Source organism: Acomys russatus, chromosome 9 (genome assembly GCF_903995435.1).
Source record: "Acomys russatus chromosome 9, mAcoRus1.1, whole genome shotgun sequence".
NCBI lineage: Eukaryota > Metazoa > Chordata > Mammalia > Rodentia > Muridae > Acomys > Acomys russatus.
This window is the reverse complement of record NC_067145.1, coordinates 38,790,848-38,862,449: the sequence shown is the minus strand read 5'-3', so window position 1 is coordinate 38,862,449 and position 71,602 is coordinate 38,790,848. Positions and strand designations below refer to the sequence as shown.

Sequence of the window (71,602 nt, the reverse complement as noted above, 5' to 3'; positions counted from 1 at the left end):
ACCCTGAGAAACCCCAGTTGCAGGAATCCCGATGCCCTCTTCTGGCCTTCAAGGGCACCTGCACACACAGGTGATGCACATGCCAACGAGCAGAGTGCATTAGTTGCTTTTTGTTACTGTGATAATGACACGGGACAAAAGCAACTTAAGGGAGAACATTTGCTTTGACTGACACTTGCAGAGGCTAGATGTCCATAATGGTAGGTAGGTATGGTGACAGGACAGGAAGCTGAGAGATCACATCTCAACCACATACAGGAAACAGAGAGCAAACTGGAGGTGAGTGAGGCTATAGCCTCCAAAGCCTGTCCCCGGTGATGTACCTCCTTCAGCAAGGCTCCCATCAGAGAAGTTCTATACCCACTCCAACGGCACCACCAACTGGGGACCAAGCGTTTAAATACATGAGCCTGGGTAGGGGCATTCCTTCTCAAGCCACCACAGAGGCACACGCAGATACACATACAAGCTTTGAGAGAAACTGTCCTTTTTTTTTCTTTTCTTTTTTTCTTTTTCTTTTTTCTTTCTTTTTTTTTTTTTTTTGGACTTTTGGTAATAAGACATTTAGAGACATTAAAATGTGAAAGCACCCATGCCTTGGGATGAATAATTATTCTCTCTCTCTCTCTCTCTCTCTCTCTCTCTCTCTCTCTCTCTCTCTCTCTCTCTCTGTGTGTGTGTGTGTGTGTGTGTGTGTGTATACATATTGATGAGTGCCCCCATGGTGTAGGGACTCTCATTGACTCTGAGGGTTGCTGTTTCAGCTAAGCTGACTGGCCAGTGTACTCCAGGGATCCCACTGTCTCTGCCTTTCACCCCCCAGCTCTGGGGTTACAGGCAACATGGCCTAACTTTTACATGGGTACTGGGAATTCAAAGTCAGGTCTTGGTATTTGCTCAGCAAGTGCTCTTACAATTATTATTGTAAAATTGTAAATATCTGAGATTATAAAATAATCATACTATCATTCAATTAAAGCACACAAAGATCAAATAACTTGTCCAAAGAAAAAGCTTTTGAGTAGCTCTCGGGTCCTGAGACCTGCTTCTCCAAGGCCCAGCAGAAAGCTCTGCTCTGCGATTCCAGGCCTCTCCTGAGAGGAGGCTGGCCCATTGTCTCCCTTGCATCTTCTTCCTGCCTCTGAAATGCTTTGGGCTGACAAGCAGGGCTCTACATTTGAGGTGCTGAGGATGGGACCCAGATAGGTACCAGGGGAGTACATAGTGGGGAGCCGACTTATAATAATGAGCGCTTTTACTTAAACCACCAAGTCCCATGGACTGGACACACCAGGAGGGACACAGCCACCAGGAAGGAGTTACACATTCTTGCCACGTTGATATTTTGTCGTGTCTTTTCTTTCTTTCTTTCTTTCTTTCTTTTTTCTTTCTTCTTTTTCTTTCTTCTTCTTTTCTTTCTTTCTTCTTTCTTTCTTTCTTTCTTTCTTTCTTTCCTTTTTTTTTAAGTGTATTACTTTAAGTTTATGTACAAATCAATGAGCTGCACCATGGCATTTTTGTCATTCATTTCCCCCCAACACACACACAACTGCCTTCCTCAGTGTGCTCCCCCATACCCTCTGTCTCTCCCCCTTTCTTTCCGAGTCAGTCCAGTCTCCTGATTTCACATCACATGCATTCCATTACTTTCTTCCATTTCCCTCTTCCCTGAAGATCTCCTCTCCAACCACAATCCCCTTTCTACTTTTGTGAACTATATACACATATTTAAACACACACACACACACACACACAAACACTCATAATTGACTATGTAGTCCAGGCTAGCCTCAAACTATAAACTATAAATTCTCGAGTCTCATCCTGCCACGCACACCTGGTGTGCACCACCACACCTGGCCAAAAGAAGATCCTCTGAGGACAGGATTGAGGTCTGAAGCTGTGCTAAGCCCCTTTCCTCTGCAGCTCTGAGCCCCTGGCAAAGGCACTGGCTTCCTTAGAAAATGCTATGGCCAGCAAGCTGCAGTGATGCTGGCTCCCGCCATACACAGAAGATGGGCCTCTCAATAGTGACAGCCATCTGGGAACAGTCTCATTCCACATCTAGGGTTGCAGTCTGTGACTGTGTGTGTGTGTGTGTGTGTGTGTGTGTGTGTGTGTGTGTGTGTGTGTGTACATGGCTGGGTATGTGTGCATGTGTACACATGTGTATTGCATGTTTTTTCATCTATTTTATTTGGGTTCCTTATGCCTCTACCTACCTTCCAACCCTTATCCACCTAATGCCTTCTAACCCTCTGACACTAGGTAGGAGAGAAAGGTTAGTGGGGAGACAGAATGTAGGTCTCTTAGCTATTTCCTGCTGGTTAGGACGTGGTTCCTCAGGGCAAGTCCAATCTTCATTTCAGGCTATCACCAACTTCTTATCATCAAACTGTATCAACAACAACCAGGATCACCAGGGGGTAACTGAGTTTAAAAAAAAAAAAAAAAACAAAACAAAAACGAAACTTCCACCACATGCATGCATGTCTCTGTGCATGTAGAAGTCAGAGATTAATGCTGAGTATCTTCCCTGATCATCATCCACCTTAATTTTTTTGTTTATTTATTTGTAATGGGAGGGGCACCTGCTATGGTATGCATGTGGAGGTCAGAGGACAACTAAGTCAAGTCTTTCCATGTGTTCTGAAATCAGGCTTAGGTCACCAGACTAGTAAACCAAGTACCTTTCCTGCTAAGCTAGCTTGACAGCTGTCTCCCTGAACCTAAAGCTCAGTGACTGGCTAGCTAGCAAGTACCAAGGATCCCCTTGTCTGAACATTCTAGCCCCGGGATGGTCAGTGCTCAGAGCTAAGCCCAGATATTTTTGTGGGCACAAGGAATTGAACTCATGCCCTCCTATTGGTAGCAAAGGCACTTTACTGGCTGAGATAGCTCCCCAGCTCTTAGGTCACAGTTTTAAGCCAGCTATTTTAAGTATACTCATTAAGCTCAGCTACTTCTCCTTGCTGCGTGGGGTCCTAGCAAGGTTAGGACAAGAGAAGCGTACTTTAGAAGCCTCATGAAAAGGCCATGGATATTAAAAGCCTGTTTTTTTCTTCCTTAGCTGTTCCATGGTATAAAACAGTAATCACTCATGGAGGGCTCTGAGACACAAACACATGGTCTTAAAACTGACCTTTTACGATGTTCCCGAGGCCTCTGCAAACTATGTCAAATGCTGAGCATTTTTCTTAGTTGCTGGGTATTTCCTTTAAAATGTCCAGCTGCTTATCAAGCTCACGTATTTTCTTCCAAGAACTCAAGGGAGATTTGCAGTGGGATAATCCAGTTCACATGGCAAAAGCGAAACCCCCACCGGCCTCATGATGTAATAAAGAGCATGCAATAAAAGTGGCTCCGAAGGAAACCGGAAGATTGGGTATCTTAAAGAGAAAAACCACACTGTTGCAGCCGTGGCCCGCTCAATGGCTGACCAGGTTTCTGCACGCACAGAGCTGGGGTTTCTGTTAGTAACTGTAGCCCTGATGTGTTGAAAGGAAAAGCAACCAGCATTGACCTACTGCGTTCCTCCATGGGAGAGGTTAAAGGTCTTCTCAGTATGACATTTTAAAAACTACAATCTTCTGCCTTTTTTTTTATATATTTAACAGTGAAACAGCAAACATGCCTATGGAGTGTCCTGTGACCTACACAAGAAATCCAGAAGCCAAAAGGAAGAAATTGCTTTCCCAAAGCACAGTTAGTGGAAGGCAGACAGACATCTGCATCATTGTGGGGTTCAATACAGAAAGCTGTTTTTCAGGGTGGTGCACGTGGGGCGCGGGGTTATCAGGAAAGCTAGGTGGTTGGTCAGATTGTCTCTCTCCTCCTCCTCCTCTCCCTCTCTTTGTCTCTGTGCATGTGTGTATGCATGCACAAGTTTGTGTGATTGTAGCATACATACTGGCCAGCAACTGACACCAGGTGTATTCTTTTATGGCTCTCCATGGGTCTCTATGAGATGGGCTATCAGTGAGCCTGCCGTTCTGTCTAGACCGGTCAGCAAGCCACCAGGATCTACCCATGTTCTTCCTATCCCTAGTGTTATAGGCACCTACTACCTCATGCAGATTTTGTCTGGGGATCCGAACTCAGGTTCCCACACATAGCAAGCACATGACCCATTGAGCCGCCATCACTCCAGCCGCAATCCTGTTGTTTGCTAGTACTGGGAGTCTAGCGGCTTCCCTCTCGGCCTTGGTTTAATCATGTGTAAAGTGAAGTTACTGACTTAAATAATCTCTGGGCCTTTGCCTACTGTGGAGTTCTTGCCACAGCAACTAGTAATAGAACAGACACAGGCCCTGTCATGCAGTGGCTTTTGACCAGGTTGTGTCATCTCCAAACATTGTCTCTGTGGAAGGGTGTCTCAAAAAGATTCCCTGTGACCTCAGGAAGGACAAGAGCATCGGTCTCTACCCCTTCACTTTCTTCCCTTTGTCCATGTCCTCCAGAGCACTTGTCTCCAGCTGTATAGCCTTACACGTCCAGTGGCTCTCTATCCCTGATCCAGCTGTAGGCTACTGGGTTTTGTGCACTGCTGTCCCCAGCACTGGGCATGGTGGCAAGCTTGAAGTTCACACTTGACTCTTTATTGTATCCATGAATAAATAAACAAGCTACTTTTAAAATAGCAGGGTGGGAGCTGGGCTCAGGGGCACACCTGCAGTTTCTACAGTTGAGAGGCAGAGAAAAACAAAATCAGGAATATGAAACCAGTGTGGCCTCCATACAGGACTCTAGGTAAGGCAGAGAGCTACATAGTGAGACCTGGTCGATCTGTCTGTCTGTCTGTCTTGATCTCTGTCTCTCTTTTATATTCCTGTGGGTATTTTGCCTTCATGTATATCTGGGCACCACATTTGTGCCTGGTGCCCACAGAGGATAGAAGGTGTCGGTTTTCCTGGGACTGCAGTCGCAGCCAGTGGAACAGCTATATGTAGTTTCTGGGAATCGAACTCTCTTCCTCTAGGAGAGCAGGCAGCAATTCTTAACCACTGAGCCATTTCCTCAGCCCAAGACCCTGTCTCAAAATAAAACAAACGGAATAAAATAAAGGAGCACAGTAGTAATTCTTATTTGCAAAGTTAAATTTATTTATTTTAATAACTTTTTTTACATTTAGTGTGTGTGTGTGTGTGTGTGTGTGTGTGTGTGTGTGTGTGTGTGTGTGTGCGCGTGCGTGCACGCCATAGCACTGTCCTGGTGGCCAATTCGTTCTCTCCTTCTGCCACGTGGGTCCCAGAGATTGATCAGGACTTCAGGCCTGGTGGTAAGCACATTTCTTTACCCACTGAGCTATCATGCCAGTCAGCAAAGTTCATTTTAGAAGCTACAGCTAGGACTATGGATAATAAAGTGCTAATGTTTGTGCCTAGTAATGATGATCAGAATGAAACTGATGAACACACTAAGAATGGTTTTCACTAGCCACAGGGCAGGGCTGGGAATAAGTTAGCATCACCATTTCCATTTTCCAGAACGTCTTTATAACCACAACTGTTTTGTAATCAGATTTACATTTCTAAGAAAAAGACATGAACTTATGGTGTGCTCCCTAACCTAATGCAGCACCCCACTGTTAGCATTCATAAAGTGACTGTGTTAAATCACCTCGGAGACCTTTGTCTACCTTGCGTCCACATCAACTCATAACAAAACTAAACGGTGAGCGGAAATGATGAATTGCATCTGGGAGGGAACCTCAGCAACTTCCCCCTTTTAATTAACTGGAGCCAGGAAAGAGCACCTTATCCAGCCCTGCCCAGACATCTGTGCCCCCATAGCTGTGCTCAGGGAATCTTGGGTAAGAGGGTGGTTCTGGTAGGAGCAGATCAATGCCTAACTTCACCAGTGTGGGGTCAAGGAGAGAGGGAGGAAGGGCGATCTGCTGTAACTGACAGCAAGGCTGTACACAGACGTGTGGGGAGGGAGGGCAAGGGTGTCTTCACAGTCTGAAACGGTCATGGGGGACACAGCGCTTCTTTGCACTGACACAAAGCCCTGGGACCTGGCACCTGCAAAAGTCCATGATGATTTGTTTTTAGTGGCCACACAATTTTGAGCTCAGTAAACATGGGTTGGACTTTTGGCTTTGTGTGTTATCTGAGTACTCTCTGATACTTAATAGTTCTAAAATTATATTACTCAAAGATGAGACGGGGTTAGCAAATAATTATATGCTAATTATCATCTTATTAATAACTAGCCAGTAAGTGAAAGTACTGTACTTTTCAGAAGCTCCATATGAAAGTGTATAGAGTTGGTTTCCCTTCCTTCCTGCTGTTGGAGCTGTAGATATTAGAAAAAGAAAACAAAATCACTTTTGTTTTTCCCTTTAATGTAAACAAAGAAAGCAAGGTTTGATGAGAACAAAAGGGGAGCAGTGATGTAGATTGAAAGAGCTCTTTCTGGCTACAGGTTTCTAGTTCCAGGCCCCCCCAACTTTGTAAAATCCCTGCTTCGTGATCTCAAGCCTACGCTTGGTAAATCGCTGTCAGAACCCAGAGCAGACACTGCTCAAGTGCTGCCCACCTGAAGGGTCTCAATCTCCATTCTCAGCTGTTAACTCTGGGATCCCCGCTGCTTAGGAGACACAGACAACCCTACCCTGGGCCTGCCTATGAGTGCACAGACTCCCCAGACGTCAAAGGCTGCTGGCTGGCTGTGACACACTCCCCAACCCTATCATGGGTACAGGTTGGTTAGATGTGTCCCTCCTCATACCCTCAGGACCACACGTTCCTCCTCCTGAATTCCCTTCACTTTCCCAGAAGCCTGGGACTCGGAGACAGTGTGGCATGGTTCCTCAGTGGAAACCCACACCTTTCCTCTGAGATCTATACGAAGGAAATCCCAGACTCTGCCCCTTGGGCCAGAACTCTCAGCAGCACCCCTGCTGTGCTGCTGTTCTGTCCCTCTACTCCCTTACTAATTCTTCTAATAAACTTCTTACCCCAAAGGACAGTGTGTCGCTCTCAACTCCCAAACCCAAAGGACTTAGCCATAACATGGGGTTGAGTCCTGAGTGGACGCGCCTCCGTTGGTCAGGTTCTTCCTGAAGCAGCACCTCTGAGGAGCAGCTGGAGAGAGGAAGTCTACTTGGGCTCACAGTTGGCTGCGCCGAGGAGCAGCTTGATTGGTGATGGCAGGTGATTAGGTACAGCTCTGTTCACATCTTCATGAGTCTGGCACAGAGTTTAGGGAGTGGGCCTAGTCTGTAACCCCTAAAGGTCTGGTTCCAGTGATGCAGCTGTGTCTCCCACCTGAAGGTTCTACAATACCTTAGACTGTCCCTTCCGATTCACGCAGGCCTTGAGAAAGTAAAGCAGGTCTCCTCCTCCTCCTCTTTGAATACATGCAGAACCAGTGTTCCTTCAGGGTCTCTCTGTCAGAAGAGCAAAGTGGAAGAGCAGCATGTGCCTGAGAGCCCCAGAAAGGGAGAGACAGAGGAAGAGGCCCAAAGGAGCCTTAGTAGAAAGAGGCTTTTGCCAGCGCCTGGAACTGGACGCTGCTGACCTTGGAGAGTTCCCCAAGCAAAGCAAGGCAGCCCTGTTTTCCTCCCACAGCTGCTGTTTACCTACAGTAGCTGTGCAGCTGCATTGTCCCATGTGCCTATGGAAGCAGGAAGTTGTTTGATTTCAAGGTCAGATGCACATGGTTTCCTTTGGATGCTTCTTTAAACTCACTTAAATCCCACAGGAAAGTGGAGATGACACTTCACACTTGAGGACTGTTGAAAGAATCAGAGGAAGCCCACACGCCATCTAAAGTGCTTACTAGAGTGCCTGGAGTGGTCAAGTATTCAAAATGTAACATTACTTTAGTGTTTGTTAAGAAAGGGTCTTGCTTTGCAGCCCAGGAGAGTTATTCTTTGCTGCGTGGCTCAGGCACACCTCTCACTCCTAACCGTACTTCTACCTCCAAAGTGCTGGGATTACAGGCATGAGCCATTACACTTAGGAATGCTATTTTAATCTGGATGGCATCAATAAAGACACCTCCTTCATGACTGTGAAACAGGCATACTGAAGCATCTCTGTTCTAAGGGGGAAAATGGTCTGCCAGACATTAAACCATCAACTTAATTTGAAAAAGAAACAGGCTGGTTAAGGCACTTGCCACTCAAGTGTAAGGACCCGAGTTTGGCTCTCCCTAAGCCCAGGTAAGTGCCAAGAAGGTATGCTGGTCCACCTCTCCTTCCAGTCTCTGAGATCCTCAGAGCAAACTGGCTAGCAAGACTAGTAAGCTCTGGGTTTGATTGACAGACCCCAGCTAAGTGAATAAGATGGAAGGGACATCAAAGGAAGATTCCCAACACCAGTCTTGGGCCTCCACAAACTTGCAAACACATACATACACACTCACTTGCATGTACAGGCATGCAAAAATATGCATAGAAAACATGCACCACACATACCCACGCCCATGTGTACACACACATGCATGTGCATGCACACACTCACATACACAAACACATGCATGCACACTTGCGGGAAAATGGAAAATGGAGGGAAGCAGATATAATATCTCCTTACTATTAGCCTCAGGTACCAGAATGTGGCTGGTGTTTACCAGGGTCTCCAGGCTCTGTGACTCTGAAAAAAAAATTAGACATGTGGAAAGTAGTAGAATAAAAACAATTTACCAGGAAAGGATGTGGTCCAGAGCTGGGAAAAGGTTCAAAACTCAGTAGCAAATGCTGTGCACAGCATTGAGATTATGGGTGAGAATGGTAAGGGTGGACCCATAGATGGAGCATGTGCAAATGTGTGTGGAGACCAAGCGAGGATGCCAGGTACTGGGTTCTACTGCCCCACCATACACTTTATTTCTTTGAGACAGGGCCTTTCACAGAGTCTGTACTAACCCAGTGGATCTCAGCCTTCCTAATGCTGGGACCACCTGGTACACCTCCTCATGCTGTGGTGACCCCCACCATAACGTCCTTCATAACTGTACTTTTGCTACTGTTGTGAATCATAAATGTAAATATCTGTGCTTTCTGATGGTCTTAGGTTGAGAACCACTCCATGAAGCCGTCTCCCAGCAGCAAGGGTTTCAGGGTGGTGTTTCCCGCCATCACAGGCCTTGGCTCTCTTGCATAGCAATGCACTTTTTCTCCCATGCTGTTCCTTCTCTTCATTGCTGTCCAGCCATTGTGTTAATTTGAACGTTATTATTGTATATGCCTGTCATGGCCAAGGGTCAGAGGTCAGAGTTCACTTGAGGGAGTCTGTTCTCTCCTTCTGCCATGAATAGCCCAGGAATTGAACTTGGGCCTTCAGCTTTAGCAGCAAGGCAAGTGCTTTTACCCACTGAGCAATCTTGCTGGATCCTAAATAGTTTTTTTTTTTTTTTCACATGCCAGTCCTGCTTTGTCATGGTCACCTGGCTTACTACTTATGTTTCCAACATGATAGTGGGGCCTCTGAGAAGCAAATAGCCTCGAGGGTTCCTCACAAGCCCTTAGAAGTGGGATGGAGATCCTCATAAGAAGTGTCCTTCAGTGTTTGGCTTGCTCGGCCCTCTTCTTTCATCCACGTGTGGACACAGCCTTAGCTCCCTCCAGTAGAAAGAAGGCTCCAAGTTCTGTTACACTCTTGTGTATTTTGTGTATGTGTGTGTACCATGATGCACCACCTGTGTGTGGAGGTTAGAGGACAGATTTTGGGAACTGGTTTTCTCTCTCCAGCATGCATGTGAGTCCCAGAGACTGAAGCCAGGATGACAGGCTTGGGTAGCAGGCACTTTTATTCCCCAAGCCAGCTTGTCTGCCCAAAGTGCTGTCTTGAAAGCAGATGCCGGGCCCTCAATAAGCACAGTACATACATCTTGAGCCACTCAACATCAAAACTACGAGAAAAAGAGAAAGACGGAAGTTTCTTTTTCTTTTCTTCTTTTTTTCTTTTTTAAAATCTCACTCACTTGATGTAAAACAAAGCACCCAGTGCTGCAGAGATGGCTCAGTGTTTAAGAGCACAGGCTGTTCTTCCAGAGGACCTGGGTTTGACTCCCAGGAGCCACAGGTTTCTTGTAATCATGTGTAACTCCAGTACTAGGACCCAACGCCCTCTGCTGGCCTCCTTTGGTACTACACACACACACACACACACACACACACACACACACACACACGATGCACAGAACACTTCCATACTTAAAAGATTTTTTTAAAAGATCTTAAGACAAAACAAAACAAAATCAACATAAAAAAAAACCTGAGACTCAAAAGGCTAGGCACACTAAACCCTGAACCTATTGAAATAATCACAGATGCCTCTTTTCGTGACACACGTAAAGAATAGCATTTGATAAACGCTTGATACATCATTGCTTTTGAAGGGCAGAATCAGTGGTTGGTTTGCTTGCTTTTCTTCACTGACCATTTATGCTTGCATGTGTGGAAGCAGGATCAAGTTTTACACAGTCTTTTCTTAACCAGTTCCGCCCCATACCCAAGCCATGCACATACAGGTCCCTCACATGGCAAACACGGCTCTATGTGTTTATTGGTTGCAGGTGCTGTAAACACTGGAGCAGGGAAGATTGTGTGGGCAGTAAGAAGAGAAGTGATAGCAGGCAGTTATGGCTGCAAGCTCAGGGTCTCTACAGACCCAAAGAGGGCTAGTTTATCATCCTGGGCCCAGGCTGTGCATGGAGGTAAAGCTTGGGAGGATCTCCACTGAAGTTTTCCTCCCTCTCAAAATGTGACTAATGAAAGCTCAGGCAGAGGCTGAGGACAGAGCCTTCCACAGTCCCAGGGAGCAGCCTGTACTCTGTGCTCATTTTAGAAGGCCATCAGTAAGAAATACAGCCCAGAGGTTTCCATTTGGGAGATTGACTGAGGCATCCCAAAGCAATAGTTTCTATTTTCCAAGTGTGGCTCCAGGAGCTCAAATTTAGGGATGTCTTAACAGTCAGCAAGTAAAACTAACATTTTAATTAAAGCCTATCTTGTAGCTTTCTGTAGCTAACAGGTGGTCTCCACTCACACACAGGCCCAGTTCTTAAACAGGTTTCATAGCCAGATAAGAGCCACGGCTGAGGACATTCAGGGACACCCCCTTTCCTTCCCATGCCAACCCTCAGGACTCCCCTTCTAACCTCAAGACTCCATCTGCTGAGGCCCCAAGTCCCCTTCCAGTGCCTCTTCCTACTCTGCACACCAAGGGCAAAAGCTGATGAGTTGATGAAGGAAAAAACAAAAGAAGAAGGGAGGACAACAACTGCCCCATCCATCCTGTCTCCTCTCTCTCTGCTACAGTCACTCCCAGGGCGTGGCTACAGGGGATGAGGACAAAGCCTCCCAAGCTTAGGAGCTATGACTGTTTCCATACAGACTCACACTGTTTTTCATCCCCAAAGTTGGGCAGGTGAGAGCCAAAGCTCTAGGGTCTTTTGCCTTTCCACTACCTTCTGAAGAATCTTAGAGAGCCGCAGGGACAGAGCAGAATCTACCCTAAGATGCACACTGTGGCTGAACAGATGCTCCATTAACCAGCAGTTGTAGAACACACTACACACTACACACTTCTTGCAATGATGGACAGGCGGTGGGGTGGTAGGGGGTGGGGGGACGGCGAAGACACACAAGACAGACAGACAGACAGACAGACAGACACACACACACACACACACACACACACACACACACACACACACACACGGAGGGAGGACAGGAACAGGACAAGACACACACAGTGTGCACTAGGGGAAGAAGTTAATAATTTGGGTTTTGGGTGCCAGAGGAATATGGCCAAAACCAAGGAGTGGGGTACAGAGTGGAAAGCTTTGACTCTTAGCTGGTATTCAGAGGAAATACCATCCTTGGGGCTGTTGTGCCTTTTAGAGGTGTCACAGCTAACTGCTCTGACAGCACTTACCTGTTCTGCATGGAAGAGCTTTGTTCTGTTGAAACACTAAAAATGAAAAAGTTCAACTATAGCTTAAATCCGCACAGGGCCACAAGAAATTTACATATGCTAATGAAGGAAAAAGAAAGGGTAGAGCCGGGCGGGCATGTGGTGCACGCCTTTAATCCCAGCACTCGGGAGGCAGAGGCAGGCGGATCACTGTGAGTTCGAGGCCAGCCTGGTCTACAAAGTGAGTCCAGGATGGCCAAGGCTACACAGAGAAGCCCTGTCTCGGAAAAAAAAAAAAAAAAAGAAAAGAAAAAGAAAAAGGAAGGCTATTGTTTTAAAAAGCCCAGGTCCAAGAGTTTAAACAATTTTAACAAGATAATGCTTTTTACCTGCATGTGCATGTATCTCCCCTTCAGTGATGGTGCCTGTCAGAAGTGTGATGAGACCTTTGCTGAAACTGCTTCACACAGAGCAACATAGGAAAAAGGTTATACTCACAAATTAAGCTCAAGCTTCCTCTTAATCTAAAGTATTTTACTTAAAGCCTTTTGTTGTTGTTGTTGTTTTTTCGAGACAGGGTTTCTCTGTGTAGCCTTGGCCATCCTGGACTCACTTTGTAGACCAGACTGGCCTCGAACTCACAGTGATCCGCCTGCCTCTGCCTCCCGAGTGCTGGGATTAAAGGCGTGCACCACCATGCCAGGCTTTCCACACCAGTTCTTTTTTTTTTTTTTTTTTTTTTTTGGTTTTTTGAGACAAGGTTTCTCTGTGGTAGCTTTGGCTGTCCTAGGCTCACTTTGTAGACCAGGCTGGCCTCGAACTCACAGTGATCCGCCTGCCTCTGCCTCCCGAGTGCTGGGATTAAAGGCGTGCACCACCATGCCAGGCTTTCCACACCAGTTCTTTTTTTTTTTTTTTTTTTTTTTTTTTTTTTGGTTTTTTGAGACAAGGTTTCTCTGTGGTAGCTTTGGCTGTCCTAGGCTCACTTTGTAGACCAGGCTGGCCTCGAACTCACAGTGATCCGCAAGCCTCTGCCTCCCGAGTGCTGGGATTAAAGGCGTGCACCGCCACGCCCCGCTTTCCACACCGGTTCTTTTTTTCTTTTTTTTTTTTTTTTTTTTGGTTTTTTGAGACAAGGTTTCTCTGTGGTAGCTTTGGCTGTCCTAGGCTCACTTTGTAGACCAGGCTGGCCTCGAACTCACAGTGATCCGCAAGCCTCTGCCTCCCGAGTGCTGGGATTAAAGGCGTGCACCACCATGCCCGGTTCTTTTTTTTTTTTTTTTTTTAATGGTTTTTCAAGACAAGGTTTCTCTGTGTAGCCTTGGCCATCCTGGACTCACTTTGTAGATCAGGCTGGCCTCGAACTCACAGTGATCCGCCTGCCTCTGCCTCCCGAGTGCTGGGATTAAAGGCGTGCACCACCACGCCCGGCTTTCCACACCGGTTCTTTTTTTTTTTTTTTTTTTATGGTTTTTCGAGACAAGGTTTCTCTGTGGTAGCTTTGGCTGTCCTAGGCTCACTTTGTAGACCAGGCTGGCCTGGAACTCACAGTGATCCACCTGCCTCTGCCTCCTGAGTGCTGGGATTGAAGGCGTGCACCACCATGCCCAGTTCTTTTTTTTTTTTATGGTTTTTCGAGACAAGGTTTCTCTGTGTAGCCTTGGCCATCCTGGACTCACTTTGTAGACCAGGCTGGCCTTGAACTCAGAGCGATCTGCCTGCCTCTGCCTCCTGAGTGCTGGGATTAAAGGCGTGCACCGCCAAGCCCCGCTTTCCACACCGGTTCTTTTTTTCTTTTTTTTTTCTTTTTTTTTTTTCTTTTTTTTGGTTTTTTGAGACAAGGTTTCTCTATGATAGCTTTGGCTGTCCTAGGCTCACTTTGTAGACCAGGCTGGCCTCGAACTCACAGTGATCCGCAAGCCTCTGCCTCCCGAGTGCTGGGATTAAAGGCGTGTACCACCACGCCCGGTTCTTTTTTTTTTTTTTTTTATGGTTTTTCGAGACAAGGTTTCTCTGTGATAGCTTTGGCTGTCCTAGGCTCACTTTGTAGGCCAGGCTGGCCTCGAACTCACAGTGATCCGCCTGCCTCTGCCTCCCAAGTGCTGGGATTAAAGGCGTGCACCACCACGCCCGGCTTTCCACACCAGTTCTTTTTTTTTTTTTTTTTTTTATGGTTTTTCGAGACAAGGTTTCTCTGTGGTAGCTTTGGCTGTCCTAGGCTCACTTTGTAGACCAGGCTGGCCTGGAACTCACAGTGATCCACCTGCCTCTGCCTCCCGAGTGCTGGGATTAAAGGCGTGCGCCACCACGCCCGGCTCCACGCCCAGTTCTTAAAGCCTTTTTAAACCTTAGCATTTAGTTTACTTTCTTCAATTGTGGGAAGGATTGTAAGCTTTGTCACAGGTGAAAGCAGTCTTGGCGGGCTTTGCCCTTGGACATACCATGGATACTCCCTGAGATTAACCTTGAGATAGAGTGGGTGGAGCCATCCTGGGCTTGAAATTCAGGAAGCGGTCCTGGGGACTCCACCTCGACTCTCAAAGAGAGAGGGAGACGGCCCTTGCACTTGACAGATAGGCAGAGGGAGAGGACAGAGAGGAGCAGCAGGTTGAGACTGGGCTTGAGCGCACCTCACCTAGATTGGGAAGAGGATCAGCGAACTGGCTGGACCAGCCTGCAGGCCAGAGACACCAAGGGACCCATCTCAGAATGGATACCGGAAGGTTCACTCTTTTTTCTCTTTAACCTTTTTCCCCTCTTGTGTAAGCTAGTTGGGCTGTATAATTGTTTAATTGTTAAGAAACAGAGCCAATACTCAATATCTTGTGTTTTGTTATAGTTTTAAGGAGACTCCTGAACCATTGTTTTGTTTTGTTTACCAGAATGCATGTAATCATCTTCCAATTTAGTCTAGTTTAATTTGTTCACAAAAGTCTATATTTTTGCCCTTTTGAGACAGGATCTTGCTATGTAAGCCAGAATGTTATTGAGCTTTCAAAAAGATTATTTTTTAAATTTTAATTACGTGTACTATGTTTCTCTCTCTGTGTGTGTATGGGTGTATGTGTGTACAGCTACAATGGCTGCAGGGGCTAGGAGAGGATGTTAGATATTCTGAACATGATTGTAAGCCACTTGATGTGGATGCTGGGGATCAAACTGGGTCCTCTGCAAGAGCAGGAAGCATCATTTTCATGCCTCCAGCCCTTGACAGTGAACTTCTGATTTTCCTGCCTGGCTATGTTTTATACATATAGAGAAGATTAGAAAGCAGTGCCTCACAATGAATATACTAAAATATAGTCATGGAAAGAAACTTTTATTTGCTTGATTTAATTGTCATCTCAGAGGCTTTCTGCTTCCGCTCTGCTGACCTAGGCCTAGTCCTGGAAGCTTCTAGCCTCCATATTATCTAATCTAGGCCTAGCATGCTTTCAGCCTCTGAGACTTACTGGTGAATAAGCTCACCCTTTCTAACTCTTTCTGAACTCTGGCTGGTTCAACTCAGCTGTTCTGGCTCAAACGCCTCTCCTAGCTGACTGACTCAAACTGGCTTCAAACTATCTCTAGCAATTTGTTCTAATCTCTGGCTTCATCAGTTTGCTCTGTCTTCACCTGTGTCTAGCTAGTTCTCTCTCTCTTGCTCTCTCTCTCCAACCTATCTCTATATAACACCCCTGGTAAAACAGCCTCTGAATTCCATGAACTGAACTGCCACAAACTCAACACTCCTGTACTACCTATCTCTCAACTCACGGACTCAGCCAAACTGACTCCACAGAACTAATTAGAACTCAGAGATCTGTAAGCCTCTGTCTCCTGCATGCTGGGATTAAGGGTGTGTACTACCAGGCCAGACCTAAGCAGTTCTTTACCTGAAACTGGCCTTGAACTCAGAGATCTGCAAGCAGTTCCGGCCCCATCTCCTGGACTTTAAGGCATGTCTGTATTCTTCCTGGATCACACAGTCCTAGAAGGGCATTGGATGTGATCTCTTGCCAAAACAGCCATGTTCTGAATTAAAATTCCTTTCATTACATAGATTAGTGGGCTGTCAGGCTAGTTGTTAATCACGTTCCTTTCTGAGTGCGTAAATAAGGAAACAAATTCAGATTTCCTAACTGCAGATTCTAAGCTCACTGTTGTCCCATCCTGAAAAGGAAAGGGCTTCTCTAGGTAAACTGCAGCTGGTTGCATCCAGGTTTGTAAGTGCATTTGTTGACTGTAGAAACCTTCACAAGAGCTGCAATCAACACATACATGTATATCTACAGACACACACACACACACACACATATATATACATTTACTAATTGTTGACCTTAAGGCCTGGGCTGTTAGTGTTCTGTTCAGGAAGTTGTCTCTTGTGCCAATGTGTTCCAGGCTTTTCCCCACTTTTTCTTCTAACTGATTTAGTGTCTCCGGTTTTATATTGAGGTCTTTAATCCATTTGGACTTGAGTTTTGTGCATGGTGACAAGTATGGGTCCCATTGCATTTTTCTACATGTAGAAATTCAGTTGGACCAGCACCATTTGTTGAAGATGCTATCCTTTTTCCAATTGAATAGATTTGGCTTCTTTGTCAAAAATCAGGTGACTATATGTGTGTGGATTCATATCTGGGTCTTTCAAATCGATTCCATTGATCAACCAGCCTATTGCTGTGCCAGTACCATGCTGTTTTAATTACTATTGCTCTATAGTACAGCTTGAGATCAGGTATGGAGATTCCTCCTGAGGATCTTTTATTGTATAAGATTGTTTTAGCTATTCTGGTTTTTTTGTTTTTCCATATAAAGTTGAGAATTGACCTTTCAATGTCTTTAAAAAATTGTGTAGGTATTTTGATAGGGATTGCATTGAATCTGTAAATTGCTTTTGGTAAAAATGGCCATTTTTACTATGTTGATTCTCCCGATCCACGAACAAGGGAGATCCCTCCATCTTCTCAAGTCACCTTCAATCTCTTTCTTTAGGGACTTAAAGTTTTTTTCAAGCAAGTCTTTCACTTGCTTGGTTAGCGTTACTCCTAGCTATTTTAAATTGCTTGTGGCTAATGTGAAGGGTGTAGATTTCCTAATTTCTTCCTCTGTATTGCCGTTAAAGGCTAGGCTCACAACCATAAATATAAGGGGAGACTTCTGTTGGGAAATCTGAGGCTTACTTCCTAGTGGTGTGATGAGCTCATCCAAGGGGGCGTGGCAGCGTGGGGCGTGGTCCCATGGTCCTATTTTTAAAGTGTTTATAAGCCCATCCTTTATTGCCAAAGACAGCAGGCAAGGGTGAGAGGAATCCCAAGTAGCAGGCAGAGGCCAGCTCTGTACTAGTCTGGACTTCTGCAGAAAAACTAAACGGCAGCAGTAATTTTCTTTCTTTCTTTCTTTCTTTCTTTTTTTTTTTTTTTTTTTTTTTTTTTTTTGGTTTTTTTCGAGACAGGGTCTCTGTAGCCTTGGCTGTCCTAGACTCACTTTGTAGACCAGACTGGCCTTGAACTCACAGCGATCCACCAGCCTCTGCCTCCCAAGTGCTGGGATTAAAGGCGTGGGCTACCACGCCCAGCCAGTACTTTAGTTTCAACAGAGACTGGCATGGTAAGCTCTGGCCAATTCTAAAATTTATGGAGCTAGTCCCCAGGACAGCCCAGTGCAGGCTGTTTTTTTTTTTTTTTTTTTTTTTTTTTTTTTTTTTTTTTTTTTTTTTTTGGCCAAACTGCTTGATTAGTGCGGGCTATGCTTGCTTGCCTCTTGCTGGGAGAAGAGAAAGGCTTTGAAGGGGCACCGCAGAGATTCCTGCAACCACCAAAGCCATGTCCAGCGTCTTTCAAGTCAACAACATTCACATGGTGCTCTCACATTTAAAGTAATTGCAGCCGGCCAATGGTTTTTCCCCTCCTTGTAAATCTATTCTTGCTTGTGTGCATCTTAAGGTTCTATAACACAGGCACTGTTCCTCACCCCAGCTTTCTGTTCTACCTCTGCCAGCAGTTTTCTTGGTGCACCCTTAAAGGCAATTCACAGAGGAATCCATCGTGGCGACGACAACTTAAGCGATGTTTTGAGCCTGGGTGCTGTAAAGAGCAGACCAGGCAACCCAGTCATGTGGGCACTGGCTTCACAGCTCAGCCTGGGAGCCCCCAAGTCTCATCGGTGGGGTGGAGATTATTACGTCAGCGTGACCTTTCCTCTTATTCTCCGGGATCTTGCAAAGTACCTGGGTCCTCCTAGTACGATGTTGATGCTTGGGGCTTTTAGGGGAAGGAGCAGGATAAGCGGTGATGGATTGGAGTTCTTGGAGGCTGTTTCCTCCTAGAACTGTCCTTGGACCTCACCTTCAGTAAACTTTCTAACAAAGGAGCAACCCTCAAGATTGTTGCTTGGAGCTAAGAGCCAGAGGGATCCTAGCAGGTAACTCTTAGTGGAGCGGTGTCACCAAACAACCGGTTCCAGTAGGCTAAAGAGCAAAACTAGCTGTGCTGGCAGAGAATACCACAGGCGACTTTCGCCGAAACTTAGAAGCAAGCGCAGCCTAGAGTGGGAGTTTGCGGACTTGGACTAACCGCCTAGTTCTGTGCATCTGAATAGAATCTGGGCGAAACCCGTCCGGAATACCTGCAACTAGACAGCCGACGAGTCTCCCGCAACAACTGGGAGCGCGCGTCCTCCGGGCCGGTACTGGGGGAAGGTGTGGAATCGCAGCCCGGGCCTGGAGGACGCGCTCAGGCCGCTAGACGTGCGCACTGGTCCCGGGCGGGGTGGGTCTGCACCCGCGCTCCGCCCGCCCGGTCCCGCCTCCATCCCCACCCCGCGCCCCGGGGCCCGAGGGTGGGAGGACGGAATTTCCCAGCGCGGGGGCTCCTGTGTCTCCCGCCAGCCGGTAGGCTCTTTCTGTTTACGGAGAGAAAGGGGAAATGGAAAAGGCGGGGAGGAGGCTGGCTTCGGCTGTGCCGCCCCGGGGCCGGTTTAGAAGCCTCGAGTCAGGGGCGCGCAAAGCACCGGTCCTCCCGGGACCGATTCCCCTGCCTCTTGTCCGCTGCTCGCCCACGGGACGCCTGCACGCTAGGCTCCCGGAGGCAGGCCACTCGCTGCCCGCCGAGCCCTAGCTCCAGGCGTGCATACAGAATACTCAGGTAACAGGGTTTGGGGTGCCTTGCGTGTATGTCGGGCGGTGGTGGGTCCCACTCTGAAATGAAGCGTACCTCCCACCAGGGGACTCTAGGGTAGCCCGCTGCACGCAGGTACTGCTGGAAAGCACCTTGCGCAAGGCCGAGGGAGGTGTGGACTCGCGGCTCCTCCCCCTTCCTCCTTCTTCCCGGATCCCGGGTGATCAGTCAATGCCGGCCTGGCCTGTGGCGGGGAACGCGAGGACCCGAGTTCACCGCGTCTCCTTCGGGGGACGCTGCCTGGAAGGCTGTACTCTGGTTGCTGAGCCTGGGTGAGTGTAGCTTGGAGGTAAAGAACCCTACTAAGGGTCGCTGTGCTGCTGGGCTCTTTTACAATATGCGAACTCCTTAAGGCTTGGTTATCTTAAGGGGCCAGGTGGTGGACTGGGAGGGAATGTGGAAAACATATTTGAGTCCAGAAGGGGGAAAAAAATCAGTTTTTGATAAAAATGGAGGGGAAGGGAAGAAAAAATATATTAAGAGATATGTCCTGAGGAGTAATGGATTGTTTCAGTGAGGCGTGGGGGGTGGTGGTGGTGGAAATATTTTTTAGAAATGGGAAGTAATGCAAGGTATGCCCCAATTGCCAGGCAGAATATCAAGACTATAGTCTGCATTTACATGCTGGGCGACTCCGGCTTTGTGGGTAGAAGCAACTGAGAACTGTACTTTCCTGCTTCTGATTTTTAGAGCTGCTTTCTGAATCAAGTCTAAGTTAATTTCTAGTTAATGTCTTGAAGTTTAATGACCAAAAACAAAACAAAACAAAACAAAACAAAACAAAAAACTAGTGTTTTACTGCACTTGCAGTAACTGACTCTAAAACTGCACTAAATCTTCATTCTGCTAGGACTTACGGGTTTTATGGTGAGCAGTTTTACCCTGAGTCCTGGGCCTGTCATCTTAAACTGAGCACATTTGTCATCAAACTTGAGTGCCTTCACATGCACAGAAAGGGCCACTGGTCTTGTGTTAGCTCAGGAACCATTAGCTTGCAGTCTGTTTAGTTGAGCTAGGAGGGCACAGGGCTTTTCAGTGTCCCAGTGGCTGTTGGGGCATCTGGGTTGCCTGGCAGCAGATCTTTGTGACAAGAGCCTCTCAGGAATTGAGCAAGCACTGTAGAAAGTCTCAGAGCTAAGCCATTCCTCCATCTCTCTGTCCTCTCCCCTTGCTCCCATATAGCTGTGCATGCACGTGCGCGCTCGTGTGTGTGTGTGTGTGTGTGTGTGTGTGTGTGTGTGTGTGTGTGTCTGCGATTTCTTAGGCTTTAAGTAAAGCTTGTGAGAAGAATGCACATTTTGCTCAAGTCTTTCTGCAGGATTAAAAATCCAAACTGTTCTCTCTAGAACACTGCAGTGACTTGGTACTGTTTGGATTCCCCCTGCCTCCCCCCTTCCCCCCCCCCATCATTTTTGAGTCATGAACTTTATTTGTTTATTTGGTCGGGTCATTTATTTGATAATTCAGTTTGGGAGCCTTGGGCCCCTTTCCCCAGGGGACCTTAAAGGCAACTGTTTTTTAACTTCTGTTTTCCTAGTAAATTCTATGGTTGCAGTTTCTGTGAAACTGAGCTCACTGGTTCTCTGATCAGCTTGCAAAGCTCCCCGTATCACTTGACAAGTCAGGGGCTTGAATCCCACTCGTCCTCCAAGCTGTAAGTTGTCTGAGGAGCCCTCTCTGGACAGTTGTCTAGATTTAAGTGTGGTGACAGCAAGCATCGATATCATCATGGGTTTGGGCTCTTTTCCCTCCTTTGCTTCAGCATAGACACTGTCTTTAAGAACTTACCAGAGATAAGTCTGGGGAAGAGGTAGACAAATCCCACTTACAGATGAGGGAGGAGGCTGGCGTGGGATCTGTGAGGTAGGTTTACATCTCAGTGCTCCACACCAGACAGATGTGGGAAGCTGTGCACAGGAGCGGTTCACTGGGTTGTAGGTGCTATCATTATCTCACCTTGCAGCTGGAGGAAATCAAGGTATGTGCAGAGCTTGGAGTACTGGCCTAGTATCTCATAGGCAGAGAGGTTGGTGGTGAGGTTCGGCCGAAGGAGAGGAATACTTTAATGTGGGGTAGGTGCTAGATGCTTCTTCAGACGCACTTTGTACATCAGGCACATGACCTGATCATGTGTACATGTGGCCCCAGGTGGAAATTTCCAGGAACTCTGGCATAGGAGTATTTTGTTCCTTTGCATGTGTGTATTGGTGGGATGTATGCACACGTGCTTGTTTGTGTGTGTATACATATCATATACATGTGTGTACATGCATAGTGCATGCATGTGCTGGTACAAGTGAAACTAGGAGTCAACATTGGGTGGCTCCCTCAATTTATTTACACGTTTTGAGGCAGGTCTTTCATTAAACCTAGAGCTTGAGGGTTCATCTAGAGTTGCTGGGCATTGAGCTCCAGGGAGCTGCCTGTCCCTACACCCCCAGCAGGACCGCACATGCCAAGTACCTGTGCTGTTAACATGAAGGACCTTCCAGAGAGGCAATACTTTCTAGAGCAAAGCAGTTTAAGTCAGAAAGGCTTTGAAAGTCTCTTAGATCTCTTGGGTGCTCTTATCTTTTCTCCTTTGTAGTACAGCCGAGTTATCTTATCTTAAGACCCAGAGGACCAGCGTCACTTTTTATCTTAGTGCTTGCCCTCTTTTGTCACCTCTGTGTCCTGAGCATAGCCCCTGATTGTGTGCGACTGAACTGTCACTTTGGCTAGTGAAGTTAGTTGATCTTTACCTGTGACTTGCTTATAACAGAGTTGCTTTTCTTGGCCTCTTTTTACTACTAAAGCCTCTCCAGGCCAATTAATTTAGCCATTAAATTAGCTTTCTGGGACCTTCAAGATGGTGGGCATTGTGCTATTAAAAAAAAAAAAAATTCAGGTGACAGGAGGGATCTGTGACTCACAGGTGAGTCACACCTTTCTCATCCTTGTTTATCTCTGGCACAGCTAGGATCCCAGGCTCCTGCCCCCTTCTCCAGAGCTGCTTATAATGTATCCGCACCAGATTTTTCCCACTAACAATGTCTTACCATCTCATTTGCTCCCATTAAACTCTGTTTTACAGGCTTCCTTCTCTGTGGGGATGTAGCTCATTTGTCAATTTAGTTCCTGTATTTTAGTCAAGTAGTTCTTTTTCCTTCAAGTCACTTTTTCTTTAAAGACACACTGATCTTTCTGGGGGAACCACGAGGTTGTGCAAGGTTTTATCGATTATAGAAAACTTGAGCCTTGGTCTTCAGAGAGCCCCAGACTGCTGTTGACTGTTTGTGTTGAGCGAGAGTGTTTTCGGTAGCTAGAGCTGATGCCACAGTGAGTAACTGCAGAGCACTTCACGGCTCAGGTTTCACCCTGCAAAGTGAGCTGGCCTAAAGATTATCTAAGGTCCCTTTAAAGTTGGCCCTGTCCAGTGAGTTCACACGTGTGAGCAAAGAAGAGTCCCCCTTAGGAACAGAGGCACGGAGGAGCAGATCCCCAGCCCTTTGCTCTCCCGATGCAAATACATTATATTGAAGGCAATTGTTTGTGTTCTCTTCTGTAGACTTCCCAGCAGGCACCACAGTGATGGAGTACATGAGCACTGGAAGTGACGAGAAGGAAGAAATTGAGTTATTAATCCAACATTTGAACGTGTCGGAGGTCATAGACATAATGGAAAACTTGTATGCGAATGAAGATCCCTCAGCTTTCGAGCCCAATATGACCGTGTGTCCAGACAGCAATCAAAACCAAGATCGCTCAGAGTCACTGCTCCGGAGTGGCCAGGAGGTGCCCTGGCTGTCATCTGTCAGATACGGGACCGTGGAGGATCTGCTTGCATTTGCAAACCATATATCTAATACCGCAAAGCATTTTTATGGGCACCGACCACAGGAATCTGGAATTCTATTAAATATGGTATGTTTCTTCTGACCGGTGAGTGCTGTGTGTTCAGCTTTGCTGGTGTGGCTTCACTGGATGGCAGTGGCACTGAGCTTGGCTTAGAGTGGCTGCCACAGGCAAGTCCTAAAGAATGGAGTTGTTTGTAAGAATCACTTCTGTGTTTAAAGGTAGGAGGAAGAGGCTCGGGAATGCTTCCCTGTAGTAGACTATGGTTTAGCAGTAATTCTATAAGGAAGGGATTCTGAACAAATGTTGCTTTCCCTGTGACTGGGAATGCTGGGTAAGCACTGTTTGCTGAACTACACCCTCAACCCTTACGGTGGTGTTCTGACAATTCACTTAAATGCTCATTCATTACACACACAAAAGAGAGTCGTCTTTTTGTTGTTGTTTGTTTGTTTTCGAGACAGGGTTTCTCTGTGTAGCCTTGGCTGTCCTGGACTCTCTTTGTAGACCAGGCTGGCCTCGAACTCACAGCAATCCACCTGCCTTTGCCTCCCAAGTGCTGGGATTAAAGGTGTGCGCCGCCACCACGCCTGGCCAGAGAGAGTCTTAATGGGAGTTCAGCAGCCAGGAAGGAATGGTGTCTTGATAATTTTGAAAACTGAGTTATTTGTTTCCTCTTATCACATTTGGTTAAATTTGGCTGTTGCAGAAATGCAGCTTATAGGTGGTAAATAGCTGTGCCTAGATTCACTGCCTTTAAGTGGTGATGACCCACAGTGATGGAGTTGCTTAGTCACGCCAAGTATGCAGATAATCCAGAACTATTGTGTCAACTCTTTGTTGTCACAATAGCTGGTCAGGTGGAGTGCTTAGGTGTGTCTGGAATCCTGTCAGGTCCCTCGTGTGTCAGAGGTGGCCACGTGGGCGATGGTTAAAAGGTGATCTAATTTTGTCAAAAGGACAGTATACAAAAGAGTAGGTGTTAAGTTGCAAACATGCTTGTTGATAGAGGCATCTCTCCTTCCCTTGGTGGGTACAAATGGCTGCATGGCCCATGCTGGGGGGACCTGCTACCAAAGAACCTGAGTCTGGACAAAGTCAATAATAATAACAATAGTAATAATAATAGTAGTAGTAGTAGTAGTAGTAATAATAATAATAATAATCTCACATTCATTTAATGAAAAGAAGCACAGCAATTTAGGTCAGCTACATAGTGAGTTGTTTTGCTACTAGCCAATTGTGTTTGGCTCAGTACGAAGCAAGCTCACGTTCTGCCTAGGGGTGTGACTTCTGTTGGTGCGGGTCTACCACACTGCATTTAACAGTTGGACCTAAAACTTAGCCTGTAGAGCATGACTTCATTTTCCATATGGGAAGTCACCGTTTGAAGCAGGAGCCATACCGGATTCCCTCAGCCAGAATAAAGCGAGAGGAGCTCATATCAAAAGAGCGCACGTGTGGGTAGTGGCAAGGACAGTGCTGATGTACTAAGCATTCTTGCTTGTAAATATACAGACACTTAGGTGTGCTTGCCCTCCCCGAGGAGAGAAAAGTAGCTTTTTGCTTCTCTGTAGGAGTGGAACAAGAAGAGCTAATGCAGAAAGGGCCGGAAACCACGGTCGCCAGCAGGAAGTGAGAACTTGACCAGCAAAGGCGCAAGTGAAGTACTTTCATTTCTTGCCAAAGAGCCCATGATGGAGATGTAAGAATTAAAGAGACATAAAGACAGGGGTCTTAGGAATCTTATAAAGCATTTGGTTTTTTTTGTTTGTTTGTTTGTTTGTTTTTAATGCTCAAGAATATAAAATATAAGGCAAGAAGACCAAAACGAATGGAAAAATGGAGAGCTGAGTGGGATTATAGCCCACAGGCATGTGGACTGGGCCTCTGGGAACTGTGTGGCTATCTGTCACAGCTGTGTGCCTCCTAAGTGATTGCCTATGCATTGGTCAGAGCTGCTCTGGCATAGTGCTGGCAGGCATGGCTTGTTTTGAACATCATTGATTCTGGCACGGCGCTTTCTGTTGGACCCATCTGCTGTCTAATTGAAATCTTTCTTTTCTCCTCCTCCATCTTCAGACTTGGCAAAGCTAGGTACTTTGGGCTAACCTTGCCTTTCTTTGTCTCTGCGTTAGAGAATTAGCTACCACTTAGATTGGGTCTGTAGTAAAATAGGTTCATAAAAGCTTCCTACATAGGGGTAGAAACCTTTATTTAGCTGATCGTTCATTTGCTGGACACAGCTGGACAGCAGCAGTGTAGCAGGCTAGTCTCGGTGCCACAGGGAGATCACTGCCTGGAGCTTCTGGAGGCACCTGAACAGGTAACATAACACCCTGTATTCAGCCACGACGTATCCACATCCTGACAGCCGTGGGAATGCTTAGACAAGATTTCTCACAGCCATGAGTGTGAGGAAGGGAAGGGAGGAGGAGGATGTCGGCACAGGCTTCCAAGCGGACATTGGTACCTATGCCAAGGTGTAAACATCAAGTTGGAGCCAGCTAAAGGAAGCGGAGTGTTTCGAGTGAAGGAACAGCATGTGCAAAGGCTCAGAGGCATAGAGACCTGGTGTGTTCAGCAGCCAACACCCACAGTGCTGTAGAGCTAATTAGGCAGGGTGGAGAGCCACAGACTAAAACAATATCCCAAAGCAGGGCCATGTTGGATGCTTCTCCCGGGTGTGTATTTATATGCATGCTACTGCTCTTAAAATAATACATGTTAAAGATTGCACTAGTATCCAACAAAACCCAAGGAAAGGAAATCAAGAGACTGACCTAGGGACTCGATTTAAAAATGAGTCCCCAAGCATCCAACCCTGGTGACTGTATGTGGATACAATCCCTTCCCCCACCCCAGCCCCACCTCTTCCTGGATTCGGTCACAGGAAGTTATTGGTGCGATATTTAGAGTGCCGACCCTCAGGACTTAGTTACGGAGTCAGGGCCTCTTGGGGTTGAAGAGTTCAGCTCTACCTTATGTTTCAACCAGGCAGTTCATAATACTGGTGGAATATTCTGCTTGGTTTATCCAGGCGCATTAAGAAGAGCCATCGCATACTGCGTCTAGTGCTGCATTTGTAAAGTTCTGGCCATAAGAAGGTTTCTTCTTATAAACAATCATATCCACTGACACGCCCCCTCTCCTTAGATTCTACTCTTTGCCCCACTCCCACCCTCAGTAAGTATATATGATGAACAGTGGTGATGGCCGAGACCTCTCAATTAAGAGCCTGATATGTAGTGTGCTTTGCAATGGAAACCCTTACTACATGTCTTACCAACCAGAACCTGAATGTGGAGGTCCGCTTACAGACAGGAGGGTAGGAGGCTAGGAGAGATGCGGCTTAGCCTTTGCTTTGGATAATCTGTCTCCATGGGTGTAGCGTAAGACCTCTTCTGCCTCATAGGAACCACATCCCACAGCAAGCACACTCAGTAAAGCATGTTAAGATATTTTCTCAAGTGCTGCCCCTCGTCTGGTGGGTGAGGGACTAGATAGCACATGCCTAGTGTCTGCTCTCGAAAGTGACTTTGGGAAGTTAGAAAATTAGCAGAAACGAGCAGCACACAGTTGTTCAGGGCTGTTCAGAGGGGACCCTAGAAAGGAAGACATTAAAGATAAAAAATCCATGTCAACTCCAAGCAGAGAAGACCCGGTGTTAGGGAAAGACCTAGACACGCTGTGAATTGCTCCCTGGCTTGCACTTGGACCTCACTGGGTGACTTCAGGAGGCTTTGAAGAACCGAGTCTGCACCCCTGGCACGGTTTTAATTACAGCCTTCTGGAACCCCAAAGGCTCGTACACAAAGAGTGGGCACTCCAGCTGTGGGGGTAGGCAGACCTGTGTGTGAATCCTAATTTCTGGTAGTGATTAGAGAGTGGCTTCACCCCTTGAAGCCAGCCTCAGCTGTGCAATGGAAATCAAAATAGAGCCTAGCTCAGGATGGCCGTAGACTTTGATGAGACAGTGCAAGCCAGCAGTAGCGTCTGTTCCTCAATTAGCTCTTGGCATGTGGTGGCTGTCCCTGCCCTCTGTCCTCTTGCATGGAATAAAGGGGTGGAGCTGGGGAAAAGCACAAAGCGAAACTTTGGTGAATGTGGGATAAACCCTGAGATGGTGAACCAGAGTGTCCTGTGAAAGACAAGAAAGGGACCCCAAGCAAGTGCTGCCAAGGCCCTAGCTCTGTCTAAAAGTGAGTCTACATCATGGTGTCTGAGCAATGCTTACTTGGAGAGGCAGCCATCACATTTTTTTTATTTAATTAATTTATTCAGATCACAACTCAATTGTTATCCCATCAACAGCCAGTATATTTTTTTACTTAATTAATTTATTCAGATTACAACTCGATTGTTATCCCATCAACAGCCATCATATTTTAAAATAGACAAGACCATGCTCTCTACTTCCTGGAAGAACCTGTTTGGGGTCCCCCTCAGCAAAAGCACCCTGTAGACTGGGTGATTTTTGTGTGTGTGTGTGTTTACAAGTATTGGGTTATTCTTCCCGCCCTCCCCTGACTAACAGCAAGCACGTGCTCGTGGTCTGTGGAGCTAAATTAGCAACAGTGGAGGTTGAGTGAACAGCCCTTTGGTCACCAGGTCCAGACCTAGAACGGTGAGTGGACACCGAGATGCACCTACGTTTGGATCACGTGCTTGTTCCCCTATGGGACAGGCTTAGGGGCACCCCATTCTCTTCAGCTCTTGAAGTAGCTCAGTACTCTTTTGAGCCTAAGCCCCGGAGTGATTCTCAGGCCACACACTATCACTAACCACACTGGGGAAACAGCTGGCGTTAGAGAGACTATCCCTCAGAACAGATTAGGTCAGTAGTTCTCAGCCTGTGGGTCACAACCACACAGGGTCCCATATCAGGTACTTACATTACACATCTTTACATTACAACTCAACGGTAGCAACATTATAGTTACAGAGTAGCAACAAAGTAATTTTAGGGTTGGAGGTCACCACAGCATGAGGAACTGGATTAAAGGGTCGCAGCATGAGGAAAGTTAACCATTGCTCTAGACCTTTTAAAAGCACATGCCCCAGGCCATCTTCCCTATGGACTACCATTTTGTTTGGATTAGGCCATTCGCTTTTCATCTATTTATTTAGTGTTTTTGAGACAGGATTGCCATGGAGCCCTGACTGGCCTAGCCCTCACCATCCTCTTGCCTCTGCCTGTCCAGTGCTGGTATTTCCGTAGTGGTCCACCATCATGGACTTCAGTGGACATCGTCTGGTCCCACGCTGCTCCTGCGATGCAGCTCTTGATGGATCTCTGAGACTGGCTTTGTTTCTGTTTTTGCTCTTTGCATCGAAGTATGCTTGTTTGATGTTAGCGTATACAGTGCTGGACGTCAGGCCCCTGGACCCTCACGTGGACTAGGCAGGCGCTTTCCCACCGAGCAGCAAACACTCCCACCCCGACTTGGGTTGCAAGACCTGATTCTAGAAGTTTTGCCCATGAACCTTTGGTCTGGACCCACCTATCTCTGCTCTTGGCTGCCTCCTCAGCACCAAACTTGTCCCAGGGCACATATCAGGTGCACAGTAAAATGGAGTGAGGAATTTACAGGGAAACAACGCTGCCCTTCCTTATTTAGGTGGCCTTGTCAGCTCATGACTCTGGCATCACACACTGGCTCCGTGATCCTCTTCCCCGAGCCTCGGTTAATTTCCATGCACTCTGTGTGCATCATGTGTGAGTAATAGCTATGCAGACAGACAGGTTAGCACATTTTAATAGAAACAAGTCAACCTCCAGGCTGCGGTGCAGCCTTCATTTTCAGTCTCTGGGTCACAGTCGTCAGGCTCCTTAGATAAATGATTTTTCAACTTCTATTTGGTAGCTAACTACTCACAGGCATTTGGAAATACGAGCAGGCTGGACCAGGAACTTGCGTCTGCTACAAGCATTCTCTCTCCTGCTCACGTTCTAAATATAGCCTGTAATGTCAGACTTGCACTTGGCCCCACTGCACTAAAGTGCTGTGCATAAGAATGTTTCTGAAATGGCCTCTCCCAGGCGGGCTTCACCTCAGCATCTGTATTTCCTCACAGGTCATCAGTCCGCAGAATGGTCGCTACCAAATCAACTCTGATGTTCTTCTCGTCCCTTGGAAGCTGACCTACAGGAACATTGGCTCTGACTTCGTTCCTCGGGGAGCCTTTGGAAAAGTGTACTTAGCGCAAGACATGAAGACGAAGAAGAGGATGGCATGTAAACTGGTGTGTGCATCCACGCTGTGTGGCTGGTGTCCTGACCTGGGACACCCCCCTTTCCCCCCACCCCCCTGACTCGAGGTTCTACCCCTACACAGGGGACTTACCTAAGGTTCCTACCACCAAAGTGTCTGTCATTTCTGGAGGTGCTTGTGGCTTGTGACCTGGGACCATTCGGCTCCTACCTCTCTACTTAGGTGTCTTGTAGCTTGGAATCTAATTAAAAGAACAGTTTGGTGTGTTTAGCGATGGTTCTGAGAACGCCATCTCCTGGGGGAGTAGCTGGGAGTGGGGGAGAGCTTGTCTGAGATGGAGTAGCAGATCTGGGTGCAGCTCCTGTCCACTGGGGAGGGTTCTATGGCAACGGAGACAAGGAAAACAGGTGTTACTCTGGACCACGGATTTATAGAGCTAAATTCTCAGATGAACCAATTGCTGAAACGACCCCATCTCTTGTTAAGGAATGGCTGCTTAGCATTAACGTGTTGCTGCTTCAGGAGACTGCCTGACAGACTGGCAGCCGAGAATGCCCACATCCAGAGTGACCCAGTAACTGCACTGCTTGGTTACACCCAGGCGAGGTGTGGCCATGTGCGTGACTATTCTCGGCTGCCCATTTCAGCACTGTTTGCTGAAGTAGCCTTCTGGGAATGTCCCAGATGCCAGCGGGTGAACGTTTAGGCTCTGGAACACTAGACCACAGAGTGTGGACACATCTCAGAACCCTAACGCCCAGAGAGTTAGACACTAAGTAAGGTCTATTGTATGAGGTTCCATTTAAGAACAACAACCAAACAAAGAGACCATCAGCTGATCTGCTAGATGCTGTGATGGGGGGGTGGCACCCTTACAGCAAATTGACCAGAAAGAGTCAGGGGGTTCCTGGTAGAGGAAGGTATTTCTATTTCAGTTGAGAGTTGCATTGGTAAGCCCACTGGATACTTCATTGGCTTTGACACCATTTTAAAATGTGATGAAGTTAAATAGTATTTCCTGCTCTTTTTGTGGCACTTGAAATCAAACCCAGGACCTCACTTACCCTAAGCAAGTGCTCTCCTACTGGGCCACACTCCTAGGCTGCAGTGTTTGCTCTTGATTTAGCAAAAAAAAGTAAAATAAAAAAAAAAAAATAGTTTCCAGGTCCCGGGTTTCAGTCTCTCACACTAACCACAAGACCAACACTATGTTGTCTTTAATTTATTCTTTAATTATTACTCATGAGCTAAGCCTTTAATCCCAGAAGTTGGGAGGCAGGGGCAGGTGGATCTCTGTCAGTTCTAGGACAACCTGGTCTTCATAGGATAGAGTTGCAGGGCAGCCAAGGCTACATAGTGAGATCCCATCTTAAAAAAAAAAAAAGGCTGACTAGATAATCTATATCTAGAGGGGCCCTTCCAAATTAAATTCTCTAGAGACCTTTTATAAAAATCAGAGACCTCATGGCCTGTATTTAAATTTTACTACAAAAGCATGGGGAGAGCCAGGCGTGGTGGCACAGGCCTTTAATCCCAGCACTCTGGAGGCAGAGGTGGATGGATCATTGTGAGTTCGAGGCCAGCCTAGTCTACAAAGCAAGTCTAGGACAGCCAAGGCTACACAGAGAAACCTTGTCTCAAAAAACAAACAAACAAAAAAACAAAAAAGCAAGAGGGAATGGCTTTGTGAGTTGGTTGTTCTTTTAGTATTTGTAATATTTAAATATTTAAGGAGAGTATTTTTCTTAAGAAAGTCAACTATACAATTAAAAATCCCATACAGGCTCAAAATGATGGGTGCTCATGGGTGGGGCTGCCTTCCTTAAGAGATCACTATTAGGAAGTTCTTATTTTTCCAGATATGTGCAGATCATCACTAGAAAACAATATCTGAACTTCTACAACTTGCCTTTTGTCCCTGCATAATACTTGGAGACATTTTATAATATCTCTGCCATGCAAATACTTTATAATCAAAGCTCTTATTGATTGAGGACTGAGTTTTCATGGGATGTAGAGATGGCTGAGCACTTACCTCAAAGGCTTAAGCATGAATTAAGGGAACAGTGACTTCACATTGTCACACAATAGGGTGAAATATTGAAAAATACAATGTTCTAGGGAGATGATGTGTATTATCGTAGGAATTTTTTAAAAGCTCATTCAGTATTTTAGACGTCTTTTGGATTCCTAAACTCTAAATGAAATGAGGTTTTTCTCCATCTTGGTTTTTATGTCTAAAAATTTTATATCTAAAGAGGTCATAATGTAGAAGCGGGTCTGTGACAAACATTTTTTATGCCACAGTGCCCTGTCATATACATCAGAGTGTCCTTGTGTTATTTTGGCTTCTGGTTTTGGGGTTGATCTATATTGTCTGGTGTGTGTTTGTTTGATCATCCTGAGGTCGTTTAGACTCTTGTCCTTGTTTTGTGTTGCTAGATCCCTGTAGATCAGTTTAAGCCATCAGATGTGGAAATCCAGGCTTGCTTCCGGCATGAAAACATTGCTGAGTTATATGGCGCCATCCTGTGGGGCGATACTGTCCATCTCTTCATGGAAGCAGGCGAGGGGGGCTCTGTTCTGGAGAAGTTGGAGAGCTGTGGGCCCATGAGAGAATTTGAAATTATATGGGTGACAAAGCACGTTCTCAAGGGACTTGATTTTCTCCACTCCAAGAAAGTGATCCACCATGACATTAAACGTGAGTAGTGGGCTCTGCCTTAGACATAACATGCTAGTATTCTAATTAACATTACAGTGCTGAATCAGATAAGCACAACTTCAACCAGGAAAAACATACTTTATTTCCCCCCCTTCTTTAAACAACAGTAGCTTGACAATAGTTGCTTATATCCTAGAATGCCAAGCCCCCTCCTTATTACCCCACCCCTAGCCCCCGCCCTGAGCTTTACTGATGGCAGTACTCGCATCTGCCCAGACTGGGTGGGTTCTTGACAGACGCAAGTGATTTTCACCTGACCTCTCACCTACATGTCTTTCTGGGTGTGCTCTGCCTATGTCATCATCAGAAGCATTTCTTTCTGCTCTGATTGGCACTCAGTGCTCCAGATGATGCTTTCATGTTGCGTTAGGACATATTAACTCATATTAAAAACCCTTCTTGTTGCAGCTAGCAATATTGTATTCATGTCTACAAAAGCTGTTTTGGTAGACTTTGGCCTGAGTGTTCAAATGACTGAAGATGTCTATCTCCCCAAGGACCTCCGAGGAACAGAGGTAATTGTGTTGCTGTGAACACTGTTAAAAATGATATTCTAGAAACACTGTGGCAAGGGACCCAGATGGGGGAAAGATGACAGCGTTAAATCATCCGTTGTCACCAGGATGAACTCATTTTACTTTTTACCCTTTTCCTCTGCTGTTTTTATGATAAGACTTTAAATATGTATGATTTACAGACATTATTTATTGCTGTGTTTACACATTCAACACAAAGCACTTACAAACAATCCAGTGCTGAAATTGAGGACCAGTTTTGAGTGTGCCTGATCCAAAATTCTAGAGAGCGATGCAAGAGCTGGCGAGTTCAGGGACTAAAGGCTTTGCTGCACCAGCCTGAGGACCTGGGTTCAGATCCTGAGAAGCCACATAGGGCCAAGTATGGTAGTCCCAGTATAACTACTGGGTAGATAAGAGGCAGACAGGAGTCTCCTCCAAACCTCACAGGAGTATAGCCTGAATACACAGCAGTGACTCAGAGACCCTGCCTCAAGGTAGAAATGTATGGATCTGACACATGTGCAGTGCCACACACAGGAATGCACACATCAGACAGACAGACATATAAAAGATGAAAAAAAAAATCCCACATGTATCTGAGTATTCCACAATGTGAACTCCCAAATCTGATATTTTTTCCCCCCAAGCTTCTCAAAAAAGGGGTATCTACTCAACTTGTGGATTCAGAATTCTTCTTTTAAGACAGTTACAGAATGAATTCTCAGAGAATAAGGATTTAGTTTCTTACTTCTTAACGTCTGAGGATTTGGGCTCTAAATTCTGAGCAATGTTTTAACACAACTAACATGTTATTAGATACCAAAGTACAGCTACTCCAACTCTTGGTTCAGTTTGTTGTCCCTGCCCTGGCTGTTGGCATTTACTGAGGACTGACCATCAAGGCCACCAAGGCGTTCTGTTCAGGGATATCGTAAGCCTGGAGTCCTGAAGCTATAGCGATAAAATGTAACTAATCCACAATCCAAAAGCGAAGCTAACACAGAGCTAACAGGAAGCTAACAGGAAATCCCTTCCTGGGTCTGAGTGTGTTCCTATGATTCCTTTGTTTTGGTTTGATTTCTGTGAGACTGGCCTCACTCACCATGCAGCCCAGGCTGACCTGGAACTCTTTCTTAACCCACCTGCCTCAGCCCCATCCCGTGCCGAGGTCACAGGGAGCTTTTTAAATGAAAGACTGTTGGCTTCCCACTACTCAGGGTGTCTTGCTCGTACTCAGGGCATGGTCTTTGGAAGGCATTTCAGCATTTTTGGCATTAGTCAAGAGCTCAGTTCCGGAACATCCACCCTTTTCCCTGGAACCAGTTTGAGAAACAAACTATTTATGGTATTATGGAGGGAAAAAAAATACCTTTTGCTTCCTGGCAGTGCAGTCGAGTTGAAGGTTATGCAATGTTGGAGAAAAGCTTGAGTGTCTGGGATTCTCCACGGGGATGGCTGGGTATAGAGTCACATATCTCCATCATCAATAGAGTTTCTCTTTGTTTGAGTTTGAAATAGCTCAGGCTAGCCTCAAGCGCACTGCATAGCCTAGGCTGAACTTATTACCCAGTATCCTCTTGCCACTGCCTCCTGGGTACTAACTAGAATTATGGGGGCATGTACCACCCATCTAGCTCCTGAGTAGTATTTAGATGAAGTATTTTCAGCCGATACTAATTTCTGTGTATTCAGTACAACACTGGGCCTAGTGTTTGTCAGCTGTCTCGCTTGTACTGTTTACACAGTTCTCAAACAGAAGTTTAATTATGGCCAGTATGAAAATGATAATGAAGACCCAATGCAAAACGGTTCAGCAAGTCTGCTCTTACTCCTTATGCTAAAGAGCAAATTAGATATCACCAGCCAGGCCGCAGGCAGATTAGCTCTTCATTAGAATGAGATCACACAGCTTTTGGGAAGCAATGACTGTTTCAGCTCCTCTCCCTCCCATCCCCCCATCTCCCTCCCTCTCTCTGTCTCTCTGTCTCTGTCTCTCTCTCCCCCGTCTTCCCCTCTCTCCCCTCTTCCTTCCTCTCTCCCTTGCTCTCTGCATTCATATTCAGAATATTATATTGTTAATATGAGTGTTATACTGTAACATGTAATATATACCCAAAGTTAATCCGATGTATCTTTATTGGCTCTAAGTTACATGCTTCAGAGGGGGGGAAGTAGGAAATATAAATAACATACTGCAATTACTTTGCTGTGGTTTTTGTTTTTTTTATCTTTACAGTTCTGGCTTTCTTCTGAGTCTAGTATTAACTTCTGTAAGTGAACCTGTAGTGACCATGTGCACACATGTTCATGCCGACATTCCTGTAGGCTGTCTTCTCTTTTGTGCTATGAAACACAAGGCCCTGACTCGGACTTCAAGTTCCCCAGAACTTTACTCACTCCTGGGGGGGGGGGGGCGCACAGGGCCGACAACTCTGGAGCAGTGCTGTCGGTTCTGAGCCAAGCCTTCCAGGCAGCCAGCCCAAAGGCAGACCTCTCTGACCTGCGTGTTCTGGTTCTCTCGGGAGCTTAAGGAGGAAGAAAGAAACACTGAGCTGGAAGCTCCTGGCTGTGTGCCAGAGGGCCTGCACACAGGTCATCATGGCAGGCTAACACTGTCCGCTCCAAACAGGCTGGCCCGGCTGGCATAAGAGTTTAGACACTGTCCACATGTATAGTTTGCCTTGTCCCAACTCTGTATGACAGGGAGAGGAGGTAGGCATCTTCTACTGACAGAAAGCACATACCATTACTTTCTTAATTGTATTTGATTATTTTCAACAGGAAGTCTGCTCTCTTGGCAAGTGGTAGACATGTAACTCCTTGTTGGCCACAGCATACAAAGTTGAATATTTAACTTGTAACCCCGTAATTGAGATTGTGTTTATTAAAGCAGTCGAGAGACACATACTGTGCATTGTCTTCAGAGAAAGTGGGTGACTGTGGGGCTCGGAGTAGCCAGCTTGCTGAGGGCAGAAGGAAGCCAGCAAGGAAATGTGTTTTAGGAAGGAACTGAGCAGGCGAATGTGGGGAAACTGGGCAATTTCCTCATTTTCGTAAACTAATTTTCTACTTATTTACTCAGAAATGAATTTTGAGAAGACTAACCCTTTCCTCATTTTCATGTGATAGTATAAAAGCTTTTTAAAGCTAAAGACAGGCTGAACATCGTACCTGAAAGGCTTCGGGGGGGAGGTCAAGACCCTCCCTTGCTGACCTCTCCCCTCCTGTCCTTTCTTTACTCCACTTTCTTCCTTCCCTCTCCTTCTTCTTCAATTTTTTTTTTTTTTCCTTTCATTTGATCTTGGGATGTTTGTGCGTTAGTGTTGCAGTGACATGTCCTGAGGATGGTCCCAAGTAAGGACACAGGATTCACTAACCCGAAGGACAGCAAGCAGGCTGTGCTCAGGGTGGCTGTGCTACTGTGGTCTGTCATATGAAGCCAGATGTGGGATTCTCCACTTGTGGTGTCACCCTACTCAAACGCTTCAGATTTTGGAGCCCTTTGTGCCTTTAAGTTAGAGCCATCCAACCTGTATTGTTAGAATACTAACACATTATGTCTATGGCAGCCCTAACTGCAGATTAGTAGTGATGAGGGTTTTCTTTTCTTTTTTCTTTTCCATCATAAATTTAGAAACATGAAACTTAGAGAAAGTAGGCCTAGTTGCTCAGCATCAACAACTTGTGAACCAAATACAAATTGTGTTGTATTTTGTTTACTTATTTATCTCGATTTTTTTTCTTTGGAGATTAAAGTCTCCGTCTGTAGCCCAGGCTATTCCTGAGCTTGTGGTAACCCTCCTGCTTTAGTCTCAGAACTTATACACTGTTGCTTCTAAGTCACTAAAATAAATACCCTGGAGGATTCTGCTGCCTTTTGGCAACTAAATGATAAATGGGAGGAGTCTATGTGTATGTATTCTCACCTAAGTCTGCAAAGATCCGTGCTTTACTAGACAGATTATGTAACAGATGGACATCTACAGAGCTCCGGTCAGTGGGGGTCAGTAGTCAACAACCTAGGCCCTTTGTTATCAGCTCTGCTGTGTGTTCGGCCCAGGGAAAGAGCTGCTCATTGTCACAGTGCAGTGATACCCTCATCCTCATCCTGACTCTAAGAGCACTTTGGGACTTCCCTTGGCTTTTTCCCTCTAAAAGCCAGGACATGCAGCAAATGCCACAGATGCAAAGGAGCGCCTCCTAGAACAGGATAGGGGGAAGAAAAGTGGATAAAATGCCTTCCTTGTTTCATGCAGATATACATGAGCCCTGAGGTCATCCTGTGCAGGGGACATTCCACCAAAGCCGACATCTACAGCCTTGGAGCCACGCTCATCCACATGCAGACAGGAACTCCCCCCTGGGTGAAGCGCTACCCTCGATCGGCCTATCCCTCCTACTTGTACATAGTAAGTGAGCGTTGACTGGGCTGGGGGCAGTGCGTACCACAATCTCAATAACACACCAAGGTGATGGGGTGACAATAGAATTGATACCCATGAGAGGTGGTTGCAAATTCCATTACTGATGTGAAAGGCTATTCTAATGGAAACTGAATGAGCAGACATAAAAATAAGTCATCCCATTATGCTCTGTCAGCCCAAGGAGGCTGTGTATGTTTTTTAAATGTCTTTTGAAATTAAAATACAATGATTTTGCTTTCTGCTCCCCTCAAACTCCCTTTGATGGCATAGAACGTGGGAGGAAGGCAGATGCCAGTATGTCCCTGTTGCTGCAGCCACCTCTGGACCCCACAACAAGAAGCTGTCCCGGCTGGTTCATACCCAGCATGTACTCTTGGCTGCATTAAACCAAAGCTGGCTAATCGCCTCTAGGAAGTTGAAGGGTATCTGCTAGGGGTCATGCACTGGGGCATAGGTCACTCTCCTAGCCTTCCCTCTTGAAGATGTGTCTCTAAGCCATCCATGCTGACAGAGGTGATATGTTGGCAGATCCACAAGCAGGCACCTCCCCTGGAAGATATTGCTGGTGACTGCAGTCCAGGCATGAGGGAGCTGATAGAAGCCGCCCTGGAAAGGAACCCAAATCACCGCCCGAGAGCTGCAGACCTACTGAAACACGAAGCCCTGAACCCCCCTAGAGAGGACCAGCCACGGTGTCAGAGTCTGGACTCTGCCCTCTTTGAGAGGAAGAGGCTGCTGAGCAGGAAGGAGCTAGAACTTCCTGAGAACATTGCTGGTAGGGCACCCTGCTGTGTGTGCGTGCGGGCGTGCCTGTGGAGCTAATGGCCTCTCTTCTGTCCACAGCAGGCCTCTGATATGGTCGTGGAAGTGTTTGTGTATGTGTCAGGGGTCGGGTAGGGTGGGAAGGCTTGGCATGGTGGCACATCCCTGTAATCCCAGCACTTGGATAGAACAGGTAGAAGTTCAAGGCCAGTCTCCTCTACTTGAGACTTTGCCTCAAAAGGACAAGAAGCTGGGCATGATGGAACAAACAGGTGCAAGGTCAAGGCCTGCCTGGACTACAGAATGAGTTCAAGGCTACCCGGGGCAGCTTCGTTAGACTGTCCTGAAGCAAAGCGTAAAACAGATGTGGGAGCTGTAACTTGGAAGCAGAGCTGGCATGCACAAGGCCTGAGTTCCATCACCTACAGCATACACACACACACACACACACACACACGTATGGATGCACTAGGCACACAGAGGAACCAGGCACCTCTCTAGAGGCTAACACAGGAAGATTGGCCAGGCTGTAGCACAACACAGTGATACCTTCCTAAACCGAAACAGCAAGGGAGTGACGGCCTGAGTATCCTTTGAGAAACCGAGCGAGAATGCTGGCACAACACTTCACTGGCTCACCTACCACGGTTTCAGTGTGAACCGAGGTAGCGCAGTCATTAGATGTTGCCTCTGATTTTCTTGATTTGAAACTGAGACTATCATTTGGCTTTAGAAACAAGGAGACAATGGCAGCCCTGTGCTGGGTAGGGGCTTTGGGATAGTTCAGGCTAGAAACACAGAGAAAACACCAGGTCTGAAGTCACCTTGCTATTTGGTCTTCTGCTTGAAATCTCTATGCCAGCTGTGAATCCTTCCTACTCAGGAGGGTCAATGTACCCCCAAGAAGCCTGAGTATGCCTGGAGAAGTCACCTTTTATTCACTCATTTAGGTCCAACCAAACTCAGAGATTAAGCATGGAGTGCCTGTTTTTCTTTATGCTCATCTAATTTCTCTATAGTGGGAAAAGCAAGGTACTGAAAAGTTCTTTTGAACCCTGTGATCTGTGTGCTATTTATTCCATAAGTAGCCCACGGTGTTTTTAAGGCCACCCGAGTCAGAGCCAGAGTTGGGGCACTCTCTTGAGCCCCATGGGCTTGTTTCTTAGCAGAAGGACCTCGTAGCTGTTACTTGCTGGGCCACCGTATCCTTTATACCGTCTTTCCTCCCGTTGTTTTCCCGTTGCTTCTGCAGACTCGTCATGCACGGGCAGCACTGAGGAGTCTGAAGTGCTCAGGAGACAGCGCTCCCTCTACATAGACCTCGGAGCCCTGGCTGGCTACTTCAATATTGTTCGGGGGCCACCAACCCTGGAATATGGCTGATGGGTGGCTTTGCTGGCCACAAACAGTGATGGACGTTTCTCTCCTGGATGTTTTGCAGATTCTACCCAGCTACTCTGGATAGTGGATTTTACCTTTTTTTTTTTTTTTTTTTAAGGAGGCCTCTAGTGATGCAGGAATGTCACTGCAGGGGCCCCCTTTGTGAATGCCCCCTCTGGCATGCCCCAGAGACCAAGGTTCTCATTTCGCAGGTGGTGGGACAGGACAGGGATAGGACAGCTCAGGGAAGGAGCATTGCTGGTGACAACTCCATTCATTGTGTGCTTTGCTGGATGTTTTAAAGATGGCCCGCACAAGATAGTCACGTGGACTTCCAATTGTTGGTTCTTATTTAAGCATAGGTTCAAAAAAAAAAAGCATAGGTTCTTCATTCAGGTCAGGAGGCCTGCTCTGTGTATATACTGGTGTGTATTATGTGGTAACTCTTTGAAGCCTAGTATAACTTTCATTCATTGTGTTTGGGGCCAATAGAACAACTTTTGTATTATAGCAATACACTGGACTAGTGTCTTACAAATGGCCGGTTTTCCCAGAGCCACCCAACAGCAGGCCACTAGTGACAGTTTCTGTTATGTTCCTATGGAAACACTCTACTGTACGTGCTATGCTTAAGACATTTAAAACGTGATGTTTTAAATGTGGATAGAACTATGTAAACCACATAATTTCTGTACATCCCAAAGGATGAGAAGTGTGACCTTCAAGAAAATGGAAACTTGTGTAAATTCTTGGTGATTCTATGTTTGTAATTAATGAGACTATTTTCTTTAAAGTGTTTCTATATTAAAATAGCATACTGTGTATGTTTTATTCCAAGTTCCTTAATGAATCTTTCATATATATATACATATGTACATATATTTTAACATTGTAAAGTATGAGAATTCTTATTTAAAGTTTATTTTTACATTATGCAAATGGACCCCCAACAGTTTAGTCCATTGTGACTGGTCAAATAAATCAAATAAACTGAGTATTTTGTCTTAATTTTTATAGAGCGTGTACCTCTCAGCCGGGTCACAGGGTTGGGATAGCTGTTGGAGGGCATGGTGCATCTCAGGCACCTGAAGCTTTGCCATTCGCTGGCTCCTCCGCTGCCCCTGTGGAAGCCTTCATGGGCAGTTGATAAGAGCTGCATCCTTGCTTGGGTCCACAGACACAGAACAACAACTGTGAGGCGCTGATTTGGGGCAAGTGGGATTCCACTCCGTCTTGTGTCTTGTGTTTATACAGTTATACCACCTTGAATGCAAGCTTGAAAGCTATTTACTCCTGAATGCTCATGCTAATAACTAGCTTGCTTTTGTATAAGGCTAATGACACTCACCAGATTCTAGTGAAGATGGTTGAATGGGAAGTCACATGAGACTGCAAGTGGACAAGATGCAAGCTTTCCATACGTGTTGCAGATAGTGCAGCATGCCTCAGTATGTCAGTCAGCATTCCCGCGCTGTGAGAACATGCCGACATGCCGGGCTTTCAGAGATGGAAGATTTACTGGCCTGTTTGTTCAAGGTTTCAGAAGCTTTGCTCCATGGCCACTTTACTCTGTTGCCTTTAGGCCTATGGTGAGGCAGTGTATCACAGTGGACGTGGCAGTCGAGAAGCGTCTCATGTTGTGGCCCCCGGGACAGAGATGGAGGGAAAGAAGAGAGAAATGAGCCAATATTCTCCATGGTTCCTCTTCTCTCTGCAGGCCCTCTGTCCTCCTGTCTCTGCTCTGCCCAGGTCTGGTCTACACCCTCATTTCTCTCTGCGCTCCCTCTCCTACCTTCCTCCCTCTCTTCAACCACTTTCACTGTCTTTTCTATTTCCCCTTCTGAGTGAGATTGAAGCATCCTCTCTTGGCTTCTCCCTGTTACTTACCTTCTTTGGGTCGTCTGTGAATTGTAGTATGTTTATCCTGTGTTAAATGGCTAAAATCTGCTTATGAGTGAGTATATACCATGTGTGTCTTTCTGGGGCTGGGTTACCTCACTCAGGATGATCTTTTCTAGGTCCATCCATTTGCCTGCAAATTTCGTGATTCCCTTGTTTTTAATAGCTGAGTAGTATTCCACTGTGTAAACGTACCAGTTTCTTTATCCATTCTTCTGTTGAGGGACATCTAGGTTGTTTCTGGTTTCCAGCTATTATAAACAAAGCTTCTATGACAAACTGGATACCTGTAACAGCATAGGCTTTTGGGAGGATATGGGGGTGACTCTTGCTGAGACTCCCAGTAGCAGGGGTCCTGGAGACTGAGGAGGACATCCTCTAACTAGATAGGACTCCTAGTGGAGGGAGGAGAACACCAACACACTCACAAAAACTTCGACCCAAAATTTGCTCTCCTACAAGATGTGCAAGGATAAAAATTAGAACAGAGATTGAGATGTCCAACCAATGCCTGGCCCAACCTGAGACCCACCCCATGGAAGAGAGCCAACCCCTGACACTATTAACAATACTCTGCTATGCTCATAGACAGGAGCCTAGCATACCTGCCGTCTGAAAGGATCCACCTAGCAGAGGATGGAAACAGATGCTGAGACTCACAGCCAGACATTGGGTGGAGCTCAGGGAGTCTTGTGAAAAAGTTGAGTGTGTGTGTGTGTGTGTGTGTGTGTGTGTGTGTGTGTACGGGGTGGAAGGGGGGGAGGAAAGAAGGACCCAGAGCAGACGGGAGCTCCACAAGAAGACCAACAAAGCCAACTAACCAGAGCCCAGAGGGGCTTGTGGAGACTGAAGCACCAACCAAGGACCATGCATGGGCTGGACCTAGGTCTCCTACACAGATGTAGCCAATGGGCAGCTCTGGCTTCATATGGGTTCCCTAGTAAGCGGGGCCTGTCCATGATGTGGACTCTGTTGCCTGTTTTTCCATCATTTCTCCCTGGAGAGGCTGCCTCTTCAGGCCACAGGGGAAGAGAATGCACTCAGTCCTGACGGGACTTGATGTGCTGAGGTGGGTTGTTGTTGTCGGGGGCTCCCCTTTTCTGAGGAATAGAGGAGGGAGGATAGGGGAAAGAGGGAGGGAGGGGGGGATCAGGAGGAGAGGAGGAAGGGAGCTATGATCAGGATGTAAAGTGAATTAAAAAAAAAAAAAGAATACTGACCCATAGGCTGGGCATGGTGGCACATGCCTTTGGGTCTCCAATGGCAGAAGGTGGAGGCAGAGGCAGAGGCAGAGGTCAAGACACAGGTGGATGTAAAGGCTCAGAGGCTCAGAGGCAGAGGGATCTCTCTGAGTTTGAGGCTAGCCTGGTCTACAAAGCAAGTTCAAGTTCCAAGACAGACAGGACTGGTGCACAGAGAAACCTGTCTCGAAAAACAGGGAAAAAAAAAAAAATCTGTCTTTATTCCCTTAGGCTGCTCCTTCCCAATGCAAGGGCTTGTAATCCCTCGTCACACACACATATGACGTCTATTCTTCTTAGGAAACCTGGAGCATTTTGAGGTCTTCTTTCTTTCTTTCTTTCTTTCTTTTCTTTCTTTCTTTCTTTCTTTCTTTCTTTCTTTCTTTCTTTCTTTCGCAAGAGCTCAAAGCAACTGAGGGGTGGGACTGGTGTTTGAGACTAGATCTTTCTGACTCCAAAACTCAGACCCTTCTTTAGTCTGCTGCTCAGGGAGTGGTCATCTGTAAGTGAGAGCCCATCTCCCTGTAAGGGCTGCAGCACACATCATGTGATGCAGTGCCCTAGGTAAGGCTAGAAGTGAGGGGACCATGAAGCCAATGGGACTTCAGCCTCAGAACTCTTCACTTGCATGACCCTGGATGAGGCCTGAAAAGACTTGGATCTGCCCTCAATTTGGAGGTTCCTGTTAAGGGCATCTGAATTGGGAGGTCCCCTGGGATCCCCTGGCATTGTCCTCTGCCTGAAAAACACAGTAACTTGATCTTCCGTTGATGATGCATTTCTGTGCTCAAGGTGAAAGCCTGTTTTTGTTAAGGGGCGGGGGTGGGGGGTGAGGAAATATTCAGTCTAAATGCTTCACGCCAAGTTCCACTGGCAGCCAGATAGAATGTGCTCAGTTGGAAAGCAGGCCTGTTTTTTTATTAATTTTTATTAATTTATTCATATTACATCTCATTGTTATCTCATCCCTTGTATCCTCCCATTCCTCCTTCCCTCCCGCTTTCATTCTATTCCCCTTCCCTATGACTGTGACTGAGGGGGACCTCCTCCCCCTGTATATGATCATAGGGTATCAAGTCTCTTCTTGGTAAAGCAGGCCCGTTAATGGAGAACTGAAGTCTCACGGGGAGCAGGGGTACTGGGAGCAGAGAACTGTGCTGGGTCCTGCAACACACACACAACAACAGATCCTGATCCCCTGAGCAGTACCCACCAGCAAGGAACCACATTCATTCCATTTGGGAATTGTTAGAGATTTCTCTGTTGCAATTTATATCACCTGTGTCAAAAAAAAAAAAAAAAAAAAAAAAAAAGATGCTTTTGGCCAAGTGTTTAATTGACATTTTAACTTTTGCCTAAGAGCCAGTTTTTATTATTTATTTTGGTATGAGGAATGGAATCGAGGGTCTCACATGCGCTCAACACTGAGCCGCACTCTCAACTATAGAAAGATGCTTCCTTGCCCGGGAGATAGCGTTTCTCTACGTATCCCTGGCTGTCCTGTAGACCAGGCTGGCCTTGAACCCTTAGAGATCTGCCTGCCTCTGCCTCCCCAGTGCTGGGATTACAGGCGTGTGCCACCACTCCCATTTTAGGAAGCTGCTTTTAAAAGGCAGTTTCATCTGTGATGCCTAAGAGCATGACCATTAACAGTAACACCATCAGGCACCTACATCAGCCTCCCACAGTTGGCTTTGGGCTAAGACGAACAACGACAAGCACACCCATCTGACAAGTGTGTGTATCCCTGTGCCTGCACACAGTAGGGCTTGAGCCTCCAAGGGGGAGGGGAGGCTGGGTAGATCAGAAAGACAAAAGAGCACGGTGTGCCTACTCTGTAGCACACATCCCTCCGCCCAGGAGCAACAGCTGCCTCTTCGATGGCTGACTCCTGAGATACAGATTTCTGCTTCCTAGGTAGGAAATAAGCTGTGCTGAGGGCAACTCCTGGAAGAAGAGAGCATGCCCTTCATGTGTTTTCCATGTTAGGATCAGCTCTGATGATGTCAAAAAATTAGAGCTATCTGCTCCACTGCCAATCGGAGAACCAGAGATGTGCATAGCCAGAGATCTGGTGACCCAGAAGGCAGAAACAGACTTCAGAAGAAGGTTGTCTGAACATATAAATTGATGTTCGACTGGCTGTGAGCAAAACCATCTCTCACTAGAACTCTGCATGGAGATGTCCTGGGCTGATTATAATTTGATTATACTGGGGGAAAAAAACCCAAAGATTATGAGAGTAGGGAACTGATATCACCTTTAATTGTTAGCTATTGTCATCTTTAATTCATGAATTATAACCATTCAATGAAATTTCATCTTCCCATATGAATGTGAAATTTCTTTTTGGTGTGTGTGTGTGTGTGTGTGTGTGTGTGTGTGTACTACGCATGTGTGCATATTTACAGGTGTGGCTGATGAGTGTTGGTACATATGCATATGTGCATTCATGCTCATGGATGTGCCACAGGCAGACAACGGGTGTCTTCCCCTATCACACTCTACCTAAGTTTTGAGACAGGCTCTCCCCATGTGGCACACACTGACTTGACTACACTGGCTGGCCAGTGAGGTCAAGGACTCTGTTTCTCCACTCTCAGCACCATGGTTGCAGACATGCCCTGCTGCCTGCATCTGGCTTTCCAAGTGAGTGCTGGCAATCTAAACTTAGGCCTGCATGCTTATCCAGCAAGCACTTCATTGACTTAGTCATCTCCTCAATCCCACAAATCCAAATCTTCACTGAGCGTCCATGTGTAAACTCAAATACTCTTGACATTTTTTTTTTAGCCTAATCAACATGTATCTGAGACATCAAGGAGTATGAATAGAAATGATATTTTTTAGCACAAAGAAGGTTAATGGGCATTGCTGAAGCCTTGGAGCTAGAAGTGGAGGTCACTTGTGGTTCAGTCGGCTTCCTAAAGACACCTTGTGAGGCTGTAAGATTGAGGGCAGCAGAGGTGGCCTTCAAATAGCAACAGGAGGGTCTTCTGAATATTTTAGGTTTGAATGATAAGGAAATGGCACATGGACAATGCACACGCATGCACACACACACACACTCACATGCAGTGGGTTCATAGTGCACGCACATTCACATATCCTGTGTTCCTTCTGACCAGGTGTTTCTTCTGTTGGGAAATTCGGGTCTTGCCTAAGTTTTTACCTCAGTAGGACAGAGTCGGAAGCTCAGTCTAGAGACATCTTCTTTCAACTTCTCTGTCTGGACTTAACTGGGATTTCTTGCCTGGGACAGCCAGAAAGAGAAAGAATAAAGAGACAATTCTGATTTTCTTACCGAAACACAAGAAGCACATCTGTTAGGTCTGGCCAGCAGGCAGGTGTGGTTCTCCTCTTCCCTTGGGAGCTGTTGGCTACCAGCCCACTGAGGCAGGAGGAGCAGAAGGGGAGATGCAGGGCCTGGCAGGCCTTAAGCCCTGTGGGGATCAAGCACTCCGGAAACCACTTCAGGAGATAGCTCAGCTTTAATCATGGAGAACAAAGGCTGTATAGCCCTTGGGGAGCGGGTGGGGGGATTCCAGGATAGGCATTCATAATTAGTTGAAAACAGGCATTTTAAAGATACTTGCTTTGCATTTGGTAGCACACTCTTATCATATGAACGAGAACGTGGTACCTAATTATCCTATAGGCACAGGGAGGGGAGCGCTAGCAAGTAGCTGTGTCAAGGGCCATACATCAAATGTGGTTAGGGGCATCATCGATGCCAAAAGACACTTTCCAGATGGAGTCAGGCAGAGAGCCAGAGGCCATGCTGGGGTGAGGGAGCCCTGCTCAGAGTGGCTATCCGGACCAGGAGGACTGCAACCCCGAACAGAGGGTTCTTCTAACAGGCAGGAGAGAGCAGAATGTTTGATGCTTGCTACTTCTCCCCTCAACTGTTACATCCCCCCAAATCAGTATAGCCCCCCGAGAAGTCACAGCAGGTTATTCTGTACATACACAAGTTGGTGATTCTACATTGGGAAAGCTGCACACGTCAACATAATGTGTACACGTTCACGCGTTCTTTTGGTACAACAGTTTCCAAATGCTACAGAAAGAAGCATTGCGCTGAGAGCAGCCCTTGGCCCATCATCCCTTCCACACAGGGGAGACTCCAATGGACTCTCCTTGTGCATTTGTGATTTCTTCTGAAGACTGAGGGGTGAGGTTGCATCTGGCCACTGACTGTTTTTCAGGAAATAATATTGAATCACCAACAGCCTTGTCAATCTGCCTCAGGTCCCTACTTACTTGTTCGGAGAGCAGGGCTGGGATCAGTTTTGACGTTAATCCTAAACTCAACATTTTCCTGGCAGAACCCACCATTGTCTTCTGTGCACGCATGGCTTCTTTTCTAATGTCCGCTGCCTGCGAAATCCCGGAGCAGAAGCAAGGCATCACATTGTATTAATGTTGACTTTGGGCTATCTGGCTAGACTATATCCAGGTTCTCCTGCCATGACAGTGAAGGACCAGACCTGTCACCACTTGGTGTCACCAGAAGTGATGCAGGCTTGGCTAGAGGGTGGAGGTAGAGGGAAGGGGCCAGATCTAAATGATAGTATAGAACGGATAGTGTTTGCAGATAGAAAACTAAGTCATGGATGAAGGAGAGATAAACCTGTTTTTTAGGATCCCAAGTGCGGGATTGGAATGGTCTTGTGAGAGAACAGGTGAGGTTAATCCACTAGATGACCAACCACCTCGTGCGGGAGCTTGACTGTTGCCAGCTGAAAAGATCCCATGACCAGACTCTGGGAGGAGATATATAAATGAGCTCAAAACTGAAGGCAGGGCTTTTTGGAGACTTGGGATAGTTTTGGCTGTTCATCACTGCAGTTCAAGATGCTCCTAGAAAGAACCTCTTGAGGGAAGGCTTCAGGGCTCTGGCTCCTGCTGAGGTACTGGGTTCTGGTTACTCTAGGTTCCAGCAGAAGAAATCCTGCAGATTGTGCCAGGAGAATCGTTCCTTGGAACTGATATCTTTACGGTTTTGTTATTGTGTCCATTAATCCTCACTTCCTATTGTTTTGGTTAGTTGGGTTATAAGTGATGTATGCTCTGTCACTAAGTTGTTTATAAAATATATTGGTTAAGAAAATTGAGCATACACATGGATGTGGAAAGGGATGTCTAACCATGTCTGCGCAAGGGTCTCAGAGGCGGTGTGATGCTCCATGGTCACCCTCCATGAACCAACTCAATGGCACCCAAGAACCATCTCTTAGTCAGGGTCACTTTTGCTATGACGACATACCATGACTAAAGCATGTCAGGGAGGAAAAGGTTTATTTGATTTAGTCTTCCACAGCACTATTCATCACTGAGGGAAGTTAGGACAGGAGCTCAAACAGGGCAGGAAACTAGACACAAGAGCTGATGCAAAGGCCATGGAAGAGCACTGCTTAATGGCTCGCTCAGCCCAGGACCACCAGCCCAGGGATAGCATGACCCACAGTGAACTGGACCCTTCCCCATCCATCACTAGTTAAGAATATGCCCTACAGGTTTGCCTGCAGCCTGATCTCGTGGAGGCATTTTCTCTATTGTGGTCTCCTCCTCTCTGATGACTCTGGCCTGTGTCAAGCAGACATCAAATTAGCCATCAAACATCTTTTTGTGTTAGCCATACTGGAATGTTGTAGTTCTACTTAGGAGAAAAAGAACTCTACGAATTTGGCAATCGGAGGTCCTAATATTCTCAGACGGAAGCTCTCCCAAACTTGCCTTGCAGTGGCATTAGCAGGTGTGTTAAGAGGATTGCTTTCCTTCCTAAATTGCCATGATTATGACCAGACTGAGTCTGTATTACAGAGCCGAGGCCTGAGGAGGGGTTTATAAAAGCTCCCGCTTGGGATTTGCAGAGTCAGTTCAATTAGAAATAGTTAAACATGCCTTGACTTCTTGTCCTGTGAGGCTTTCAGTTTGCTAAGCTGGGGAAACTTCAGAGAAAATGGGATCTTCGTCAAGTGCATGAGCAGTGACAGTCCGTGTCAGCCAAGTGGAAGGCTGGGCCTCAGAGAGGCTGGAGGAGCACGTAGGACTCTTGGTAGTGCATGGCAGACCTGAGGTTGAGGTTCAGGTTGACCTGGCTTCAAAATTTGTGGCCCCTCCACTAAATAATACTGCTTGTGAAACTGTTAGAGGAAAAAGTAAAAAGGAGTGCTTTACCAACACGTATTAAAATAGGAATCCAAGCTGGGCAAAGGTGGCTTACTCTAGAATCCCAGCACTTGGAAGGTTGAAGCAGTAAGACTGTGAATTCAAGACCAGCCTGGGCTATCTAATGAGACCCATCCAACAAGCAAACAATGAATGGATAAACAAACAAGTAATAAAACAGGAATCCAAGTATGGTGACATAGGATTCCAATTTTGGAAGCGATGTTACTAAGTTGCTGTAACCTTGAGACAAAGGTGCCCTAGAAAGTGTTCTTCATTCCTAAAATATGTATCACTTTGCCAGGCAGTGATAGCAGAAACCACGAGAACAGCAAGAGCAGGTCATGTGTTGTAGTTAAGGATAAGCAGGAATGGTGGAGGCTGCCTGTGTGCCTGTGTAGCACGTAGAGTGCAAGTAGCAGCTCCCAGAGCAGGAAAGGCTCTGCACCATCAGTACCGCTCTAGGCTGGCCTTCCTCGAAGCCAGAGCAGGAAGTGGAGCTTTAGTGCCTGTGTTTTCTGGGAGGCTGGGTTCCAGGGAAAAGGGAATCACAGCACAAGACAACGGAAGGCAGAGAGACTGCAGCAGCAGGAGATGTCAGTGTCCCTGAACACCCCCAGTGAAGGGGGAGGGGAGGGACAGAGGAGGGGGGAGGGGAGGAGAAGGAGAGGGAGAGGGGGAGAGGAGGGGGAAGGGAGGGGAGGGGGAGGGGGAGAGGAGGGGAAGGGGAGGAGGAGGGGAGGGGGAAAAGAAGGAGTTTTTCTTTGTATGTCTTATCTCTCATTGGTCAAGCAAGCACTTCCTAGGAGTATTCATTCTCTTTCCCTTTGTGATTTTGTCTAGAGATAACTTTTGAAGTTTCTTGAAAAACCATTTTCCATGACCATAGTTTATTACGTCATTTAAAAATCTTTATGACAGGAGAGACCAGAGCCTTCCGAATCTAATCAGCTTCTGTGGCTTCTGATGCCATGGAAGTTAGTTGCCCTGTTAAACTCACTAGCCTGTGGTGTTTGGGGAGGCGGTGGCCCTTTTAGGAGCAGGAAACATTTAGGAGGAGTGAAAACACTAGGGGACTGCTCCCGAAGGAACACACTGTTCCATCCCTGTACCACCTCCTGTACTACCCTGGACCACCCCTGGACCACACCTATACCATCCCTGGACCACCCCTGGACCACACCTATACCATCCCTGGACCACCCCTGGACCACACCTATACCATCGCTGGACCACCCCTGGACCACACCTATACCATCGCTGGACCACCCCTGGACCACACCTATACCATCCCTGGACCACCCCTGGACCACACCTATACCATCCCTGGACCACCCCTGGACCACACCTATTTCACCCCTGTACCACCACTGTACTAGCCCTGTACTACCCCTATACCACCCCATACCACCTTTGTACCAACCCTGTACTACCACTGGATTAAGATACCAGTGTTAGGTGACCATGGACCTGAAACCACACACACACACACACACACAAATCAACCTTTAATCTTTAAAATCTGACTGTCTCTGGTGTTTTGTCACAGCAAGAGAAATTTGGCTAACAGGTCATGTGAGCACAGTGTGTCTGGATGGCTAGAGAAGAATGGAGGAAAAAAGCAACCAACAACAACAGGAAAGAGTGAAGAGTTCCTGGAACACTAACAGGGGTAGCCATGACCCAACGGAAAAGAAGGGTTATAGGAAATACTGGCATTTGGTTGGGTTGGGTTTTAAAAGGTCTGGAAATAAAGTAGACTACATTCCTTTTAGTTGCTATTAAACTTAGAGATGAAAGCGGTCATAAAACGGCATTTGTCGCAGGCAGCACGAGTCTAACTTTTGGAAGGGGGGGAGCTAAGTTCTCGGAGTCTACCTGTGAAATTGTTAAGGAAGCACAGAAATGGGGTGAATACCTGGATGCTGACCGTGTAGAGCAAATGGTCATGTTTTCCAAAGGGAAGATGACAAGAGATGCACATTGCTGCACACAGGGGTCTTATTGCTTGACAAAGAGCTTTGGGTGGAAGAGAATTGGAGGCTATTCACAGCGGTGGCATGGGCAGGGTGGTGACAGGTCTGGGTGGGGACATGCTGAGAGAGAGGAGATCCACTACTTAAACTTCTCCTCTTGTCTTGCCATGTGCAACCAACTGTGCCACTCATGAAGGGGCAGAGCAGTCTTGCAGCAAGGCTGTTGTGGGAGGAGCTTCCAAAAAGCAGGTCCTAAGGGAGTGGACAGCTGCAGAGTTTACAAAATATACTTAGCATGCAAGGAGCCCTAAAAGTGAAAAGCCACGAAGGAGGGAGAGGGAAGGGGGGATGGGCAACTTTATAACCAGTTTGAGAATTCGGTAAAAACTAATTCTTTAGTTTCTGAAAAATGAGATTATCAAGTCAAATCTCCCCTGATAAGGCAAAGAAAGCATCTGGCAACAGGACAGAATGTCCTAAAAACAGCCGATAAATTCCATCAAGTGAAAATCATGACCAATGCTGAGAATGTTTATGGCATCTTTGGTACCTACTTGTGATTTTAGTCAAACTGAACCTTGCTACTCCCCTTTGGTTCTGGTGGAAGTGGTCTTTAATTGCAATATGGTTTTTGTCCACTTGCTTACATGTTTTTTTCTTTTCACTACTACAGAGACTGGACCTAGGGTTCCCCACATTTCATTTTTGTGTTGAAAACCTGCTGTTGCTTTAGAAGATGGTTTTATTTCCTACCTATTAAAGTCAGAATTCACAAAAAAAGTCAGAATTCACTAATTTATCTTCAGAGAAATTATATCAAGTTATAAATTGTAGTAAAAGCAATGTATACTGGCATTCCTTTGATAGCCAGCAAACAGTTCAGTGATTGTTAAATCCTTGAGCAGGTGATGTGTCTGTTCTGCTTTGTGTCCACACTGATTTTCAAGTTCACTTTGAGGCATCTTTCCTTTTTGTAGGAGGCAGCCATCTAATGTACACAATGACGTTGGAGCCACTGAATGCTGGTCAGCTGAGCATGAACCTTTGTGTTTTCCAGCTGACGGTAAGAGCCCAGTAGCGTAAAGTATAATTTAGTAAGGACCAGAGATGCTGAAGGCCCAACCAGAGGCTTCTGCACAGGACTGCCTGCATCTTCTCAGTTTACAATTATTGGCTGTGAAGTGCAGGCCAGTAGGATGGCTCATCAGGTAAAGTCGGTTGCCACTAAGTCTTGGCTAGCTGAGTTTTATCCCAGGATCCATATGCTATAAGGAGAGAACCAACTCCTACAATTGTCTTTTGATTTCCATACATGTACTGTGGCATGTACATGCTCAAGTGTATACACACACACACAAATAAATAAATATGACATAAAATATTAAAAAATAAATTAACTGTTCAAATAAGAGGAAAAAATAAAAAATATAACAAAATTAAAATTAATATCCTCAGACAATTTCTAGTAAGGACAGACAAAACTATTATATACAAATATGAAAAAGACAGTCTTCTCCAAGCCACTGGCAGGTTTATAGGAATTAGAGTAAGGGAACAGAAAAGAATTCATGGCTCTTTGCTTCACAGATAGAGAGATGACTTTTCCTCACAAAAATATATTCATGCAATTTAAAAAGGCAAGTTAATCATTGCCTTTGCTTATTTGTACTATAATGTTTTAAACTTATTTTGGGTTTTAATGGTGTTCAGATTTACTTTAAGTTCAGCAGAAGAAAGTTTTCATTGTCTCAGTCTTCATTTCTGGCTGCAATTGTAATCTACCTCATTCTACTTCATTCATGATTTGACTGAAGATAATTATGTCATAGACAGCAAAGAGTGTTAAAATGATTTGCCCTATGGACGAATTATGTGAGGAATGCCACTGAGCAGGGAGGGCCTTTTCCTGGAAAGGCACGTGGGTAACTGAATGACTTCTAAACTGTGGATCAGAGTTTGAGTCTCAGGCTGGCACTCAGCTCTGATTTGACTTTACTCAGAGTCCAGTAGATTGGTGTGTGACTCACAAAGCTCACAGGCGTTGGGGACTTTAGTTCAAACAAAGGCTCTACTCTATAGGAGTCTTCATGTGAATAAAGGGATGTGGGCTTCCTAATAAGACTCAGAGGGTTTGAAGGCATGATAGAAAGAACCCAAAGACAAACATGCATATTAGTGTCATATTTCCAGAAGAGTTGTAAAATTTGGCAGGTGGGGGTGTTGATGTTTTGGTTGTACACTGCCTGGTTCTTAAGAAATTACAAACCATGAAAACAGGCTGTTTCCTCAATGAACAAAACACATTTAATGTAAGAGGAAGTGTATGGTCAGGAAAGATGGCAGAGAGATGGAGGGTACCACTTTCCCCTCCATCGCTGAGCATCTTGCACAGAGAGATGAGATTTGGTGATTACAAGCTTGACCAGCTCAATGGAACCTCAGCACCAAGCTTCAGCTGAGGATCCAGTAGCACATCTGACTGAAAATAGTCTGGCTACTTAAGACAGAGGATTGATAGCCTATGACCATATAGTGGTGGGGGAGGAGGTCCCCCTCAGTCATAGACCTAGGGGAGGGGAATAGGGTGAAAGAGGGAGGGAGGGAGGAACAGGAAGATACAAGTGATGGGATAACAATTGAGTTATAATCTGAATAAATTAATTAAATTAATCAAGGAGAAAAAATTGGACTGTTAAAATATAAACCATAGTGAATGAATGTAATGAAATATTTTTCAAATAAAAAAAAAAGGGAAGGCTGTTTGCTTCCCTCCTCTTCTTATACACTCAGGGATGGTAATTGAGAACTGAGCTGGGATAACTTTTAAAAGGCCCCAGAGGAAGAAGAAGCACTCAGAAACAAGTGGTGTGCGTTCTCAGTAGACCATGGCCTTGCTGGTGTCTCCCCCATGCTTTCTCCCGTGAGGACTCCTGACTGCAGAAGCTGCAAATGTACGATGGGGTCTCACACTCTCTTTCTGGTGTGAAATGAGATGCTTGGATATTCCTCACAGTTTCCAGAGGGCTCCACAGGAAGTTCTGTGGTGGATATAGACAGAGAAAACCCATGTTCAGATATTTGGATACTAGTTTTTCTTTTGAGAAGCATTTTGTTTAATTTCTAACACCTCTTTATGAGCCACTGCTGCCACTTCCATCCATGCATGCATGCATTGCATGAGGACCAAATCCGGGTAATTACTGAATCCATTGCCTGAAAGCCTTTCTTTGTGATGAGAGCATTTGAAATCCTCTCTCACAATTTCAAACATACAAGATGTTCTTATAAGCAAGAGTCCCCATTTCATCCAGTGGAACACAGAGCCATGTTCCCCTCCCATCTAACTTTATTTAACCCATGACCACCCTGTCCTCAAAACTCTCAATCTCAATCCAGCCTCAGGTACACAAGATTCAAGGATCTAGACTCTCCGTCCATGCATCACCTCTGAGTTAGGTCATGCAGAACTTGTCTTTTTAAGGCTTGTTTCACTTAACACAGTGTCTTTTAGGTTCACTCATATTGTTGCATAGGATTCCATTTTTACCCCTTCCTTAATAAACCCAACCAAATAGATCAGCTTTATTATTTTCATGAAACATGAACTAGGGTTGGAACAAAAGAATGATACAGTGAATACATAGAAGAGGCTATTCAAGTGGTGTCTTGACTGCTTTAGTTGGTGTGGAGAGAGCCGTGCCATGCTGTCCGCAGCATTGCCTGCTGTTGGGAGGGGCTAATAACAGCAGAAAAATACTGGAGTCAGCGACAAGACACACAAGTGAGGATTTCATGTTATCAACATAGAAATTCTATCATGAGGAACTAATAATAATAAAAGGAGTTTGTTCCTGCTCTGTTAGAGCTATCTACCCAGCCATATCTGAGAATGCATGAAAGGAAATCTCCCTCCATGTTCTGATAGGCCACAAGCTCAGCTCCTTGCTTCCTAGTCCTGTATAGCCTGTCAGTAGTCTTCGAAGCCCCCCTAGCCTCTGGGCTTCACCCAGCTCGCCCTCTGCCCTCATGGTCCTTCCCTACTGCATAAGAGAACCCTGCAGATTTTTTGGATTTTTCTCAGACCTCCTTTTACCACCCTCACAGGAGCCATTTGGGGAATAAGGGTTCCAGATCCTTCAGCGTCACAACTGCCCTGTGTCCTAGTGTGCTACAGCAGGGCATAGTGGCTAGGAGTGTTGTGTTCCCCTGGGTGGGCCCCACTGAGAGGCCTCCACACATGCAAATGCCCAGTTAAGTATTTTTAACACAGAACGAAAATGCAAGATCAACAGCCATTGCATGATTGCATTTTTAAATAAAATTATATTTTGAACAACAGACAAGACAAAAATGTTAGTGTTTTCATTGCAACCTTTCTATTGTTGTTGTTTTTCTTCCTTTGCTCCCTCCCTCTCTCCTTCTCCCTCTTTCTTTCTTTCTTTCTTTCATTACCAAGAACTATTTTGGCCTTATAAACGTGAGACCAAAAGAGTTACAGTCTGATTTCAGCCTTGCATTTAGAAACTGTTTCAAGTATACTGCCTGTAAGCATGCCTTGAGAAAACCATTTTAAAGAGGCTAGAGGAGATTTCTTTTGGGGGAGGGTGAAAGGGAAGTTAGGTTTCTATAAACTGCCCTGCTGCAGGCCACCACAGCGACAGGCTCTCACACTGAGAGGGGAAATGAAACAGGTTGCTGACAGCTTTCAGCTACAGGCAGGGGCCACCCTGGCAAAGAAAGCAAAGCCTGCAGACAAGGTTATGGGTAATGAGGGTATTCCAGGGGAGAAGCAGGGCCTTTGGATAAGGAAAAGCTAGAGAGAAGCCTAAGCCCGCTGAGAAAGTAGACAGGGACAACCCCGAGTGAGGGTATGGGTAGGGGCAGTGGCTAGTTTGCAGCAGATAACACCCAGTGCGAGGAGATGGGTTTCCTAAGTTTGGCTGGATATGGTGAGCCAGGGAGCAGGGTAGAGCTTCTGTGTAAATCAGATGGCACTAACTGTTCTGTTTGATGGGGGCAGGTATGGCTCCTAGGGTGTGGAAGGAACAAGACCCTGGAGAAAGACTCCAGGGGAAGATGCTTGCTCCTTGTCAGAAGGAATGTCAGTTCATCTGGCAGAGAGCTGCAGGTTATCAGAAGGAATGGGGTCAGAGGTGAAGGACACACGGGAGCAGACGGAAGATGAAGAAATAGCATCACGTGGTGAAACTCAGCTGAAAGTTGACATGCCTCTGACTAACTTAGTGAGCGAGGGACATAATTTGACCTAAGGAAGAACTGGAGAAACGGGCAGTGAGCAGGCGGAAGTGAGAAGTTGTTTGTTGTACTGGAAGAAACTGGGTGGAGGTGCATGCCGGGGCAGCTGCCTCATCTAGTAGGCTGGAGCAATAGGAGAGGACCTGTCAGGACCTTCTCCAAGGAACAGCAACAGCAGCAAGGGGAGCTACCAGAAGCTGGCCCTTAGAGTGCTGCGAATGGGCTGAGCATGAGGGTGGCTGACTGGAAGTGCAGGAAGTCCTCTGTGGGTTCCCCCAGCTTTGATGGGCAGTACCAGGCTCCAGGAGCTCATTAAGGTGCAAGTCTTATCAACTACTCCCTCTGCCTTCTGTTACTTCTAGCTGCTCAGCTTCAGCAGGGGCCAGGAGATAGATCAAAGTAGGCTTCTGCCAAGAGGAGTTTTGGACCTTGCATTTTCTAAGACACAGAACGCTGAAATCAGTTATCTCTATTAAATGCATTAAGTTGTGCCTGACAATAATCACGTGCCTTGATGGAACAAAGTGAGCATCCTCTCATTGGCCATTGCTGACCAAAGACCTCAGCGCAGACTGTGGCAGGGACTGGGCTTGCATCTCACCCAAAGCCTGGTCCTGACAGATACAGTGATTACAAAAACTTGGGTCCAAGCATGGTGTCTCATAGGGATCCAGACAAAGTGTTTGCTAAGACCTGCTGGATCCTCCCAGCCAAGGGTGACCTCAGGGCCACTGGGATTTCATGTCCCAAGTTCACATATAAGCAATAATGAACTGTGAATCACACACACAGACACACAGACATAGACACACACACACACACACACACACACACACGCGCGCGCGTGAGTACGACTTTGGTCCTTATTTCAGCCTTAATTTCCCTGTATTCCAAAAGAAATCAGGAAACAAAACCCGATAAAGGTCTAGTTCCTCTCACCATATACTGTGGCCTTCTTAAAAATTATAGAAAATCATGAAACAGGGCAGAGACAGCTTTGGTGTAGCTGCTCCTTTTCCTGAGGGTGGAAGTGACTTTTTCTGTGTCTTTTTTCTCTGTCAGAGGAATTTTTGATGATATTTTTATTGTTGCTTTAGTTTGGTTTTGCTGCTGTTGTTTCAAATTTATGTCCTGGCCTATAGAAAATGGGATAGGTGTTATGTCTTAGACAGCCCCTATTTTTGAGAGAGGAAAGGGTCTGTTTTTATGGGATGGTGGATGTAAGATGTAAGGGTGCTTTTTCCATGGGCCCCTTGGCTTTGATGGGTGCAGGTGGCTGGTGAGGAAGGGCAGTTTAGTATATTGTTTTCTGGGGTCTGTTTCAAGTAGTCCCCTGCATGAGCATTAAACACATTAAGTAGAAATATAGAAAGGTGATACTTCTGATAGCTAGGAGGAAGGACACGGGTGTCTCTCACAGCAGTGTTTTCTTTCATGTTCAGAGTGAGATCACAGTTAAGGTAAGGCTACAATCAGGACTTTGGGAACTATGCCCTTTGCTCCATGGAAAGGTGGCTTATCTAGGGGACAAACATGGAGGCCCGGTGGCACTCAGATCTCTAGCTGTACTGTTCCCAAGCTCAGCCTCATCCTGGCCCTCTCACTCCCATGAACGTTCTCAGATGCTTGAACTCCCCCCTTTGAACTAGCCTAGCTTGATTTGAGATTGGATTATCATCATCATCAGATTGGTTCATAAAGGGCAGCCAATCACAGTGCCAGTGTTTGCTCAGCAGAACATAACTCTGGGGGGGGGGGTGAGTCCCTGCAGAAGTGGACTGTGGGATGTGAGTATTTATGACTGAGACTTCTCATCTGGCTTTGAAACTGGCCTGGTAAGAGTTTTAGGAGCTGGCACCAGGAGTTCTAGGGTAAGACTATGAGCAAAGGTTGAGGCCGGTGGGGGAAGGACAGATGCAAGACAACAGGGCTGCACTGTGGTTGTGGGGAGGGCAGCTGTGTGTGAGTGCAACCCTAATGGCCTTGGCTGTGATGCCATCACAGGCTTACCCACTCCTTCCAGGAGCTTGTCCTCTCAAGCAGGACTTTAGCTGGTCTAGGGAACAAGCAGAGACTTGCAGTGCAAGTGACCTAAGAGACATGAACGTAACACACAGGTGAAATGTCTGCACCATTCTGACAAGATTTGGATGTAGGCGGAGCTCACAAAGGAGAATGGTGGCACTTCAGAAGGCTGGCCACAGGTCTGCAAATTGTGGGCTCTCTCTGGGTCCCACTTGGGAGCATCGTGGCTTACTTACATCTGCTATTTTGGTGTAAGTACTAACAGCACTTACTTTCACTCTCAGAATATCCTGATTTGAAGGGTTAAAAAAATCTACTGCCCCCTAGTGAATAGGCAAGAAGATGAGGTGTAACTGAAGGGCGCCTTGGGTTCAAGGTGCTAACATGGAAGCACACTGGCAAACAAGGCTCTAAGAGCAGAAAAAGGAGGAAGTGGCAGCTTTGGCATGAGAGAGAAAGAAAGCTTCCTTCCATGCTGGTGGGGAAGAAAAGGGAGTTATCAGGGATCCACAGAACAGGAAGGTGAAACCAGAAAAGCTGCTAAGGGCAGAGCTCTGAGTCCATCCACGGTCAGGTCTGGTGATCTCAGAACCACGGGGCCACGTGTTCCTGGCAGAGCAGGTGTGACCTTGGAGGATTCTGAAGTGTCACAGATGGAGACAAGGTGAGTCATGAAGGCAGAACTGGATTGGGTGTAACCAGGGTCTGAGTAAATCACTGCTGGCAATCAGATCAGCATGTGTCACAGCCTGACTCCATGGTCCTGGTGAGGATGACAAAGAGATTTGGAGCACTAAGGCTTGAGCTAACATAGAGAAGGCTGCCTGCCGGCACTTGGAAGAAGCAGGAGCTCTGGAGGTCTGTGACTGATTCATGCTTTTATTTCGGAGAAATCTGAGTGCATTGGTCAATGCTGACTCTGGGACAGACAAGGATTACTAGTGTATACACGTTGTAGGTTAACCCCTTCACTTGGGCAAAGAAAAAGGGACCAAGAGAGGTAGCAGCTTGTGTGTGTGTGTGTGTGTGTGTGTGTGTGTGTGTGTAGGCAGTGAAGTGTATCTAGGTTTGGGTTCTCCTCAGCTTTCCCTGGGGGCTCCCAGGAGTAAATAATACATTTCCACAGAAGCTAGTTGAGGGGAGCAGGAGGGTTGGCTGCCTATGAGGCCTCGTAAAGAAATTGAGCTTAACTCAGGATTTCCTGACCTTCACCATTGTGGGAGACAGTTCTAAGAGCATATACATTGGAGATAAGCAAATGAGGTCATTGGCTGCCTGCATCCAGTTCCCCTGGGTCACGGACACCGTTTCACCCCATGCACTGTCAGTTTGGATAACCAGCTGAGTATTCTTGACTTTTAGAGTCAGAATGTCTGAGCATTGCCAATCTTACTGGGTGAGATGCTGTGCAGACTGTGCGCGCTACACGTGCCTCTCCACACCCCTTCACAAGCTCTGCCACTGCCTTGCCAAGAAGGCTAACTACATGGACCGGAGAAGAGATTTTCTAAAGTGAAGCCTCACGACCCTTTCATCAGACTGCTGAACCAAAGGACTCCAAAGAGCCGCAAGTTCCCCAGGAATCCCTGCTGCTGCCACATGGGAAGGCAGAGTGCCTGGTGCCAGCTCTCTGGCCTGGTACAAGAGCTCTCACATTGCTCTGACAATGTATCAGACTTCGTCGTAGTAGGATGGAACCGTGACAAGAATGGGTCTGTGATGGTCAAGGCCACACCTTGGTCAGGGCTTGCTTAATTATGCAATCCATCATCCACCACTTCTTCCCCCCACCCTCAGCACTGAGGATTGAATTTATGGCATTATGCATATATATATATATCTCACCTAATCTCTTGCAAGTTCTGCAAGTTCTCCTTCACCCATGCTCTGTGAGTAAGCCCCAAAAGCCACGTGTTTGTCATGTCAAGCTGGACTTTGCTGGAATCACATTTTGTCCTGCCATCGGTGTCCTATCTGGGTGGGAGGGGTAGACAGGTATTTGTTCAGATCACCTGTGGTTTGAGTGAGAATGGCCCCCATTGGCCCATATGTTTAATGCTTGGTTCTTAGTTGGTGGAATTGTTTGGGAAGGATTAGGAGGGTGCCCTTATTGTCACTGGGAGTGGGCTTTGAGGTCCCAAAAACTCACACTATTCCCAGTTAGTTTCCCCCCTCTCTCTCTTCACACACTAGGCACCCACTGTCCTTAGACCCATTTCTATACCACACATGCATGGGGCTCCCTGTACTCTGCCCACACATTTGTAAGCAGGCTCTCTATCAATGTCTTCCAATTTGTGCTTGCCACTGAGACTTGTACTTCTGGGACCTTGTGATACAGATATCATCCTGGCAGGAAGAATATTAAGCATTAAGAGTAGGGACAGAGCCAGGCATGGTGGCACATGGCTATAATCCTAGTACTCGGAGAGGCAGAGGCAGGCGCATCTGTGTGAGTTCGAGGCCAGCCTGGTCTACAAAGTGAGTCCAGGGTAGCCAAGGCTACACAGAGAAACCCTGTCTCAAAAACAACAACAACAAAAACAACAAAACAAAACCAAACCAAAAACAAAACAAAAAAAGTCTTGGAAAGATGAAGGAATCAAGAGAAGGGATTGGTCAGGGGACATGAAGGCAGACTGTGGGCTGCAGAAGGAAAAGCTTTGGTTCACAGTCACCAGCACCATCTCAAGCCAGAGTTCCTCAGCTACACACGCTGCTGCCCAGACTCTGGTTCCCAACTACTAGCTCTTTTCTTTTCTCTAAGGAGAGGTGGGGGTGGGGGTACGAAGGGGTAGGACTTATGTCACCAAGAGTGGAGCAGTACGCTGCAGGGACAGACTAAGATTTGACTGGATTGACTTAATTATGAGAAGAGGTTTATTAGCCTGGCTTTCTCATGAAAGGCTGTACCTGCCATTGCACGGCACATCCTTACCATGGACTCTATTGCCCAAGTCCTCAATGTCATTTGATGGCCAGTCTGAGTTGAGAAGCACCTAGGAAATCAGCAAAACTCACTCTAGGTGAGCTTCCAACGAAAGCCTTCACATGGTCAGCAAAGTGAGTGGGAGACTGCCATGAATATGAGTGCACTATCCAGGGGGCGGGACAGGCGGGGCGCATGAAGTGGAAGAGGGGAATTGATACCCAGCAGGATAGATACTTTTATGGGGGTGGGGCATATTTTACTACTGTTGTCCATTGCACTCAGCCTTTGAATGTGGGCCGGCACCCGTGACTCTCCAGTGGGCATCCAGCCTTTCCACCTTGGACTGGGGCCATCTCCTGGACCTTCTTGTTCTCACGTTTCTTGCATGGAGTAGCTACTGATTTCTCAGCTCTCCCCTCATACATCCACCGTGGGTCATATTCAGCCTCTGACAGTGGATTCTGATCCATCCCTCTTATAACACCCCCAACACTGTTGGTTCTTTCATTTGAAAGACTCTGCCTAATATACCAATCTAGGCCCTAACTTTGCCCATTTCCCCTAGGGTCCTATTCATCCTTGCAGTGTGCTTTGCGTAGCCCCTCTCCTCTGTCTCCTGCAATGATTCTGGCAAGTCCTGCCAGCATGACCCTTCCTAGCACACCATCCCATTTCTTAAATGCAATGGTTCCACATTCTTCTAACTCTGTCCCCAAAGTCCTCAACGGCCTCGCCTCTGCCCTCTGCATACCTGCTCTCTTACACTTGTTTACTCCAGAGTGTTCACGGCAGCCAGCATTGCACATGAGCTCTCTTGCCTCCTTCTCACACACTATTTTCTCTTCCTGAAATGTCCCTTCCTCCTCCCAGCCCCCTCACTTCACAGTCATCACATTTGGCCCTTTCGGGGTTGACTCAAGTCTCTCCTGAAAGCCTGAGGCCCTCCGATTTGTAGCCCCCAACCAAACTCCCTCCAGGAGACTGTGCTCTTCCTATCCAGTATATGTATGCTGAGGACATAATACATGTTGATAAATAAATTAATATTTCAAAAAGTGAAGGAAGGAAACAAAAGTAAGAAGTAGGCAGACCAGGGTTAGCACTGAAGCAGTTAATATAGAAAAGGCAGAGGGTGGGTGAGACAGCAATTGGAAGAGGAGCTGAAGGATGGATCACAGGGTGAAATTCTTGCCATGCAAGTCTGAGCACCAGAATTCGGGTTCCCAGGAGCCACACAGAAGCCTAGGGGCAGTGGTGGTCTGCCCTCAATCCCAGCACTTGGAAGGGAGAGACAGGGGATCCTGAGAACATGCTGGGTAGCCTTATTAGTTGAATTTGAGAGCTATGGAATTCGAAAGGAGTGAGAGACCCTGCCTAAATACATAAAGCAAGGCAGGGAGTGCCTGATGTCAACCTTTGACATCTGTATACATGCACGTACACATACATGTGTACTTCCAAAATGTTAACATGTGCACAGACCACACAAACATATACAACAAGAGAAGGAAATAAAGGATTTGAAGAAACAGAGACCTGTATCCCCCAAGAAGTAGGGAAAGAAGAAGAGGCTTGAAGATGGGACCACATTGGTGCGGTGAGGGCTGGTGACACAGACTACAGGGCTAGAAAGCTTCTTCAAAGCATCATGGGAAAAAATGATAGTGAGGACTCTTGTTAGGTGGGATCAGTGAAGAGGGCATGTTTATAACGAATGAAATAATACAAAACACCACAAAAGAATTGAGAAAAGTCAACTCCATTGCGGTCCTAGCTGCCACGCACAGGAAGGAGCTCCTCCACCATGCAATTGGGGCAGTACTGTGCACTCAGAGCATCTACTCCACACTACAGACACACTTGTGACAGTAACACAGAAGCATGATAAAGGGCTGGGTGTGGCCACCTTGCATGCACTACTCACCGAACACTGCAGACACACGTGTGACAGTAACACAGAAAGGTGAGAAAGGGCTGGCTGTGGCCCCATGGCAGGACACCAGCTTTGCATACATAAGGCCCTGTCTCCATTCTCAACATTGTCAGGAAATAACAGCTTAACCTTTCTTGGGGGACTGTGGGCTCTGCCTCTGCGCTTCCTCTATCACATGAATATTTGTGGGGCCCACTGGTCTTTTGTGACTCTCAGGTGCCAATAAAATCTACCAAGCAGCCATTAGCAGAGACTGTGATGGATAGGCAACTCCTATACATGGCCATGGCTTCTTCCTGAGATTGTTCCTCCATTTGGAAATGCTGGCCACTTAAGACAGGAAACATTTGCTTTTAGTGTTACACTGCAGGATGAATCAATACAGTAGAGTTATTGAAGCCACCAAGAGAGAAGGGATATTGTAGGCTCAATTTTCTTAGCCAATATATTTTATTAACAACTTAGTCACTGAGCATACGTCACTTATAACCCGACTAACCAAAACAATAGGAAATAAGGATTAATGGACACAATAACAAAACCTTAAGGATATCAGTTCCAAGGAATGTTTCTCCTGGCAAAATTCGCAGGATTTCTTCTGCTGGAACCTAGAGTAACCAGAACCCAGAACCTCAGCAGGAGCCAGAGCCCCGAAGCCTTCCCTCAAGCGGTTCTCTCTAGAAGCATCTCAAAGTGCAGCGATGAACAGCCAAAACTATCACAAGTCTCCAAAAAGCCCCGCCTCCAGTTCTGGGCTCATTTATATATCTCCTCCCAGAGTCTGTTCACGAGATCTTTTCAGCTGGCAACAATTAAGCTCCTGCAAGAGGTGGTTGCTCTTCTAGTGAATTAACCTCACCTGTTCTCTCACAAGACCGTTCCGATCTCACATTTGGAATCCTAAAAAACAGGTTTATCTCTCCTTCAGGATATTTGTTTGTTGAACTTCTGTGAAGTGACAGGCATTCCTGGAGTGAGTTATATAATTTTATCACTTTTTTTTTTCTTATTCATGGTTCTTTCTTTCTTTCTTTCTTTCTTTCTTTCTTTCTTTCTTTCTTTCTTTCTTTCTTTCTTTCTTTCTTTTCTTTCTTTCTTTCTTTCTTTCTTTCTTTCTTTCTTTCTGTCTGTCTAGGCCATCTTGAGAAGATGCTGTCCTGATATTTTTTACAAGAAAACCCACTTGTGGTCACATGGTTTGAAGTGCATGTATGGTAGGGGTCAGGAGATCTGCTGGAGGACAAGGCCTTTCCCCAGCTGATGTAACTAACATTCCACCCCAGGCTGCTCCTGTTTCTTAGGATCCTTAGATAATACTCCCAGTAGAGTACCAGGAAATAAGTGTGGCATGTGACACTCAGTGCTGACTTGTGGACCAAGTCGGCGATGCTTGATGGAAGGGCTCACCAACCTGCGCGGTGAGCATTTTGTGCAGGACACTATGTGTTCCCCTCACCTGTAAATGCGGTCCATGATGAGAAAGCTGTTGCTGTGTGTTTTTCTATTTCAGGCCTTCACCATGGTGAGCTGGATAAAAGCAGCTGCCAGGTTCCCAGAGAACAACTGTGCTGCTGCTACCTGGTCTATCCTTTGGCTGCTCTGTCCTGCTACCCAGGCACCTACGCGTTTCCTTTTCTTCTTGGCTCTTACTAGTGTATTCTTTCAAATTAGCCTAAACATAAAATAGGAACTTTGCTTGTTCAAAAAAAAAAAAAAAAGTTTACTCTCCCCCATCACAGCCATCGGCTATCTGCTGAAGCCAAGTCTCCAGCACAGTGTAATTAGAAGGCGGGTCTTCCGGAGATCTTTACATCAGATGGGCAGAATCCTGGCAAATGGCATTAATTCACTTTTACATAAGTTAGATCCTACAGAATCCCCTTGGGTTTTTCCCCTGCCCCATCCTTATGTGATAGTAAGAAGAGCGCTGAGCACTGAATAGGGCCTGTCTGACATCAAATGTGCCAGCATCTAGATCTTCTCAGCATCAAGCACTGTGAGAAATACATTTCTTTTCTAAGTAATAAATTTCCCAGCCTAGGGCATTTTGTGATAGCAGCACAGGCAGACTAAGAAAGGGTCATACTTTGGTGAGGGGTGGGGGGTAGGAGTTTTGTTGCTAGCTAAGGAACGCAATAATGTATACAAGAGACTGAACTCTGACCTCTGACCTCTGAGTAGGGAATGGTGCTCCAGGCTGTGTGATGTCAAAAAAAATGCAACCCTGCAGCTTTGCTATCCAACCAGATGACTCCTTTGTTTGCAGTTTTGAGAACTGAAGGCTTATACGCAGAGAAGTCTGTAGATTGTGCCAACTCTTGTTCAATATTTTATGGCTTGAAAAATCTAAAATTCCATTTGAAATGAAGAGAGGAAAAAGCCAGCCTGATTGCTGCCACCTCTCTGGTCATCTGTTACAAGCCATGTGGCCATCAGAGACCACAGGAGAGGGCAACACACCTTTGGCATGGGTGTTCGGGGAAGCACTGTGGCGTGCAACTCTGTCAACAAGGCTTGAGAGGGAACTTTCCCAAGTCCTGCAGTGACCACTGCTCATCTGGTTGGATGTACAACAAACAGGGTGCTCTAACCACTTCCCTCCCACACCTTCCCTGCCAATCTCAAGATCTTAGGTTAACACCCAGCCTTCGCATAAACACCTGATTTAAAACCCATACCGACACCAAGCCATTGCATAACCAGCCTGTTAGAACCAGCAACCGTGCAGGACTGACTACAACAGGATAGAGATTTCTTTGTTGATCTTGTTAGTAGAACGACCTGAATAGTGAATTGAGGGTAAGCTAGGGTAACTGGGATCCAAATCAGAAAGGCACTGGAGAAAAGATCTAGCAGGTGCTCTGGAGACAACCCTCTAAGGTGAGGAACTGGTGATCTGAAGGGTCAGGGCTCAGGGCTCAGGACCAGAGGAAGAGTCCAGGCCTCTGGCTCTTGGGACTGCCAGTCTAGTCTTGGTTCTACTATTACAGGTCAAGAGAAAGGGAACTGTGTGTCACCGTTAGAGTGGGGGATGAAGATGCGTGACAGATACTCTTTTTTAAAGTGTGATGTAAAAGGCTAACCCTGGGTGGCTTCCTTGCAAACCTTCACAATATCTAAATGGAAAGCCATTTGGCTAGAGATGGTGAGGCAAACAGTCATCTAGAGAACTTAGATAAAGTACCAACCATCCATCGGGTGTCCACAGAACTGTGGGCCAAAGAAGCTGCTGTCTGGGCCTCTCTGATGGCCACTCCAGGCTTTACCAAAGACAATACACTAGAGGATGCGAGCAGAGTGAGGCAGGAGTGTGGCAGGCAGATCTTTACACATCAGCATCACAGGCTCTGTTGCTGCACAGGTGTGCATCCAAGGCTGCTAACTTCATGACCTTAACCTGCCCAAGTTCCCACCTAGTGAGCGGGCTGCCTGGGGACGTGGCACAGTGACAGGATGCCTGCCTATCAAGTGCAAGGTCTTGAATCTGATGCCCATCACCACAAGTGACTGTTCAACTAGTGGTTAATCGTGAGCATGAGGGTAAAAGTGTGAACGTGGGGTAGCGAGCCTGGCGAGAAAGCACAGCTGGTGAGGCTCCCACCACACAACCGTGAGGACCTGAGTGTGGATCCCAGGATTCCTGTGAAAATCCAGGTTCAGTGGCATACATCATACACTCGGGAGATGGAGACAGGAAAAGCCTGGGGCAGCGGGCAGCTTCCTGGCAAACCAATCTGCTCAAATCAGAGAGTCAGGCTTAGTGAGAGACCTTGTCTAAAAATCAAGTTAGACAATTAACCAAAGAAGACTGTTAACCTCTTGCATCCACATTCATGCATGAACACACATGCATATGCACACACCCATTCCAAACACACACGCACGCACGCACGCATGCACGCACGCATACACGTATAGTGGGGTAGCATGTCAAAGTGACTGACATACAGTAAAAGAATTCTCTGACTTCTTCATATTTTAATGTGTAGAGGTGAAAGAACATGCCGAAAGGAAGAGGAAAAAAAAAAACCCAAAAAAACAAAAACCCATTCTTATCTGGAGTGTGAACCAGCACAGGCACATAAGAGAGACAACAAAGAAAGCAGATGTGCCCACAGGGGAGATAAGAGTCGCCCACCAAAGTGCTGTACCCCTAACCTCAGCCCACAGGAAGGCACTCACATCCATCAAAAGGCTGACAACTATCAGTGGCTTTTGACAATGTATCAAATGACAATGTATCAAACAATTAAACAAAGGAGATAGTGTAAAGCTCCTTGCAGACAGTCTGCATATACTTTGTGGATATTCGTTCTATGTACCCGTCACCCCTAACATTTTTCTTTGGAGCTTCCTTTCTGGTCTTGGGGAATACCCATATGTGAGGGTCTTCCTGGCAGTAGGACCCTAGTTTAGTCTCTAGAAGCCAAAATGGAAGAAAGTGCTCAGTTACTCATCTCTCTGGAGTCAAGAGTGTGAATTATGGACCAAAGCTAGGCCGACTGGATGTCTTCATCAAGAACTGTGGATCTTGAGGGGTGAAGAAGGAACTTGGGGCAGTTAGAGATGCACCATAGTGTCAGTTAACCGACACCAGGCAGTCAGAGCAGGGGTGTGCGCATGTGTGTATTGTGTGGGGGGAGGGGAAGAGGGGTGTAAGCCATCACTGCCCCCAGCCCAGCTGCTGACAGCTTCCTGCCTGTGCTCAGCTGCCCAGCCTCCTTCGGCCAACGCTCTGTGATGCTGGGAGTCCCTCAGTCTACTTCTAACAACCTCACTATTCGAATAATGCTCTGGAGCTATTGTTTACTGACTCCCACCAGTGACTCTGGTTGGAATTGGTGGATTTTCTTAGACAGCTGAGTACATTTGTGACTTACCCCCTTTCTTTTCCTAAATTCTCAGGCCGTCAGAACATAATGATAAAGATGGAAATGCATAGAAACAAAAATGAGGGGGAAAAAACCATGCATGAGCCAGGCACAGTGTACACGCCTATAATTCCAGTACTTAGGGAGGCAGAGGCAGCCGGATCTCTGTGAGTTCAAGGCCAGCCTGGTCTACGAATTGAGTCCAGGACAGCCAAGGCTACACAAAGAAAGCTTGTCTTGAAAAACAACACAAAACAAAAACAAAATCATGTATGTTGTTGTTTTCAAAGACAGGATTGAACTAACTATTTGGGGACCGGAATTAGAAAAGCGAATCGTCATGTCAACCTTTGCCTGTAGAGTCAAAACCACTTTTTGTGATTTTTTCTGATGCCCTAGTTTTACTTCCCTGAGCTAGTGCTCATTAAAGGCCAGTATTTCTCTTTTGAGGTAATCTCAACTTCTTCAGCCTCGATAGCAATCAAAGCAACATGCAGAATATACTTTTAAATCCTTCCAAAGATTCACAACCTGCACAGAGTTTTATCACCCCCTACTCCCACCACCACCACCACCAGTCTGTTTCCCCCTCCCCACCATGGTATAAAAGCATAACACTTGCCCTGGTTTGAGTGTTGTTTGACTATGACAGGATGTAAAGAGGCGCCGAAGTTAGGAAGAACAGATTTTCTTCAATCAACCCTTCTTTGTGTGTGTGGGGTGAGAGTGGGGGTGGGGTGGGGGTGATGTGTGTGTGTGTGGGGGTGTACAGTGTGACTCACCTGAGGAGAAAACCAACTCATTTCTCGTACTTAGGAAGTGGTTTTGATGTTGGGAAGACCTCACTCACAGAGTGACAGGCGGTCCTTGCACAGTGGCTGCTCTAAAGTCGGCTGAATGGGCCAGCAACACCACGTCATGGTGGCGCAGGTGAACCCATGGGAACATTGTGCCACTGTGCCCGAATGAATGACGCATGACTGTGGGGCAAGGCAGCCCCACGTTCACACTTCACATCCGTTTCTTTTAAGCCCACTGGTGAGAATGGCTTCTTAGCACGGAAGTGTTGTTCATTTCTTTCTTGTCCCCATGGCATGAAAACTTTCCATTTTCTCTTTGTAGTTTTCTGGGTCGTTTAAGCACTTTCCTAGTATTCCTTCTCTCTGTGGCTTCTGTGACTTGTGCCACACTAGGCTGGCATGTCCCTGACAAGGACAAAGGACACTACCTTTAGTGGCCACATTGTTCTTTATGACCCCACTCACCCCCCTGGCCACCACTTCCCACTGTTGTTTCACACACACGCACTCTAGAGGCTGGCAGTCCTTGCTGTATAGCTGAAGTCTGGTCCCATGGAGTATCTGGACCCTGTGGATGTTCCTTGAGCACCCCCGCCTCACCACACTCCTGTCTTCTCCCTGCCCCACCCTCTACACTGCCTCTTCTCTTGGCTCTTCCAGCTGCTTCCAGGGATGTTCCACAGGGCATGGCCCACAATATTTTTCTTTCTAGGCTTTTTTTCAAGTCTCAGTCTTACCTGGTCCCCTGAGTGGGCCCTCTGAGATCCTTGATCCATGTGCCATGGGATATCTACATGTGTGTGGAGACCATGTCAGTCCATATGCACCCAGTAACTCTGACTGCCCATATGACATCTGTCCTAGGGGACCTCCTCAGGGAGATCACATCCTCAGGGACACCAAGAATCTTCCTGTCCTTTAGTCTCAAGTTTTCTGCTTGACTTCAGGATATGTCACATATTTGTAACTGGCATTCCCAGGTTGACCAGCGTAGGAAGTACCCTGTTCCATACCCTTGTTGTCATCTCGCCGAACACATTTTCCATCAGACATTATCATATGGGAAACCCTCAAAGTGTTTCCAGGGCTTTTAAAAACCAAGTCCCAGACATGTGGCATCCAGGGCCTTTATGCCTCATGCGCCTGTCCAGAGTTACCTGCACATTTGTCCTCCTTGTTCATCATGCCTGGGACATTGACTTGTATCAGTTGCTCAAGCATTGCCAAGTTGAAGGATTCCATGGTGCAGAAAACAGCAGTTTCCCCTCCAAACCATCCCCGCCTCAAACTTGCCAGCCCCAAGGTGACAGATTTTAACAGCTTTACTGGATTCCCTGGGCACCCATGGGGGCGGCAGTAACTTGCTTCGTTATCTACTAGTCCACTACCGATCTCGGAAATGGAAAGCTGTGGACCTAGGTATTATCCTTTGCTGCCAGCCCCTCTACACCCATGGCTACTTCTAACATAAACTACGATTCACAGTTAGAGGACAGTTTATGTTGACATTGTTATTATGCTTCTTAGAGCTGAGTCACACAGCAAGCTAGGCTCTTGCCTTCAGAATTGTGCTGATGTGCTCTGTGTGTGTGTGTGTATGTGTGTCTGTATCTGTGTGTTTGTCTGTGTCCATCTCTCTCTCTCTCTCTCTCTCTCTCTCTCTCTGTGTGTGTGTGTGTGTGTGTGTGTGTGTGCGCGCATGCACGCGCGCACCCTGCCCCCATCATTTTTTTTTCAAGACAGGATTTCTCTATCTGTGTAGTCCTGGTTGTCCTCTGGACTTACTCTGTAGACCAGGCTGGTCTCAGAGTCACAGAGATCCAGCTGCCTCTGCCTCCCGGAGTGCTGGTATTACAGGCATGCCCCATTGCGCCCATCCCACCTGATTGTTTTGAGGCAGAATCTCTCACTAAATCTGGAACTCATTATTTTGGATAGAGCAGGGGGTCAGCGAACCTCAGAGATCCTCCTGTCTCTGGTTCCCAGTGTTGAGGTTGCAGGCCCCCACTACTAGGCCTGAAATTTTACATGGGTGTGTAAGGTCTAAGCAAGGTCTTCAAGGTTGTGCTGTGGACACTGTACGCACTGGGCCACCTCCCCAGCTCCCAGTGCTGCCATCTCATTGAAGCTTTTCCAGGAAACTAGCCAATCTCTATTGAGTTTGTGTCTTATAGGAATCATATACCAGGAAAAGCAAGAGATTTGTGAGAAAAAATGTCCATGGGAAGGGAGAAGGAGATAGAGGCAGGGGGTTATCCTTAGATGTGACACAGCTCTTGGGAGTGGAGAAAGCAGGTAGGAGGACAGGGCAGGAACAGCTCAGGTTGTGACAGTTTTCAAGGAGCTGACTGGTGGCCACAGTAGATCAGACCTGAGTTGGGTGGAGTGACCCATTTCTGGGACCCCTGCCTGGCTCAGCTGTTAACTGGAGGCAACCACTGGAGAGTGGTCTGGAGCCTGTGGTGGACCAGGAGCCATAGCAGCTGGAGGCAATGCTGATGTCTCTCCTTCTGTGGGGATCCTTCCTGCAGAGAGATCTGAGTGGTGTGGCCCCAAGTCACATAGGGTGGCATGGTATAGTTTCTGCCATTTACTGCAAAGTAAGCTTCTCTGATGAGTATTGAGACATACAGTAATCTATAGGTATAAAAATAAGAATTACAGAACTGTTTAATGCTATGTCCATTTAATAGGATACTAGTATCAGGTTCTTCCTATGGCCTATGGCCTGACTAGCTGCAGATTTTTGGCCAAGTTCACATAACTGTACCAGGGATGAGTTCCATCTTGTGGAGTGAGATGTTTCTATAAGTGGTTGGTTACTCCTATAGCGTCCATGCCATTATTACGTCAGTGTACATGTCTTGCCAGGCTGGTGTAGCTCACAGGGCTCAAAGCCATAGAGTGGACTGTTGATGACCCTTCTTCCCTGGAAACTTGCATGGAACCTTTCACCGTTATGAAATCTAGTTGGTACGGAGGAAGCATCCTGGTTGATACACAATGTCTTCAGCCCATAGGGTTTTAGTGTCACGTTCTGGAGGGAGGGCCACCAAGAGAAATGACAGCAGACTGTAATGTTTGAAGGGTGTTTATGGGACCCCACTGACTAGCAACTTGAGAAGAGGTAACCCACACTTGTCACTACAGCATTCTTACTGGTAGCCTATGGGGTCTAGGGGAGGCGCTGTCCCTGACAGAATTCCATTTAAACTAACTTTTATAGGTATGTGTTTTAGAAAGCTTCTGCAGTAGCACATTTCCATAAGGCATTTTCAAAGGTCTGCGGTTTTCATTATCCCTCCCTATGCCATCCCATCTGACATCTTTTAGCTCTTACTGTTTTGTTTTATTTTCATCTTTCCCCCTTCATAATCCTACATACAAACCCTGTTTCCTTGAAACCCCCGCCCCATCTCTCCTTGCTAGTTCTTGCCTTCTATGGGAATGGCAATTTAAACACATACAGTTAAAGATCAAAAGTTAGCATCTACATATGAGGCGGGGGGGGGGGGGAGTGTGGATATTTATATTTCTGGGTCTGGCTTTCCTCACTCAGAACAATTATTTCTAACTCAGTCTATTTACCTGAGGACTTATAAGTTTG

The 71,602-nt window shown here is 46.5% G+C and overlaps 1 protein-coding gene across 1 annotated transcript; it reads left to right on the top strand.

Annotated features, from left to right (window-relative positions):
- The first annotated feature begins 19,069 nt into the window (after positions 1 to 19,069).
- Positions 19,070 to 39,830, top strand: Map3k8 (mitogen-activated protein kinase kinase kinase 8). The gene is made up of 8 exons (XM_051151166.1): positions 19,070 to 19,302; positions 22,578 to 22,933; positions 28,943 to 29,110; positions 31,522 to 31,783; positions 32,213 to 32,319; positions 36,579 to 36,731; positions 37,275 to 37,521; positions 38,761 to 39,830. The coding sequence occupies exons 2-8, from the start codon at positions 22,601 to 22,603 to the stop codon at positions 38,889 to 38,891; spliced, it is 1,401 nt and encodes a 466-aa protein (XP_051007123.1). The 5' UTR covers positions 19,070 to 19,302; positions 22,578 to 22,600; the 3' UTR covers positions 38,892 to 39,830.
- The last annotated feature ends 31,772 nt before the right edge of the window (positions 39,831 to 71,602 follow it).

What these genes read in the sequence shown, in the direction of transcription:
- Map3k8 (XM_051151166.1), top strand. Translation starts at nt 22,601, where the DNA reads ATGGAGTACATGAGCACTGGAAGTGACGAGAAGGAAGAAATTGAGTTA. An exon ending in CTGGAATTCTATTAAATATG is followed by an intron (nt 22,934 to 28,942) that starts GTATGTTTCTTC and finishes ATTTCCTCACAG; the next exon opens with GTCATCAGTCCGCAGAATGG. An exon ending in ACTTCCTGAGAACATTGCTG is followed by an intron (nt 37,522 to 38,760) that starts GTAGGGCACCCT and finishes TTGCTTCTGCAG; the next exon opens with ACTCGTCATGCACGGGCAGC.